This window comes from Halictus rubicundus, chromosome 6 (assembly GCF_050948215.1).
Source record: "Halictus rubicundus isolate RS-2024b chromosome 6, iyHalRubi1_principal, whole genome shotgun sequence".
Classification (NCBI taxonomy): Eukaryota; Metazoa; Arthropoda; class Insecta; order Hymenoptera; family Halictidae; genus Halictus; species Halictus rubicundus.
In genome coordinates, this window is record NC_135154.1 from 12,930,961 (window position 1) to 12,984,652 (window position 53,692).

The following is a 53,692-nucleotide window of genomic DNA, read 5'->3' on the forward strand; positions in this document are numbered from 1 at the left end:
TGCTGGAAGGTAGCTGCGGAGTGTTTCACTTTGTGGCATTCTTTCCGACCAATTTCAAATCCGCCGTGCAACCACCGTGCGGCGAGGTCGAGAGTCAGGTGACTGCCGTCCCCTGAAATCCTCGTGACTCTGCCCGTTATCCGACTCCCCTTGAATCGCGTCGTTCTCCCTCGCAGCCTGATTGCGGTGGTTTCTTGCTCGCTTAGGATCGCGCGGCAGCGGGGCCTCCTGTTTGCTCGCGGAACAGAGAGGATCGGCGGCGCGGCGCGGCGCGTCGTCCTCGCGGTTCTTCCAGCGTCGAGCGTTCGTCCTCCGCCGGCTCTCTCATACGTTTCTCCTTGTTTTCACGTGACCGACGCGTCCCGCTTTCTCGCTCTGTCACTCCCTCCGTCTCTCTCCTTCCTGGCCGAACTCGTGACTCGCCGTCGGCAACCGCTGGTGCCGCGAGAGGCACCTCTCGCTTTCACTCGTCCCCGTGTGAAGAGGCTATCGCGGGCCCCGACCGCTCAGTATTCACCGAACCGTCGCGTGGCTCGATGTCGTCGTGCCCGGTGTATCGCCCGAAGAGGAAGGTGTTCCGCCGCTGACCACCCAGCATCTGTGTGTCCTCTCCGTTCAAGTCCGAGAACCGAACAAACGGCCCCACGGTACTCGTACACACGCGAACACCGGTAACGCGAACTTCCCGTAACGAGCAGACGCAGGGAACACTACTCGTGCAACGCCGGATCTCGTCCGAGACGATGGGGAGGGTCCACTCGCTTCGGTAAGCAACCCCCTCTTGATACTCTACCGGCGCTCGAATTCGCTTCGACACCCCGCGATACCACACCTCCTAACATTGTTACTAGATCCGGGATCATCTCCCGATGAGAACGAGTACAAACACGACGGGATTCGAACGAACGTGGAGCCCGCAATCCCCCGTTGAAAGATTTCTCGCTAATCCGGGGAACGACCCCTTCGCACGGCAAACTTCTAGTCTGATGATATGTTTCGAGCGGTTGTCAAGGACCACCGCTTACCGATGAGAAACATGACTTTTCTGTCATTGTTAATTACGGTTTGGAATCGTTGTCTATTGATTGGGAACGTTCTCCCGATGATAATCAGTCGAAAGACTACGTCAATCGGTCGATTACCGGGGCTAAACTTCGATGTTGAGAAATTTGGCGCTAATCCAAGGAACGAATCCTTGCCGTGGCATCAATATCAAACACTGTTACTTTTCTTTCATGCTTAATTACGGTGTAGAAACGGCGTTGACATATTGGGAGTGTTCGTCCGATGAAAATGAGTCCAAACACGACACACGTTAGACGAGCACGGAGGCTGCGATTCGATGTTGAACGATTTCACGCTAATCCGGGGAACACATCTTTCGTGTGGTGTACTGTCAAGTAATCAATTCCGATGATATATTTTTGAAGAATTATCACAGACCACCATTTCCTGTTAAGAAGCACATCTTTTTTAACTGATTGGGAACGTATTTCCGACGAGAATGAGTCCAAACACGACGCTAATTAGATTAGTGTAGCTACTGTGCTTCGATGTTAAGAAACTTCACGCTAATCCGGGGAACGAATCTGTTGCGCGGCAAACTCCTATTCCGATGACATATTTTGAGCGGTTATTAGAGGCCACTATTTACTGATGAGAAGCACACTTTTTTCAGTCATAATTACAGTGTAGGAACATTGTTAATTGACTGGGAACATGTCTCCGATGGAGATGAATCCAAACACGACATGAATCGGGTAATTACAATGACCGTAGTTCACAGCTGAGAAAGTTTCGCGCTAAGCCGGGGAGCGAATTGATACTAATTTACTCCACCCTCTTTCGGCACTGTGCACACACACGCGACTCCGGTTATGCGGATGCGCAGTAGGTTCGGATTAGTGCGAGTAAACCCATTTCGAACACATTTTTATTCCGATTTCGTGTCAACGACGAAATTTCTTTTGTTATTAACGATATCATTATGAACACATAATTCGATACTAGGCGATCTCCTTTCAAGAACAAATCAGATAATTCTCATTAAACCGGGGAGTGCGCCACTCGCAAGAATCGATGAACTTTATCTCACGTGGTGGACTAATTACAATCGAGTGCAACATTTTGCTATAACTCGTAATTACGTTATATAAACATTATTAACTCGACGGAAACGAGAGTAAACACGCTGCAGATCGTACAACGAGGTGACACGCAATCTCCCCGGTTAAGCGTGAAACAACTTTCTCGACATTGACCCGTAAGCTTTGTTACCGAGCGATTTATGACGTGTCTGAGCTCATTTTCACCGGGAAAACATTTCCAGCCGATCTCAGCGAAATTATGAGAGAATATAATTTTGAATAACAAACAGCGATCGATGCATTTGTATCACGTCGATAATTCGTCTAAGATAGATCCTGCAGGAGGTTTCGCGAAAACGATTCGCTCCTCGGTTTAGCGAATTATCGCGATCATCTTTCCATTGCCGGCGAGATGGGAGGAAAAAACGACAAGTTCAAGACACTCCTGCCATGAACCATTGTCCGTGACTCGTTGAAATGATAATTAATTTAAGGAAACCGAGATCGAAGAAGCAGATTATTCCGCCGGGGGATGATCCGCGATCTTCGCTGCGCGATTCCCACGCGCTTGAAAAATCTGCACACAAACGAGTTGGCAGCCGAGGGGACGGACAGACGTATCCATAATTTAACGTTACGCACGGCAAATGAGAGATGCGAGACCGTTCGCCAATATCTGATTGAACGAAAACATTTTCATTGTAGTCCATCGAATCGCTCAAGGGGTCTTGTGATCAGACAACATCACTTTGCAGGACCACTTTGGAAATTTTTGTAAAGACATCGGACAACTGTTGTTTACTGAGGTTTTGCATAGATATTCTCTATTATCTGGAGTATACAATATAATTTTTTCAAGTCAAAATACTTAAAATTGTTGGAGTTATAGTCCCTTGAAAACTACCTTACTGGCTGACACGATTCCAGTCGTTCTATTGGTCTGAAATAAAAATATGAAGTAACATTTTAATTAGTGTGAGTGTATTTAAGACATAAACTGGAAGAAATGAAATATCTCATTATTTAACAAAATGACGGTATTTTGAATTTTAAGTTTTTAGGCTTCTTCGTAAGATTTGGTACAAAAAAGTAGAAATATGTCAGCATTTGTTGAAATTTTTGGTTCACGCTGTAGCGGCAAGTTTTCTGAAGGTTCTCTCAAAATTTGAAGTCAATTGCAGAATTAGATTTCGAGATATCCCGTCAGCCATGTCTGGAAATAAGGTTTCTAGAAAAATGTGTTAAAACAATCATAACTTTATTATTCTTACCGAACAAATCCTTCTGCAGACATTTCGCAGCAAGAAAAAGAGAAAAATCGATTTTTTCTAGACCACAAGACCTGTTTAACTTACTTGTTCATTTATACGAGCAATTAAAGATGATTAATCGTGAACTGGTGCGTGTCGTAATTTGCGCCGGTAAAAATATTAGAATTCTGCCGAGTACAGTAATGTGTAACTAAGTAATGTAGAAAGTTGAAAATTATCGACGTAGTTGAATACAAATCACGAAATAAATCGTCTTGCACAGTTATCCAGTTGCAGATCAAGATGAAACTCTTGGATACTGATTCTGCTCTGCATAATCTCTATGTTTTCAGATTCGATTATTTCGAACACATTTTGTTCACTTGTGAATTAGATTTTCATTGAAGATTTTGTCTGTATGCGGGAAATTCGTGCTTTTGTATCTTTAAACGTCGACTGTCGGTCTGTATGCAAAATAAAAATTCTCCCCTTGAATTGTAATCGAAAATAATATAACAGTAATTGCAAATTATTTTAATGATTTTATTGTTTCGTTTTTCTCCTATTTTTGTCATGAATGCATAAAATCCATAGTCTCGTGATTGTTATACATACATTTGTCAATCGTTCGATTAATTTACAGTCGATTGGTTCCCGGTATTGATTGAATAATTTTCGAAGAAGAAGGTACGCAAAGGCAGAATAATTATTCAGTGGAGCACGTTGAAGATTGTGACACTAATCACGTCACGCCTGACGTCCGAATATGTTTCTCTGCATGCACGCTGTTCTAAAAATAATTCTGATCGTCTCAGACTATCAAAAGCTGTTTTTTTTTTTGGTCGAACACACTTTATGTTCTGAGCGGTCCACCCTGCCCCTCGAATAACATTGTGATCTTCCGTAGGTGAAGGATGTACACGGTCGTTCTGATGAAAAATAACGAGTCCTTATTAAACAGGTTCCCTTTCTGTGGCGACTTTCTTACGCTTTCGAAAGCTGTGAAAGGAGTGTTCATCGCGATCGGCGATACTTGAATTTTATCCGGGTCTCTGCCCCGTAAAAACTGCGTGACAAATGTTACTCCGATAATTAGACTACAGACCTCGTGCATTTGCATTATGCGCAACTGCCTGGAATTTGTCGTAAGTGGTATAACACCACCTGAAATCTGCAACGAACGCTGCCGCATATTTGTGTCACGTTTCTGGACCAAATACCGTATCAGTGCGCACAAAGATGTCTCGAACAAATTTAATTAAATGCTTTTAACATAGGAGCTCTAACAGTGACTGTCGTATTCTTGAAAACAATTTTTATAATACACCTCCAAGGAAATAATTATAAAATGATCGATTTTACAGAATTTTAGCTCCACCATCTTGCAATCAATGCGCAAACCTGCTCTTTTGCATAAAAAATCCGCAGTCTAGGAATGTCCAATGTTTGCCATTCCTTTTAACACTATATTTTCTTATTTGTTACCTAATAGTCGTGGTAAACGGTAGATCGTAATTCATAGTTCTTGCTATTAGATTCCTGTTAGAATCTTTCTTGTTTGATTTCCCATTATCCAATTAGTTACTAATATTTTTGGTAAGCTTTTTCAATGCAATATAGTACGTACTATATCCATAGAGGTTGTTGACTCGGTTGAAACAACTACGCGATTCGTGAACACATTTTCTGCTAGATAGTTTTCAGCGAACAAAAATAAATGGTAATCCGAAGCATGCAAAGAACGAATTAGAAGTTTCCCAACCAGATTCCGAAATTTTTTCCAACGTGGTTTCTTGCAATCTTCTTGTCTTGCGGAAACAAGACGCCCTTACTGTTAACTAATGCCGGCTTCTTTTTCGCAAGTCTTCCTGCACTGGTTGAAATTGCAACGGGTGCACGAAACCTTGTTGCGTGCGATTTACGCGTTGTTTTTGGCTTCTCATTAATAGCGTTTCGCAAGTCATCATTAGGGATGTTGGGACACTCTTGCATCTCATTTACCCGCCTACGATCCCTTGTTTTGAACGTTTTGAACAAACTTTGCGAATCACGGTGTTATACGGCACAGTTTCTTAATGTTTGAAGCGAGCTGACATTCGGAAAACGACACAAACTCAAGAAGGAGATGTAAAGATACGAACTCAAAGAAAGTTGGCTTCCTTTGTTAGAATATCGTTAAATACTCTCGATCGCGGTATATCATTCTCAATAACGCTTAACGCAGACCCACACACCTGTCGGTTCTACTTACAGGTTAAAGGCATCGTGGGCGTCGCGTGATTAGGAAAGCGCCCTAAAATCATCGTGGGTTTTTTAATGACCCGTAAACCTGTTTTCCCGTCCACGTTTCTCGTCGAGAATTCGGTTCTCAGAACACTTCATTAACTCTTAACTTCGTACACCGTCATCATTACTGTCACAATATCTATTGGTTGCTTACACGTGATCCACTTTGTCATTTCGAATTTTTTAACTAGCTACAATAACATGGAATTGTCAATTTAATGTTATCCTTGCTCTAGAAATTTGGTTTCAATCAACAGATTTTATGTAGACTGCGGATTTTATGCATTTATTAAATAAATAAACTTTTTCGTTTTTATTTATGAAACTTTTACTAGCATCGTGACATTTTTTCGAGTAGAATGAGCCCAAACATGACATAGCTCGGAGCATATTCGCCTGTTCTCGCATTATTCGCGAAGGACCGAGCGCGCCGATGCTTTTACGATTAAATAGCGTACTAGTTGACCATTCATGGATGCAACGGGCACGTTTACAATTAGGTGTCGAACGCGCATCCGGGAACAAAGGTTGCCGGCACTTTTGACGCACGCCGATCATCAAGCCGTGATAGTTCTCTCAACATCGCCGAGGCAGTTTCACCGGAGCACCTTACAACCGCTCTTCAGGCTATCCGCGACGACTTTATTAGGCCCGGGCCTCTTGAATGAATGGCCCTGCTCGCGAGAGAGCCTCCCATTCGAATCGTGCCATGCCTATCTAATTAGAACGGCACGCGCAAAAGTTCGCAATATTTTCCGCTCGAATGATTTTACTATGATGTCGAGAGCGAGAGGGAAGTGACAGGGAGACAGAGTGAGAGAAAGGGTGTTGTTCTTGGCACGTGACGCTTATCAAGATTTCGATTAACTCTACAACAAACACGAATTGATCTCTCATGGCCTTTCTCCCCCTCCCCTCCCTCCCTGTATCTCCGCCAACAATCGCTTTTTTTTCATAACGGATTTCCTTTCCTTTCATGGAGCAAGTTTGAGCAATTACCCGAAGGCGTGTATCCTCGATGGTATTCAATTTATTAATTGTCGATGATCTTGCACTTTCTTTTCCAGTCACACAGAAATCCCGTGTACACGTTGCTGTTGTGTTTTTGTGAATGGACATATTTTCCTGTTTTATTTCAGGAAAAAGATCATAATCCGCTTGTTCGATTACTCTCCTCCCGTGTTTTACAGAAATAGTTACGTAAATTCTTGGATAATATTTCACAATTTTTGTTTCACACTTTAAACGAACAAATGATGTTTACTTTATTGCCTGTCGGTACTTATGTACAAGTTGCAACGTACTTGTGTTTTTGCGAGTCGAACGATTTTCTTTGTTTCGTTGTTTTTCATAAATAGTTACATAAATTCTTGGGTAATACTTCCCCCATTTTTTCATTCACGCTTCTAATCAACAAATTATGCTGCCATTACATGCACGATCAGATCAAACGTTTTGTAACACCCAAAACGAGGAAATAAACTTTCATGCGGAGGAACGCACGAGTCTATCACTGCGCGGGGACTTTATGTGTTTTACATAAGTGTCAGTTATTACCAGAAAGCAAAATAAATGCAAAATAAATCTGTCCTAACTGAATTGCAACAGATTAGAGTGAAACAGAAATTTTCTTTCTTAATACATTTAATAGTTTCAAAACAATATGTATTTCTAAATTTTTCCGATGTTTTCACTATTTTCAATTACATCTACACATTTTTGTACTATTTTTTTCGTACTATTTTCAATTACACCTATTTTTGTCACATACGCAGAAAATCCGCTGTCTAGTTATTACATTCGTGAGAAATATAAATGATACTGATACACCATGAAATCTATTTTATACGATCATCTCAGATCGTTAAAAACCTTTCAGGATATTAATATCATTGAAAACACTTCCAAGCAGTGTTTGTTAACGTAAGCAGCCATCGTCGCAATAAACGTGTCTGTATTCTAAGTGTTTACAAATATTATTCAATTTTAGTGTCAAATAGACCGATATAACTGTAAGTGTAGTAAGAATAGTTTCATAACAGTTCATTTATTATACACGCAGTTGTCCGACGTTGTCCACGACAATCTCGACCTGCAATTCGCGAAACTCACGTTCGAAGAATTCGACGGTTATTAACCCGAACCCATTTCGGAGATAGTTTCGCGGTTCCGCGTCGTTGTGGAAGAAAATTCCGATCGTGACGTTCTTCCCGAGAAAGAAAACATTAACTTTGTAACTCTGGATAATTGGGGTAAGGGACCCAATTACTGCGGGGTCGCCATTTACCGTACCTATATTAATTCTACTTATTTTTAAAGCACAATGAAGATTAAGAAAGAGATGCATTGTGAATTAGTCACCTCGTAGATCTAGCGTTAAGATTAAGACCGACTAGGCGCGTTAAGTTGCAAAAAGCTGTTGCCAATTTTCACCGATCAGTGCCGTCGATTAAATACAACAAATTTTGGTTTCAGGTGCAGCCTGGGTCTGCTGTGTACCGTAGCTCTCGTGGCACTAGCGATCACAACGTCGGTCAATCAGTACGACATTTCAGGTGAGTCGATCGAAAAAATGTACAGGGTGTTCGGTTGCAAATGATCTAAAGAGTGCTTCTGGCCTGTCGGGACGAAAATCAAGGGTGACAAAAAGGTTGCCCTCCGTTTCGAAATGATCAAAGATTAAAAGTAGGCCAATAGCGTGAATTAGGTCAGTAGTACCGCGAACTGGATCCCCATACGTGGTATTTCACAAACTCTGGCACAAATCGTTGCGTGATGTGTTTCACGATGTTAATTCCTGTTTACTCGCTGAAGTTCATACGGTTGTCAAATGTCAATGTGTATTGTCCGCTGCGATTGTCCCGTCCGGGAGCATCGATAATTGAATATTCATCGCCCATTGTTCCTCCACGCAGACAACCCTGTACGCCGCACACCATATATATCTATATACAGAGAATAAAATATAATTAAAGTTAAGGGTACAAGGGGAACCATAGTTGCAATTCAATTAAGAAGCGCAGACTGTTTTCTGCTACGGAAATATTTTCTGTCGGTCACAGTCTGTGTTCCTGGAGGCGACAGTCAAGTATTCTATGTATACAGGGTGTCCCAGTATTGACAACCGTGGAGGCGGTGATTCTACATGAGAAAATAAGTCGGAAAAGAGCAATAACATTTTTTCGTTTGAGACCTTTGTTTCTGAGAAAATCGAGTTTAAAGATCGGTCGAGTTGGCTGCAAAAATTTTTCACTTTTCTCAATGTAATATCACACAATATCACCAAAGAATGATAGAACTCTAAGTTCTGATGCGCGGAATTGAAATTTCAGGAGTTCACTCGTTTAAAAGTTATATGCGAGTAAAGTTGCTCGATCACAAGCGCGTTTGACAGGTGAGGACGCCGCCTTATTGGCATGTACTCAGACATCGTCTAATGAGCGGAGCCGTGAGAATCTACTTGTCAAAAATGCTTGCAATCGGCCAACTTCAAACACGCATAACTTTTGAACCAGTGAACTCTGCGTACGGAAACTTGGGTTCCGCGCGCTAGAATTTAAGGTTCTATCATTTTTTCGCCGAATTGTATAATATTACATTCAGAAAAGTTGAAAATTCTTGGTCCCCTGAGCGGAAGTTTAATCGAAATCTACAACCGTAACACATAAAAATCGAGAGAGTGATCTGTTGGAAGATGAAACGTTAAGATCGCGAGTTCGATAAGGATTTTTGCATTGCAGATTATCTGTACGGCGTGGATCACGATCTACAGGCGCGAGCTCGTGCGGGGATCGAAGCCGAGAGGTTTACGTATCAAACAAAATCCAGGTAAGCGAGTTTGTTTATACGAGAATATTCATCTAATAATAGATATCCAAGCATAATTTCTCTGCAGAGTCTGTGAAGGGTAGTATAAATATTCATTTGCCGCTGTCCAGCGGTAATTCGAAGAACGTGGCGAACAACGTTTCTTACTCAACGGAACAAAACGTACGTGGGCTTTCATTCATGCTGGCTAAACTTTTCCAACGGACGGAATGCTGGCTTACCTAATCCACGCACGTTTTAATAAATATTCCGCGACAGAAATGTCGAAGGTCGTTTGCTTCATCGAATTTGTAATGGAAGCGGCTCCGACCGGGTTTACGTACATTCAGTGGATCAAAATGGAATTCACACACTTGGGTCTTTTGTAATAAATATATTCTGTAGGACTATCAAGATGCGGCAGTAGAAAATTATTGAAACCGTCACTGTATAGTAAAATGACGTGTAGTCATCTTTATAGCACAACTGCGGGATCTATAAAATTGTTCTGAAACAGATGCCGGATTTTTCTTCCTTGATAAATTGTATTTTAATGATCGTTAACTCAACATGAATCTTGTATTTATTTCGCAATATTAACCTCTCTCTCTCTAGCTTCCTTTAATAATTTATTCGTAAATTTTTATATTTCTTCAATTTCTGTCATTTCGTGCATATTTCATTTATAGTATACGTTGATTCGCTTTCCCAGAATTTTTATGCCAAGCAATGCATGCATTCAATCAACCTTTGCCTCTCGTTAAATATAACATACATATGTATACGTCTATATATGCATATTCTACCAAAAATTAAAGCAACCGAGTGAAAGGATACGTTTTGATGTTTCAACATTGTACATCATTTTATTTTATAAATGCAAACGAACACATGCTAATTCTCTCTTTTACCAAATCAAACATGCTGAATTATTATTTAGACCTTCATCACGAAACAGTTTTTTCGGCAGCAGTGGAGATAATTCACGGGTCACAATTTATTTCAGAATTGATTCCACGTCGATTTCAAGGTTGAAGATACGTCATATAGATCAACTTCAACGCTTTCGAAAAAAATATTGTTTGTAGAAAGTCTACTAATGCAGCATAGTTCGTTATGCAAAAAAGATGATAAAACGATTGACTGGAGAATATTGAAACGTCTCCTTTCACTGCAAATCGGTTGCTTCAATTTTTTGCTCGCTGTTCGTTCATTATTCTTTCAAGATAAAATTAATGTAGGGACCCACTTCACTTAGTCGTCGGTGTGACTCACAGCTCGTCTCCCCTTTTTGCACACAGTATCTTTCATACATGGTAATTGTACAGTATCAAGCTTAAAGATACATACGATAATAAAGCTTCCCGCCTTTTAAATATTTATATAATAAAATAGCTATAATAAAATATCTATATATTTATATATAATAAAATATCTAGCTACAATTTCTTAAATTTGTACATAGAACTTTCTCTCTCTTCTTAAGCCAAAAAATGGTACATTTAATAATTTCTTAGTGACAAGTGTACTGTGGGTCTCCGTGCAAAAGGAAAATTTTCTAAATATTTACTGGACTAATATTTCCACACGATTAAAATGTTCTGAACCCATTACAAACAAGCAGAAGTTAAATAGAGGAGCACCCTGAAATTTCTCCGTGAAGCTTTTTACTGTTGTCCATTTCACTCGCGCATTCCCAAGTCCCATTTACAGTCGCACACTTTCGTTCTCTAACATTTATCGAATGCGAGAAGGAGACAGGGGGGAAGAGCTAACGGGTTAGCTTAGTAACCGCTATTAAAAGGTTCACTGCCACAGTTCTCGCAGAGTTTAACACACCGTCGTAATACCCGTACGCGTGTTTAAGAACCGTCGCGTGATTTGCATGACAGCCGGCGCGCGGCGGTCCCGGCATCCTTCCTGCTCCATTTTCCTTCCTTCTCTCGCGGCGAACTTTTACTTTCATGGCCGAGGAAAGGCACCGTCGTCGTCGTCGTCGTCGTCGTCGTCGTCGTCGGTCGCGTCCACGAGGAAGGTTTCACGTCTGACCATTCCCGGTACTATAATCCCTTTCCTCAGCCTCGAGAAGGTTGCCGGTCGTGGAGTGGGTCCGTTGCGGGCCCAGTCGCTTGCTCTCCCCCTTATCTTCTACAAAGTCGACAGAAAACGGTCTCTACGCTCTCCGGAATGAAAGATTATGCTTGTCGTCGTGTTTCACTATCGTGAAACGGCCTTCTCGGCCGCTCGCTCGAGTATTCCGCCCGGGACTCATCGTTTCTTGCCTCGACGATCTTGAAAACCGCTCCTTTCCTCACCCGGGATAGAAAGTCGTCGGCGAGCTGCGCCGCGGTCGTTCTAATTGCAGGGTCACTTTTTTCACGTGACTCTTTTACCAACTCACCGCGCGCACGTGTGTGTGTGTATGTGTGCGTTACCGGGAAACAATGCAAAAACAAGATCGAATGATTTTTAGTCATTTCCTGCTTCCACGTAGACGATTCTACTGTTCGGAAAACGTTTCACGATGCTGCGGAAAATGTCTGCTGATTGTTTGTTCAAAATTATATTTCATACTTTAGTCGTATAGTATTTGGAAATATTTTTTTCCCTTAGAGATCATATTGCATGCGATGCTTGAATTAAATACTATTTGAAAATACCATTATTATTAGAAGATATTCTTTTCTCTAATACGTGCACGAAATACCATTTTAAAGTGTTATTTGATGTAATGTTTAAGTCAAATACCACTTGGAAGTACTGTCTCGTTTAATGCAATTAGAAATCAGGCATTTCAGGTTATTCTCCAATAATTTTGTTGTAATTTTCAATCATTTATTCTATTAATATTATATATTGATAATATATTATTATAATTGAGTCTAATTTATTATTTCCTATTGGTCGAGGTACGTTTACTTGCTTCCCCTTTTCGAGAAACATTTTCTTCAACATTTACACAGTGATTATAAAAGTATACAGCGTTCCATTGAAGTTATTAAAAGTTACGTTCGCCTCTCCGGGAATATTGCCATCGTAAAAGATTGATATAGTATGCAGTTGTGCTATTTATAAAACTCAATAAAACTTCTTTAATTTTTCGCGTGTACTTACTATTCATAATATAGATAGTCACAAGCTAATTTAAAATTTGATTCGCCGAGTATAAAAGTACTTGTTATTCCTCTCAACAATATTGCCAGAGAAATCGAAATATTAAAGGCTGACCAAAAATTGCAAGATCATTGAAGAAATATAAAGACAGTCGTTTAACACTATTAATAAGAAATTCCTGAGTTTTCTCATTTTTCGAAATTCGAAATTTTTACCATAATTAAGCATGCAATAAAAGTAACGAAAGGTAGACTGAAATTTCTATTATTCGCATTCTCAATTTACAAATTTGTTTTTTAATGAGTGGACAATTAGTTACAAAGATCCAAATGTCGGGTGTAGTTTTTGTGTGCATTTATTGACTTGTGACTTGAAATTTTTTTACCTGGCGACTTTATACGTTTCGCACATGGAAAAACAGAGCGATAAAAATGAAAGTACATGGATCTATTCTTCCAAGTCGCGCGTAAAAGCAGCCATTAGCACTTAAGCAGAGTTGGGGCTTTTAGAATCCACTTGCAATATAGTACACGCGATGAGTTTGAAACTTCCTTGCAACTCCACTTCCCATAAACAATACAAAAAACCGTACGTATAGTGAGCTTACGCAAATGCTGTTTTTACCCACCGGATTTCCATTTGTTGTACCAATCAATTTTTCAGAAAAACTCAGTTCGAAAGCATATTACACGCAATTCGTTATTTCCACGAAAGCGATATTCGATTCATAAAATATGAGGCAACATAAATCAATAAAAATATCAGAATAATTTAAGAATACTGTGAAAATTGGACTGTGAATTTTGTGCATCTATGATCAAAATGACTAGGTGAAATGTAAAACTGTAGAAATACTTAAAAATTATTCCTAAACAATTGCTTGCCACAAAAATCACTAAAACGCTTGCAAAAAATTACTCACTGACCTTGGTTAATAAAAACAAAAAACGATTGAAGTTAGCCAAGTCGTTTCAATTCGAATAATAAATTGAAAACTAGACACTTCCGACTATCTTCTAATAATTTACTTTTCATTTCCTGTTAAGGCAGAGTCTAATGTATAATTCATGGCATTAAATAGACTGGAAACATAGCGAAGTGATAGTGAAACTCGGCGAGGCACGTATGAATACTAGTTTCTGTTGACTGTATACACAGTCGTTAAAGAAAAAAAAAAAAGGGAAAAAAAACGGGGTGGGAGGAAAAAGAGCGAAGGCATTTGGGTCATTTCACTTGGAAAGTTCTTTTCTAGATGGAAACTGCCTTCATGCGAGTCTCTCGTTTGGTGTTCCAGGTTTCAGGATAGGTCAGAGTCCGACGATGCTCCTTGCAGAATCAAACCGGACCGGCCCTGCCCTCCGAGCAAGTACAGAACACCTTCCGGGGCTTGTAACAACGTCCGACATCCGGTCTGGGGTGCTCGAGGGGCTCCTTTCTTGAAGGCCCTGCCGCCGGCCTATTCAGACGGTAATTTCACCAGTCATTTATTCGCTGTCTCTCAACCTGCTAACCAAGGAAGACGAGTAACTCGTCCTCGGACCCGGGTGAAACGCTCTTTTCAAAAAGTGAACGATAGATAGTCCACTCTAATTTAGATCGCGCAGGGTTCGGACAAATTTGAGAGAGTTTCACGCGAAATGCTGAAACCTGCAAAATTTCTACAAGCGAGCACCACTTCGTTGAACGCTTTTCTGATTTCATTAATCCTTCGGTATTCGGTCAGCGAGATGCATGAATGGAATTTGTGCTGTTTCAATTTCCTTTATAGCAACGATAAGCATTGCTCGGTCGGCGAGATCCATGAATGGAATTTGTACCGTTTCAATTATCTTTATAGCGACGATAAGCATTTCTCGGTCAGCGAGATCCATGAATGGAATTTGTACTGTTTCGATTATGATTATAGCAGCGATAAGCATTGTGTGAGAAAATGACATGTTAAACCATGGATCATTTCATCCGGACGATCTGGGTCGAATGGCTTCATTTTCAGAATGCAACTTCTTTCTTTAGTTTGATAGTAGAAAAACGTTTTGTTGTCTTTACAATTGGAAATTCTATAGCATTCTTCAGCGATACCGTGTCATTCTCAAAGGACATCGACAGTAAGGCTAAAAGCGACTCGCTTTACGTGTTGCTGTATAAAAACGACAATTTTGTCGCTATTTTTATCGCAATATATGTTCGAATTAAGCAAAAATTTTACAACAAAAAATCTGAAAAAATCCATTTGCCTGGCGCTGGTAGATTTAGTGTTCAAATTAAAGCAATCTCTTTCCCGCGTTTTCTGATTCGTCGGACTAAAATTGAATGAATTTTATTTCGCAAAATTGACCAATTTCTCGATCGAAGTGAAAAAGGAAAATCTTGTAAGCTATGTTCGTCGGCGTCGGAGAGTAGCTCTGACGGGTCCGCCATCGTCGAATGGTTAATTGCAGAAGATGATTAGAAATGGAGAGGCAGAGGTGGCGTGCGTAGGTAGGCTAAGCGTTCCATAGATGGTCTACCGGTTCCTGGTGCTCCGGCACTTCGAGTAGAAAGTGAAAATTGGAACGGACCGAGCACGCGAGCTACTGCATGATCCATTTCGACGTTGGCACGCTCGCCGGGATTAGAAACGAGGGATTAGCATGACAGGGGGCTCGCCAATCCAACGAAATAGAGAGTCCGCCGATGGCGGACTCCGGTTGCGCCATCGGCCTCGCGAATAATAAACAATTCCACCTGCGACTCCGTCGCCGTGTGTCGGCGTTACGCGAGCTCTCCTCGCCAAAGCGGAACGATCCTTCCTGGGGGGCAAGAGAAATGCACGATAATATAGTCTTTCCAGAATACCATTAGCCTAGCAAGTGGTTCATTAACACGTTAACAGTCTTTCGGCCCCAGCGCTACCGTTTCCCTGCGATCTTTCATTAAGTCGGTTCACGGAGTACAAAATATGTTCACAGAGTTTGAGGACCTTTTATTAGAATCACAGTAATGATACATGAGAAAAATTTGTTTCCAACACCGTTGAGTTACCCCTTGAAGTTTTACCAACCTCATTGTGACATTTTTCCGATTAAAACGAGACCAAACGCGATAGAATTTGAATAATATTTACTCGTTTAAATTTGCGACGAATCGCCACAATTGAGGGAGATATTTAGTTAACTAAATTTTGCTGGACCCACTCTGTGTATACAACTATCTTAATTAATATTGACGAAAATGCGAACACGTTCGTAAAAATCTGGTCGATGTTCAGATAGTCATATAACTTCGTGTACGTAATGAAACAATAAAAAACGTGTACTGCGAATCCGATTAATTAATATTGGAACTGCGGACTCGGAAGCTGGTCGATCCAGAATCTAGACAATAGCCTAAGGACACGTTGCTCGCCGTCACGCCTCGCATCAGAGTCCAAGATATGGGTCAGCGTAAATTAAAAATTGTAATTCAGTCGTTTCGTTGATGAAACTTTTGACGGTGGAAAGTTAGTGAGACAGAGAGAACGCGAGAGACATCTGGCAGCTCTTCTCCCGAGGGGAAAAAATCCCAACGAAAATATGAAAGCGAAAAGAACGAAGAAAGTGCGACTCCAGTGGGTCGCACGATCCAAAATACGCCTGAACATTTGCCGGGCATTGATGAAGAAGAACCGATCAGCTTTCGAACATTTAAATATTTTTGCATTTCCTTTCATTTTCGCCGTTTCTTCTCTTATGACGTACGTGTCTGAATTGATTCATAACTGGACTACTAAAATTATCGTATCAATTGCGATTGAGGTTGAAATACAATGCATTTCTTCTTTTAATCATTTTGCATTTTTTAATTTTAACAGTTTCTATCTTTTTAGCTGCTATACGCCACTATGGCGGCTTCGCATGATGTCATCTTTTAGAACGGTAGCCACTACGGTGGCTCAATCGTTTATCCCGGTTTAAACCATTGACTATTAACATATTCGTTTGTATTATATTATTCAAATTTTATAAACGATTTTATATTAAAATGTTGGAGCAACGTGGCGAGGTGCACAACGAAAAGCATCAAACACCGACGTCGCTGCTAATAAAAATACAAAATGAACAGATATCTTATTAACATAATTATTAATGTTTAATTACGATTGAACATAATTGTTTGAAAAAAAAAAATAAAACAGGATATAGACTCGTCTACGAGCGAGTATAGAGAAGCGTTCTCGACATTCACGGGAATATTGAAATGGCGAGTGTTCGCGTGCTCGTCGATCAACTTAATTAGGGACAAGGTCGGGCCTTGTTAAAATACTTTCCAAAGTATTTGCCTCTTTTTAGCATCGTTCTGTGAATATTTCCGCGCGATCGACGAGGCCCACAAAGATCATCTCCGTCTGCGAGTCTCGGACGGATCTATCGGGCCTCGCGCGCCGGGCGATCGTGACGACGATGATCCTCGGCGTAGGAAGGCTGATCGTGATCATCGTCGGGCCTACTTCGTCGCGAGATTCATCGAACGCGGACAGCAGCAGCGTGTAACCGTGACACAGAATTTTGCGGCTGGTCCTGCCCGTGCTCGTCCTCGGCGCTCGCGGTTCGGTTTCTGCAACGTGATTGGCGATTCATTCGACTTTCGCTGACCTGATCCCCTAACTTTCGTCCTCCGGATCGGAGAAACTTACACGGTTCGGCTCGCACAGTCGAATCTCGGCTGAATTAGGTAATTGGAGAAGAGATTCTTCTAGCCGGTCATTGAAACCTAATCACGAGTTTGCCCGAAGAATTCATAGTTACGAAAATGAACCGAGTCTTCGGTTTTATCGTGGGTGGATATTTTTTCCTCCTTTCTTTTAATTTTTCTGATTTTATCCCTCCATCTTTCTTGCCCACTATCTGTCCAACTTGTACGCTCATTTATTGACAAATCATTTGTAAAAGTTCAATCAACCGTAAAAGTTTATTTACAGATCAAGACTTATTCCCCCACTCTTTCGTCTCTGAGGGGGTAACTCTTTCCCCTCAATTCGTGCTCCCTCCCCTCTTGTGGGGGCGTGGCTTCGTGCCCGCCGTTCCGTGTGCGCCCAGGGCAAATCGCTGCCCGTACGGGCAGACGCTGAACAAGCTCTGCTTTAGAGCGTACCTCTTCTAATTGAATGTAATTTTTCTAGATCAAGATCCGACAGCGAGAATGTTATTTGACTGGGAATGATCTCGGGAAATAAGGCGTACGAAAGTACTTTCTATTTCGAGCGTGTTATTTCACATCGTAACGATCCGCACTCGGATTCACGTCGATGTCGCACACAGCGAAATTCATCGGGACTTTCTAGGCCGCCGCCACCGTCGAGTATTCACCTCTCGATTATGTTCGACATTGAAACCAAATAACGCTTATTAGAAATCGAAAGCGTTTCGTCACGATCATTCAGACCTGCCATTAATTTTATGAGCGGACGGCGTCGTTGCGAATGTGTTCGCGACGCACGTTATTGCTTTCAACGTCTCCTTTTATCAGCATATTTCATTCGTCGAACAATTTATAGAATATACTTATGCATTTTTTTTTCTCTTCACCTTGTATCATATTTTTGATTTCCCACTGTCGTATACTACTCGCTCGTAAACTTTTTCGAAAAGAAAATTCTTGTTTCTCGCGTTGAATGTCTTTTTCCACTGTCTTCCCGTTACAGCGGGAACGAAAATTGAGTTTCAAAAGTGTTTCGTTGCTTCTAAGGAACTTAATATTGTTAGAATTTCCGTGCAATTAAATCGGAAAAGTAGAATCGTATAATCTGATTCGACTATCTTCTCGAACGAAATCGGGGTTAGAATTTGTTACATAATTTGTCGACGTGCATAGCAATCACATCGAGAAAGAGAAAACTGAATTGATTAGATTTTCATGTAAATTAAATGTACGTGAAACTACACAACAGCGAATATCAAACCGTTACCAATTGGCGGTATTGCTCGTCTAATGAACGCATAATATCGAAAACGCTATGTGCATCAATTTGTTGATTCATCTTTATTAATGTCAATTTCTGTCGCAATGTTTATCGGCTGTACCATGTCTTCTTGTTGCGGTTTCGCAACAGGTTGCATTTCATAGAGGCACGACGAGTGGTTTTAATTATTATTCAAAGAATCAATTCTAAATTGAAGATGACCTAACGCTGTAGACATATGTTTCATTGTATCAAGAGAATATTATTATTTCTTATTTTATTATTACGGGTCTTCAGCATGCATTCTGATAGATAGGTTGCGGATTTTATGCATGTGTAAGGAATTAACCCTTTGCACTCGGCGCTATTTTCATTCTAAAACTAAATTTTTCTTCCGTCTTAGAATATTTTCATTTTATTCATACGAAACTGATCCGATTTACACATGTAATATTTAAACGTTTAGTAATCTATTGAATAAAAATTTCGTAATGTTACAAATATTTTGTAATATTTTTTGTAATTTCTTTGAAATAATGCCACAACAATTTCTAGTGGTGCTTCAGAGTCACCACTCGAGTGCAAGGGGTTAAAGAATAAAGGATTTACAGACGCTATTGTACTATTTCCACCTCGTTACGATTATTAAGAAAAGGAATAAATGTGGATCCTGTATGATGGAATTAACCCAAATTTTACTTAGCAGTGTATTGATAAGCAACTCACCCTAAACGCCAATTGCTCCCCAGGTGTCGCATCCCCCCGACAATCGATGAGGCACAACCACGCGCTACCAACCCCAACGAAAGCGGTCTCGACGATCATCAACCACCTGCAGCCGATGCAGGAGGCCCACGAGGGTCTGACCAGTTTCTCCGGGGTGTGGACCGAGTTAGTGGTACAAGACATCGCGATCACGGTGCACCCTGTGGGCCAATCGAATCTCTGCTGTTCGGGAAAAGGGAAGCACACGGAATGCTACGAGATCCGTGACGACAAAGGCGGGTGCACGAGTTACTGGCGCTCGGTGCCTAGCCTAAGCGTGCACAACTGCAACTTCGAGGGCAGGGAACAGATGAACGGCGCATCCGCTTACTTGGACGGTTCTCATATGTACGGCTCCACCGACGAGCAACTTCACCAGTTGAGGACCTACAACCGGGGAAAGGTGGACGTGTCCGCCTGCGAGATCTGCAACAATACCGAAGAGAGAGCCCTGGGCACCATATACGCCGCTTTCTTGAACGAGCACAATCGGATAGCGGAGAAGCTGGCCGACGCGAACGAACACTGGGACGACTCGAAGCTGTTTTTGGAGGCTCGCAGGATCGTCGTCGCACAGATTCAGCATGTTACGTTGAACGAGTACCTGCCGAGCATCCTCGGCGAGAGTGCTCGCACCGACCCCGAGCTTATGCCAGTTTCCAGCGGATTTTACGGTGGTTACTCGTCCGCGAACGTGGGCGGGACGTATGATGCGGTGGCATTAGCCGCGCTCCGCGCTCTCACGTCCCTGCGCAGGCACGGGTACAACGACGCCACGTGCTTGGAGGACCACGTGGTCGCATCAGCCAATCGCGTCAGCCTCGATCGCGACCGGTCCACTTTCGAACCACGTCTGGACACCAACGTTCGTTTCGTTCACATGGGCCGCGATCATGGTCTACCCGGATACGTGCACTTCGTCGCCCATTGCTCCGGAAACAATGTCACGGTAGGTTCGATGAGCTGTTCTCCGGGAGAAGTTGATTTAGGTGGGGAGCTAAGCAGAGTTTTTGAAAGAAGCGAATTGAATTTTTAGGAATCTCCTTTGCTGAACAGCTGAATAGTGAACATCAAGTTCATGGGCGGGGCTAACAGCTGCCAGTGTATTGTTACGAATTCGGGAGTTGGCGCAGACTGCGCCAACTCCCGATAAGATTTCGTAGAATTGTCATAGAGAGAATTGATCGGGAACGAGGGTGTTGGGTCCTAGAAATTAATGAGTGAGATTAATCATACAAATAAACGAACTTCGTAGGCGAGGAACTTCAGGGACCTGGAACGGTCCATGCGTCCGGCGCATGCGAAGCTGTTGGAGTCCATTTACTCCCACGTCGAGGACGTAGACCTGCTGCTCGGTGGAATCCTGGAGATCCCGGCGAACGGTGCAGTTGTCGGACCCACGTTCGAGTGCCTGCTGAAGAGGCAGTTCATGAAATTGAGGAACTCGGACCGGTTTTGGTACGAGAACGACTTACCGCCTTCGAGCCTGAGTCCGGCGCAGCTGTCCGAGATCAGGAAAGTGTCGCTGGCGGGTATCCTCTGCGCGAACACCGACATCCAAAAGATTCAGCCGAAGGCGTTCATCCAGCAGGATCCGTACCTGAACGCCAGGATAAACTGCGACCAGCATAGCATACTCGACGTGACACCTTGGAGAGAAGATCCCCTGCCGGAGCAGCCGGTGAAAGACAAGGTTGTCGACCTGTCAGCAACATCGGGGGCCATACCCGATCTGAATCCCAGCCTGATAGCGGCGGCTGTGAAGAGGGCGGAGGCTGACTTGATCAAGAGGAAACAGTTGGAGTACAACTCGTGGTTGCAGCAGAGGATAGCGGATCCTAAGTCGCCAGCCGGAACCGCTGCCAGTTTCTCAAAGGCTAACAGAGATGCTCTATTACTAGCCAACCAGTCGATCATCTACGAGTTGGCCACCAACGAGATCTTGAACGGCGTGCACGGGTTGAGACGCAGGAAGCGGCAGGTGTTCGACAGCACCGACAACGTTCTCGGCTTCCCCAACAACGATTTCTCCGATCTACTACAGAACGTCGACATAACCGGGTTTCTCTCCGAGAAGAAGCCAACGAATCACGAAGAGGTCGAGTGTCCCGTGGACGACAGCCCGTGCGATCCCACGACCCCTTACAGAACCCTCTCAGGACACTGCAACAACCTCCGCAACCCCAACCTCGCGAAATCCCTAACGACCTTCGCCAGGCTGCTGCCCCCGGTCTACGAAGATGGCGTGTCGAAACCGAGAGCAATGTCGGTCACCGGAGTACCTTTACCAAATCCCAGAGTGATCTCCACCGTGATACATCCCGACATCTCGAATCTCCACAACCGGTACACGCTGATGGTGATGCAGTTCGCGCAGTTCCTCGACCACGATCTCACAATGACCCCGATCCACAAAGGCTTCGCGGAGTCTATACCCAGCTGTCGTCCCTGCGACTCTCCCCGCACCGTGCATCCCGAGTGCAGCCCGTTCCCTGTCCCGCCGGGCGATCACTATTACCCCACAGTGAACGTGACATCCGGCGCAAGGATGTGCTTCCCGTCGATGAGGTCGCTACCAGGACAACAGCATCTGGGTCCTCGCGAGCAGATCAACCAGAACACAGGGTTCCTAGACGCTTCCGTGGTCTACGGCGAGAATACCTGCATCTGCAACGTCCTTCGGGGATTCAACGGTCGCATGAACATCACGCAGAGTCCTCATCGTAGCGCGAAGGACCTTCTGCCGCAATCGGCGACCCATCCGGAGTGCAAAGCGAAGTCCGGGTTCTGTTTCATCGGCGGCGATGGTCGCGCTTCGGAGCAACCTGGTCTAACGGTCATGCACACGTTGTGGATACGTGAACACAATCGGATCGTCGAACTGTTGAGACAGGTGAATCCACACTGGGACGGCGAGAAACTGTTCCAACAGTCTCGTCGCATCATCAGCGCTATGCTGCAGCACATCACTTACAACGAGTTCCTGCCGAGGATTCTCGGTTGGAACGCTGTCACCCTCTACGGTCTGAAGCTTCTGCCCCAAGGCTACTATAAGGAATACTCGCCTACTTGCAATCCCAGTGTTCTCACCGAGTTTGCCACCGCAGCCTATCGAATTGGTCACTCGCTGCTGAGACCGCATCTGCCGCGAATGGATCGCAACTATCAGAACGTGGAGCCGTCTATCTTATTGCGTGATGGGTTCTTCGACCCGGACGCGCTTTATCGGCAAGGCATGGTGGACGAGATGATCCGGGGCTTGGTGGCTACCCCGATGGAGACTCTGGACCAATTCATAACCGGAGAAGTGACCAATCATCTGTTCGAGATCCGGGGCATCCCCTATTCGGGTATCGACTTGATCGCCCTGAACGTCCACCGCGCCAGGGACCACGGGATACCGTCTTACAACAATTACAGAGCGCTGTGCAACTTGAAACGGGCCATCACGTTCGAAGACCTGTCCAGAGAGATGGCGCCGGAAGTAATCGCTCGTATGAAGCGCATCTATGCTTCCGTGGACGATATCGATCTGTTCCCCGGCGGAATGAGCGAAAGACCTCTTCAAGGTGGCCTGGTGGGGCCCACGTTCGCTTGTATCATTGCCATACAGTTCCGACAGTCGAGGAAGTGCGATCGCTTCTGGTACGAGACGGATGATCCAAACATCCGGTTTACCGAGCACCAGCTGGCCGAGCTGCGCAAAGTCACTCTATCGAAAGTGATGTGCGATAACATGGACGAGCACAACGACATGCAGAGAGCGGCGTTCGACTTGCCGAGCAACTTTCTGAATCCGCGCGTACCCTGCAGTTCCATGCCCCACATGGACTTGTCTGCTTGGAGAGAGACCAGACACGGATGCCAAATTGGAGGCAGAAACGTCGCCCTGGGAGAATCTGGTTTCCCCACACCGTGCACCAGCTGCGTCTGCACGGCCGAGGGCGTAAGTGTCTATTCCCTAACGTTTCCCCCTTCAATTTTCACCTTATTTTCTGCTGCTTTCGTCAATGATGAAAACAGCTGGAAATATTAACCGTATCCCGACTCAGAAAAGTCTGATGTGTACCGTCGAAAACTAGTCTTTGCGAATTTATTCTAACGATTGTTTTCAAACTTTATAGCTATTTAAGTAACTAAAAATATTTTTTTTTAATTAACAGGAGCTGCATATAGAGAAGTTATAATAGCTTATGTACAGCGGTTTGTTACAACCATTAGTGATTATTTGGAAGCTATAAGGCATATTTGACGAAGTACACACAAAGAACAAGTTCCAGAAACAGTGGTTGTAACCGTACATTTTTGTTTCAGACCCAATGCGCTTCCTTGAGGATCACGGATTGCAACCAGCTGCTTCGCGAAGCGTCCAGGGAAGCAATTTTGCGTGACGATGTCTGCACGGCCCAGTGCGGCTTCGTTTTGGCCGCCACCGAGGCTACATCGAGACTTCAGCAATTCACAACACCGAGCAGTTTCGCTGGGTTCACGGGCCACAGGAACAGCCTGAGGAGCGCCCCAACGCCTGTCTCCTTCAACGGCTTCAAGCTGCCCGATCTCTCGCAGTTCATAGGTTGAACGAAAGGGAAATTCGTGAATGTTGCTTATTAACTATTGCGTACGAGAGACACACCGTCTTCCTTCGAGAAACGCTGTACAACGATGTTGTGACCATACAATCTCAGTTTCTGATCGCTGAACTGACGGACACGCGCAACGGCGTGTCGTGTGTTGCTTGTGTACCGCCACTTTTCGTCCGCGTTTCCGAAGAGTACCGCTATCACACGAATGAATCTAAAAATCGACGAGTATATGTACCGTGTTTTATTTGTTTTTGTAAGGAATAGCTCTCACGTTTATCTGTTTGTTGTGTTGACTCTGTAGGATTACTTGTATAGACTGTAAGAGTTATTTAATTCGCCGAGGAAGGTGTGCGAGTACTCTCGGAAACATAAGATGGCCAGTACACGATGCACATGCACAGTGAGAGAAAAAAGTATTCTTGCACCGCTAGGTTCTTCGTCTGTCTGTTGGTCATGCTGTTTTCCCAACGTTAAAATTAGTTATGCCGGATACCACTGATTGTGAATTTAGTCGATACGCTGGGAGAAATGCTAATGGCAGTCGGTAAACAGAAAGTAGCAATGCAAATATACTTTTTCTCGGTCACCTGTGGGCGTGCGGATGCTGTCAGTGCCAGTTTTTAAAGAAAATTCGTGCAGTGATCTCGCAGTACGTATTTGCTATACGAAGACGAAGAGGACTCCAACAAATTGTCACCGCGCTCGGGAATACCGTGGCATTGTTAAAGGGATGAATTGTGAATATTATATTATATTGATCGGATGAGTGATACGTGTGTTTTTCAGGGAGATGCACTGGCAGTGTACCCAGACAGAACATTTTTATACTTGTATAGTAATTATTATTGCAAAATAACAAATGCGAACACAAAACATCCATTCCGAGTCTGTTTTTCTTTCTTTCATTACACCTTTGTCTAATTTTTTGTAGTTATAATAATGGACATGTATAATGCTAATAAATGTTAATTGTTTCTTCTTTCCTCATTGTAATAAATAGTGAACGACGTTTCCCGCACTTCCATGTCTCTCCTATCAGACTACGATGAAGTTTGGTCCGCTTTTTCCTTCAAGTCTTCTCCGAAGTATCACGTGCAACAGCAACAGCCTGATTCGGAGTGGAGCTTAGGTTTACAAAGATCCCCCGTATTTACAAAGCGTAGGACAATCGCCAGCTAGTAAAATTTCGAGATTCTTCCTTTACTGTCCTGTCTCACTTCCACTCGTTAAGTGTCTGTTCTTCACTGTCAAAGTATACATTTTTTTTTGTTACACTATTCGTGAATCGTTTGATTTTTAACTGGCAGAAACTTCTTGTTTGTTGTTAAGTATGGCAGCACTTTCTTGCATTACAGGGGCTTGTTCTATGCATCGCCAAAGGCCATATGTTTTACCAACAGTCGTCTGCCATAATCTCAGAGTACCATCTTCCGAGCCGCTAGCATACAACTCGCCGTCCGGTGAGAAACGTACAGAATGAATTGGACCGAAATGACCCTTGAATGATTCTAAAACATTGTTTGAAATATTTACGTATACACCGACGAAAAATATTGTCCGTATTGTTCATTTTATAAGGTGTCAAATCTCACCAATTTCTATTCCTGTACTATAGTCGAACTTGTACATTTTCAGGTCTTCTCCGCCGCATACAAAAATACTATGATCTGGATGTAGGCTGGCACTGTTCATTTGAGTCGGTACTACGTACTCGCGTAATTTCGACAAGCTAAACAAACAATAATTTTATTTACAAGTCAGAATCATTTCCTTGAATAGCCTTGAAACTTTCAAATTATTAGAAAGTAAATGAAATCGCATTAAAACGTAGTGTTTGGCATCGGGAAGCGTATCCTCCTACTGAAGGTCAATCACGAGGTACTGGGACTGATTTACAAGTATACAAAGAGAATATTAATCCGTAACCTCGAACAGGAGCATACAATATACACTACATGTACTTTAGCTACCTTGAAATCTTTCTATTACTATTTCTTCTATGGCATAGTCTACTATTTTTTCGTAGATACGTATACAACAAAATATACATACTCTCTACTATTCCAGAAGGTGACTACATTGGAATGAGTAGTCGTAATTATAGTCTCATCCCTAGATACTTCCATAGAACTTGGAACAGCTGGAAAACCTAGCCTCCTCGTTTCTTGTGCAGTGTTTCTATCCCAGATTCGTAGCGTCTTGTCATCGGCACAAGTTATTAGTTGAGTGTTGTTGTTGAAGAAAGTAACGTGTCTTATAAAATTTTTGTGACCTGAGAACACCTGTTAACGTTATTCGTTAGATAAAATATTAAGAGTCAACTATAAATAGATACTGATACATACTTGTGGAGCTGCTTCTGGTTTGTTAAGATCATAAATTCGTACAAGCTTTTCATTAGACCCAGTACACAAGTAATTGGAATCTGTACTAAAACTAACAGACTTGACTATATGTTTGTGTTGAAATGAGTAAATTTCTTCCCCTTTAATGGCATCCCAGACTTTAGCATTAAAATCAGCGGCGCCCGAGGCAGCTCGTGTAGCCTCAGGGTTTAGTGCAACACCCCACACCGCTCCTTTATGTCCTTCGAACGTTCCAATCCAATCTCCAGTGTCACCTTGTCGCAGCATAGGTTTGCCATCTACGAATATATATATATATTCAAAAAGATTAGAGATTTCCTTCAGACAGAGAAGAGTTTTGTTTTCTAACAAAGTCTCGAAATGGATAAACCTTATAAAGAAAGTAAAAAAGTACTACGCGTTGATATTTAAATAAAAGTTAACAATACAGAGAATCTATTTCAGTTAAGGTTACCGTATCTGGCCAACAAAGTATAATAACACTCAACAGAGATATTGTAGTACGGAAATCTTTGTTGCTCCGTAAGTAAACCTTGACTATTACTCATCAACTTCTACATAAACAACAGATCAATAGTAATGTCATTAAACGGTGTTGAGCAAATGGAGAATACGAATGCACAAACAAAAATATATAACCAAGTAGGTATAATTGGTTAACCTGTAAAGTGATGGTATACGCAGACGACGCTTTTCTATAAACCCATAACTTTCCAAACACGCGGTATCTAACCTCGGTACCTGCAACTCGGTAAAACCTTGGCGTTCGAAGGGAACTAGGCCAAGGAGATCAAGAATCGCGCGCGCGCGCGCGCGTGTGTGTGTGTATGTCGAAAGAAGAAGAATCCATTGAGATCGGACAAAGGAGCCGGGCTCGGCATAACGAATGAAAAATCCGAACGAAGCGATTACCTTTGCAGGCGGAGATCAGGTAATAGCCAGATTCCGTGACGTCGGAGAACGCGAGATGCACCACGGGCCTTGTGTGCCCGCTACACGTCAGCGGTGTCTGTCTCAAATTCGCCATGGTGTCAGCCGCGTCCCTGGACGATCGAATTTTCCCGCTTTTCCCCGAACACGTTTCACACCCGGCTAGGGCGCGACGAGAAATTCTGTTTGCGAATTTTCTCCGTCACCCCCCAGCGATTGGCGACTCGAGCTCCGTTGCTTCTTTAACAGTACGTTCCTCTCGAACGAACCGTCACCATCTACGCACGATGCGACACTGAACACCGTGAACGTAGCGAGCGCTGCAGGCCAAGTTCAGACAGGAAGAAGGTTGTGGCGGCCTCCGCGAGTTTTCTTTAACTTGACTCGCTTCGCTCCGCCTCGAGGACGAACCACAAAAACAATACGGTTTCCGTTCCTCCGTTTACAGGCAGAACCGGCCATTTAATCGATTTCAATCTTTAATCGGATTGACAATTCTCGCTCAGCGTAACGAATTAGTCGCCGGTTATCGATTACGGCTGCTATAATACCGATAATGCTGACAAAACGATAGGGCACCCTATCACAATTTTGTTTTATTTTAATCTAGTCGATAGCAATGAAAATTAGACGGAATTTATATTCTTGTAAAACTTTTTCAACTTTCAGTCTAATGTTCGTTTTTATCATTAATTTTTTTACTGTAATCTAATATTAAAATCTCGAGAATTTCATCTTGCACATTTCTAGACATTATCGTTAAATATTTGTACTATGTATATTAATCAAAATTAGTACACTGCTTTATGCATTCATAAATAAATACCTCCGTATTAGTAATCAATAAAATGATAAAGTACTACCAGTAGATTTTACAACGGGAAAATAAAGTACATGGGCCACGACCACGGAAAATAAGATTTGATTCCATTTTCTTAACATTCACAAAAATTGCAAATTGTATAAACTAAAATTTATAAAAATTGTATAATGGGTCGAGAAATATCTTCGAAAGCATGCTTAAAGGAATTGATAAATAAAGCTGCGAACTATCTTAAGCAGGATCGATTTTATAGTTGAGGAAAAGGTCAGCCGTCGGAGGATTAATTACAGGTATCCGCATTTGCAATGAGTCAGAACTAAATCGTTAAAAAGAGGACGTATTTATATTTACAAGCGAACGATTTTATGTTACAGCCGAATAATTTGGTACCATAGGAACATGCGAAGAAGTATCACAAGGAGCCTTTAAAAGCGCTGTCTACATTGAACTTGTCTCAGCGTCCTTGACTCTCTCTTTTCGTCCTTTCTTTCGTTCTCTGTCTTTCTTCCTGGCGTTCTGCGACCGTGAGTCTCGGCCGATCTCTTTCCCTTCGAATAACCTTAAATGTCCGTTCTGGGAAATATAAAGTTGTGGCTCGTGCAAAGACTAACGATCAGCAGGATATGCGAAACAATGTGAGAAAAGTAGGTCGAATTAGAGAACAAAGAGGCTGGCACAAATTGTCTACAGGCGACAAATTGCAGTATTTTATCGATTCCTTCCTTCGCGAAGCTTAAACAATGCTAAGAGAGTCTGTACAAAGCTTGTTGCATAAAAATGAGCACATTTAAATAAACATAATCTTCCCATTCAAATCCAGGACGTATTGGAAATACTGTTCGAATTGTTATGTACATTTGTACAATGATATAATAACGTAAACGACAAATGAACTAGAATGTATTTTTCTTTGTAGATCAAAGTTCATCTTGAAGCCCCCACGAGGGCATGGGATTGAAAAATCAATTTTACTGAACATCTACCCAAACTGTTGCGTGTGAACTGATATATCGAAATGCAATTTGTGCAGTTTATAATAACAAATGTTTGGTATCTCAAATTAATTTTGTTTTTTCTGACGATTAAATTGTATTAATTATATCAATGATTCCCCGAATGATGGAAATTAGTGCAAATAATAATCCGGCCTTTGTTAGGCTGCTATTGTGAAGGGATGATAATACCGAGGTAAAATTTATTCTACCACGTTCATCTGCATATTTCATAACAATTAAGTACAAACTTACGGGATCTCGTGTTTGTATTTTATAGATAGACAATGGTAGTATGCTTGAAGTAGCATCCAATTGTGCTGCATCTACACGCGGAAGAGATTATCGTAGCGCGAGTTCGTCTATAATTCAAAAACAAGGTTATCTTATACCCCTAATGAATTATTCGTTGTTATTATCCAAATTACATAAACTTGTTGTTACTTTGTTCAGTGCCAATCTTCGCAACACCTCCCACATACAACGGAACACTCATTTTCAGGAGCAATTATAAAAGAACGCTAACAAGACGTCGTTCTATCGGACTGATATCATCGCAGACCTTCGCTAATTTATTGCTTCCGTTTTCAGCAAAGATTTTTCAAATGTTACAAAGCTGGCACACATACGTGGACTACGGGTGCCCGTTGCGCCGGGCAAACCATACATACATTTTTAAATGCGCGCCAGCACGCGCATGGCGCACGTAAATACACAAACGCGTCTCTCACGAAGGTAAACAGCGGTGAAGGAGAAACGTTCCGTATGCAAGAAAGCGAATGTCGACATGAGAATCTGTTTCTGACACGTTTCTGGATGTCCACTGTGTCCGAAAGCAGCGAGAAACATTTTTGACCCGTTGCTGTACTACTCTCATCGTGATTGTTGGAAACCATCATTTATTAACTCTTAGCTGCCCCACAGTGAACCGGTTCTATAAAATAGGCGGAATTAATAGGAACCATTTGGAAGCTGACCGAGCACCGGTTCTAACACAAGAAAAATTTTGAAAATTGCTTTGGAGTATTCTCCAACATTCTCTTTACTGTCTAAATGTAACGTCTTGTAATTATCATTTATTTGAACCACTCAAACAGACATCGCAGAATATTGTTCCAATAGTAATGAAGATATATTTTATGTGCAATTTGCTTTGGGACTGACCCCCTGTATTATGTAAAGTTTGGATTAAAAAATTACCGATTTGGAGGCAAAAGTGTGTAGATTGTACCGGAATATTTCATATTTCATTTGTATTTTTAAAAAACTGCGCTCGAATAGAAAATTGAAAGGAAAATCCTGTTCTATAATTGACTGATCCTCTTATGTGGGGAGATCCTGAAATTATTTATTAGAGCTTAATCCAATATGAAAGCGTTTAATATTCATTTAACTTTGGAACAATACCCATATTTAGAACGCTTCCGAGTAGAATGTGTGTAAGATCTGTTTTTCGCAAGAATACAGAATACTCTCATAAAATGCGCTGCAATTCTGAAGTAGGCTCATATACCCTCGTATACCCCGAGATAGTCGTAATAGCTGTCCATCCCACTCCCATTACTTCCGACTTGCAACGCAGGGGTGGAGTGGACAGCTATTGTGAGCGTATCTCAGGTGTCTTCTTCCACAATAACTGACACCATCGTATTTACGGCTCATTCATTTCGAATTTTTACCGTTTATCAATCAATTTCAGCGTTTAGCAATCCACTTGCGATACATCGCAGGAACAACGTCCACCCTCGACTCTAGAAGTCAAATGGAAGGGGTTTTGGAACCTTCACCCTTCCTTCACCACCCTATCCACATACGCAATGCACAGCGGTATACAGTACCGCTGCTCTTCCGGTTTCGCGAGCCTTCTTCGTGCACATCCGCTTTTTCGCCTACGTTCCACCCTCCGATCAACTCTGACCGTCCCCTGTCGCCGTCAGGCTACCGAAAATCCTATCCGCCGTTATCAGCGCTATCATAAATTCGAACGTGGCCGAATCTATTAGGTGCATAAGTCGGATCGGAACGCATTTCTATTAATCTTTGATCGTGTTTACAGGGGTTTCCATGATTATCGCTCGTTTAACAGGTTAAGGGTGGTTGCACGGTGGCGCCGATTGGCCGAGAGTTCGCGCGCGCGCAGAACCAGAGTTTCGCGGGAGGATTCGCGAGGGTGTTCTCCCGACAGGTTCGCGTTCAGTCGTTATCAGGGGTTGCTGGCGGGACGGTGTAATTGTCCGTTCTCCGCCGACCATGAACTCTCAACCGGAATTCACTTGAGCTTTACAGGACCCGTCGTGTTCCGTCGCCGCTCTATGGACGTTCACCATCGCAACAACGAAAGTAAAAGTCTTCGTGGAGCCCAGACACACCGGTGTCGGTCCTCTTGCAGGCCGAGGACAGTGGTCGCCGATAATTGTGGGTCGTTCGCACGTGCGTCTTGATCGCGAATCGGTTCGGTATTTGCCAACGGGGTTGCCAACTGTTCGAACGGCGAAAAAACCATGAGAAGTTCGTCGTTGCTCGCCATCATCGCCTGGCTGCAGTGTCACGTCGCTGGCACTCGTGCTGGTGAGTCCTGACGAATGTTTTTCTCCCTCTCTCTCTCTCTCTCTCTCTCTCTCTCTCTCTCTCTCTCTCTCTCGCTCTGCCTATCGTATCTAATCTGTCTCTCTTTGTCACTCGGTTCGCCACTTCGAAGCCTTATCACGGCCATTAATTTCGCAATAGCAACACCACCATCTTTGATGCTTTGATGGTCAGCCTTTTGTTTTCGCCGCAAACACTGTCAACACCACCTCCGCACAATTCGACGCACTCTTATATTGTTCCTCGGTTTATATTTGACAAATACCAGCGTCGCGTTTTAGCAACCCCAAAATGAAAGATTCAAATCCGAGGAGATAATTAACGCAGGCGATTTGGAGCGAGGACGTTTTTATTAAATGCCGTATGGATTTGTTGGTGAAATGATATTTCGTCGCTGGGAAACAGCTGATCAAATCGTTAGAGACATGATGCGAAAAATATATTTATCGTGCATATGGCGGATAATGTTATTCATTCTGTATTACTAAACATGTATTTGCAATTCGCAAACATCAATACTTCCGGAAAGAATAATAAGAATTCGGTGGAGATGGACTGTTGTTTAAATATTGATTGTTATAACGTAGAGTGGCCAATTTGTGGAAGTGGATATAATTAGTTTAATCACCTTCTGTGTATGAACTTATTAAACGGATATTTTAATAAATTAAATGCATAGAAGAAGATAAGAAAGAAGTGAAATACAATTTATAAAAATAAATCTCAACATTGGACTGATTTTTTCTTCTAAATATTGCATCATTATATTTGAAATGTTGTAAATGATATTGCATTTATTATTGTCGCAGAGCGATTTGCTGCAAAGAATTTTTATCGGCAAATGATGTACGTTCTTTTTTTTAAATTATGATCGTGAAATTATCAAGTGAGATAATTAGTGATAATTGGATCGACATCGGTCAGGCATTTTGAAGAATTTATTACGGTCACGTTAGCGCATTCTTTGCGAGGCAACATTGCATAAAATGGAGAAATCATATAGAATGATGGTCTTCATGCAACACGTTCGCTGAATACGTGACGGGAAATTGGAAAATTGCGAGACGGAAATTTTCCTTTCCCCCAAATCGTGGAAAATCAGTAATAAATCAACCTGTTAGCGGGGTGATTTTTTAGCCATCAACGTATATAACGCCACTAAACCACCGGTATTTATGGATTTATGGCATGTCCGACTATATAAAAAAAGAAATAGTTAAACAGGAGACTAAGTAGGATTAACCTTTTCAAGACTCCATGTGCACATATGCGCCGTGTATTATATAGTTTTATTCTTTTTAGCCGACAGATTTTTTCTGCGCTTTATCATTTTATACAGGTTTTGTGCTTTTCCTGCTGAAATAATGAAGGAATAAAACTTTTTAAGTCTACAATTTGCAAACTTTGAAATAAATAACATTATTTCCATACCCCGTTTGTGTCATTTCAGTATTGATTAACAGAAAAGTAAATACTAATATAATATAATATTACATTATTACTATTTTACATGTCGGTTCTGATAATCGAAATTTTACTATACCGAGAATTAAAGTAAATATAATCCAAATTGTGTCGTGTTTGACGTCACCTTAATCAGAAAAATGTCACAAAAAGATACTACAAAATAAGAAAGTTTTGTCATAGTATATTGTCTCACCGCTACATCGAGCTCAAGGGCTACAATCAGCGATAGTGCGGATTTTTTCGCAAATATCATGCGCATCTCTTTTACACACATCGAGGCATTACTGTGTTAATACAATTTCGTTGTTCTACGGGTCGGGAATTCTTCGGACAGTAGAAATAACCAAGACTGGTAACGCGTTCGAATAAGTTTTTGTAATTTTGAACATTAATAAGGATTCCGCAGAACAATCGAAGTTACCCGTGCTTATCGTTATTATTCAGCAGCATTTGCCGCGAAGCGGCATGCATTATTTAAGGCGACAGCATTAATAAAAGTAGATAACGCAGGGGATGCGAGTTCGTGGCAGACACAACGTTTTTCGCCTCTCACGCGAATCGTCCTCGGCGAAATCCACGCGGCCGTCTGTGCATCGTAGATAAGGTGCTTAGTTCTCCGGCACGGTACATTTCCAGTCGTAACGCGAAAAATTCTTCTCTCGAATAAGCGGTTACCGGTGTAGACCGGGACGAACATCGGGAAAAGATATCGCTTCGCGTCCTGCGGAGCCATTCTTCTCTGACACGCGTTGAAATTTCTTTATTTTTCATGGACACGGGGAACCGAGAAAGGGAATCCCGGCTCGTTCGTGGATTTCTGCCGGGCGAATCCTGAGGCTTATCATAAATTTTCCTGATGGAAGCTTCTTCTGACAACAGGAACCCCGGAATCATTTGTGCGGTATCTATTTTGCCGTGACTTTGGAAACGGATCATGACAAATGATCAAAATTTGGTAGAAGCCTAGCGTGCAACGTGCTTCAACAATTTCAATTTTTTTTTTGCTTATTACAGGTGGTATTGTTCCACCAACTATCTATAGTTCAGCTCCGAAGAGCGCATAAACGTGCAGGTGTCTATTCACTGTTCTGGAAGAATCGCCATTGCACCAGTGATTTGTCTGAATGTTTTTTCCCATCCTATGAAAAATCATCTCTGAGAATGGTTCTCGAACCAATATTATTTTTACAAATATCATTTGGATATTAATTAAATCTCTTGCATTTTATACTACTTGTGTACTCCTTGTCTAGTATGTTAATGTTCGCTTCGAGGTTAAGTTAAGAATTAAATATTAAAAGATGAAAATTAATATATAATGGTGCTGCTATATTCGTCAAATGTTAGGAAGCTGAGATTTTCCAGCAGAAATTTCTTCCTTAGTCTGTTTGCCGTGAAACAGCCGTGGAAATACGAATTTGCATAAAGATCCGCAGTCTCGTCGTGATTGTTAACGCAATTTGGCGAGTTGAGCAGTCTGTAAACGCTTAGCACCGTTACTGCAGTCCCTCCTGTTGTTTATTTCCAGTTTCTCTTAGAAGTTTCGAATTCGCCTGGTAAACGTATGCACCAAGTTATTATAAAGCGAAGAAAGTCCAGATGATGAGAATTGAATCGAGAAACTTTACAAAAAATATATATATATACGTTATATTTGTTCGCAAAAATTATGTCGCAAAAATTATAAATATTCTGCAGTTTTGATGTAACAGCTTCGATTAATATAAGTATCATGTGTGAGTGAGCAATATTTTTAAATTTTAATATTGAAGATTCAATCATTCTAGATATATTACTTTCGAGTTTTCATATAAAAACTTCAATTAACACGTTCACTGTCCCGTGCATCATATGCGATTCACTCTCCCGTGCATCATATGCGATTCACTCTCCCGTGCGTCCATATTGAATAATCTTTATTTAAAACATACGAAAAATAAATCTAAATTAACAAACGGGAACGTATCAGCCGATGAAAAGAGATGTAGCAGACTAATAGCAACAAATAAAATTAGAAGTAATAAAAGTGGACATTTGAACTAAACTTTTTAATATACCATGGAACGCTACGGACCCAAACAGTGAACGTGTTAAATAAAAGCATCGCGCGTTGTTGTCAATATTTTTAAATTTTCATTTTAAATGTTCAGAAACCGAAGTCCATTAAATGTTGAAATCCATCGAATGTCTCATATTGGTCTCGAGTGAACAGAGACTGTTTCGATGAAATACTTTTCGCATAAAGAGGGGTTAAAATGGATAAAAATAACAGTTATGAACCGTCTGTACGGAGGTTCTAACTGAAGCTGTTTTAAAGAATCGCAACGATGTCGTAACAGTTACGGATCGAAAAGGCTTTGGTTTATATCGGTTCCGGTTACGGTTACGCTTGCGGAATTGTTATTGTATCGGTTCTATCATGCTATCTTCCGGTTCGATTCTTCCTGCGCGAAACGAAGTACATTTTTCGCGAATATTTTAAATTCGAACCGAAGACAAACGCTGACAGAGTTTAAAATTAACAAAACGGATATCGGCGTATTCTTGATTTATTACTGATGGCGAACCAATGCAGAACGGTTACATACATATAAACGAATATTCGCGCATATATATATATATTTTTCAAAGTGGTACAGAACTCTGATATATAACTGTTACAAAACCGATACGGTATCGATACATATAACATAGAACTCTGGTATGACGACGGTTTTGTAGAATGGTAACTTGAAACTCAGAATCTTTTTCAACTCGTAACCATTTAAATGAAACAGAAATTAACAGCACTTATCGATATAACATTATTATTATTTATTTATTCTGTTCGTGACCTACCGATTCTATTTGTTACAAATGCCAAGCACGCAAACTGTATTTTCAAATGATAAAATTTTATTCCGTACTTTCGGTATATATTTTTTTCTTTTTACGTGGAATCACCGCCTTTTCGGTTGCGCCACCAATCACCGAGCGCCCTGTATAATTAAATGCGGGTTAATAATATTAGAAGCGGTGTCAATTCTCTCCTTTCTCGCGAAGAGATCCTCGTTTTCACTTTCTCCCGTCGATTCCCTCTTACCGTGCCAGCGAGAAGTTATTAGCGTAAATTTGAATCCTTTTCCTTCGAGCGGAACAAAGAGTGTCTCTCTTCGTTATCTCGGATAAGCGTCTTTGAGAGTCCCCGGCGGACGCCGGGCGGGAGTGAAATTGAAAGGAAACAGCAGGATTTCCTCTTTGTGCCCGGTCTAATCGCATGAGAGTTTTATTCCGTGTGATTCTTTATTACCTAATGAATCGTTACTTATCCGCGTTAACCTTTCTCTTTCATCGATCCTTGTACTCCACGCTGGCTCGTTACGGAGAGCTTTCCCAAAGAATAGACCCCGAGATACACTGACAGCCATAATAGCTGTCCAGCTCGCTCCGAGCTCCCACCCCTCTCCCCCCTCCCCCGAAATGTCATCAGTCTCGGGTGATTGCGGTAGACAGCTTTAATGATCAATGACATACGTCGGGTCTAGAGTTATCAAATTTTAGGGGTAGACCGTCGGGGACGGTTAGTGAAAAATTCATTTCAATATTAATACTACGTGTAAGATTAAATTCGTTCTGATTTCGCTCTATACAAGAAATATATGACGCATGCTCTTTTGATTATTTCTACTTTAACGAACATGTATGCAAAAGGTGCACAAACGCCATTTTGTTTGATGTAATTTTGAAGCAAGATTCATAATCAACGACCCGAAAATGGAGTGTCAATTTTTATATTAGAGTACTGCGCGTGACAATTTATATTCGTGCTGAAACTTAATTTGTATACTAGGGTACTAAATTAAATAATAAGTCTCTGGAGCATTATTTAAGAAATAAAACATTCACTTCCGTAGAAGATGTAAGGAGACACCTTGAGTCATATTTTGCTTGACGAACTCTGCATTTCTATAAGAGGGGGATTGAAAATTTGCAGGAAAGATCGCAAACTGTCCTTTATAATGGAGATTATATAATAAATTAAGAAATAAACACTTGAATTTACTACAAAATTCGTTTTAGATTCCAAAATAATTTATTACTTACGGCTCCCCCTAATATTTAAGAAGCAAATTTCATTGGTTTTATATGAAATTGAAAATTTTACTTTTTGGCCGCGTTTTGACGATTCCACCGTGCGTCGTTTCCTTCGAAAAAACGGCTAACAATGGGCATAGCGGTGCGGCCGTAACGTCGGAGCCGTGTGGCGCCGGGGTAACAATGGAATTAACGGCGTCAGGAACAAAGCTGTATCCGAGGCGAAGGAACACGAAAAGTTGCAAACAGTTCTAGGCGCGCGAGATGCTTTCTCCGTCGTAACTGGGCCACGAACGAAAACCTCCGCGAGACATCTGAAGAGTGTCGGGTGTGTACGTCTCCCTCTCTCTCTCTCTCTCTGTGTGTGTATGTGTTTGTGTATGTGCGGTATCAACCGACTTTCGACCTTCGCCGGTTATTAGCGCGAATTTAAATGTCCTTCTCGCCGAACCGAGGTGGAAAAATCTCTCGTTATCTTTGAAAGCCGTTCTGCCAGGCCGTAAGAGCCTCTGCCAAGCAGCAGAAGGACGTGGGAAAGGGGCGGTGCGGCGTCGGTGGTTGGTTCCGAGGTATAAAGTGAAATTGAAAAGAGCCCGAGGAATTTTCCTCTTCTCTTTCCCACGCGTCATCCCCGTCGCTCCATCCTCCTCGCTCTTTCTTGCGCTCTCTTTCTGTCTCTCCGCGTCTTGAATCCTAGCCTGGATGCAGCAAGGCTCCGTGCAAAGCCCCGGCACGGCACCGTCACGGAGAGTTGCCCATATCGTGACACTTCAGACGTTTCACGTCATATTTCGTATTTTACACTAATTCGTGCGCGAGGAATTAGCGAGCAATGCGATTCTCGTCGCGAATTTAACCCCGAAACCGAAGGAGCCCCTCGAAACCACCGCCACAGCGCACAGTGCTGCGGCACACTGTTGTCCGATTTTTTATCTAATTTTTCGCTGATATCGTCGGCCTTTGAGTAAACTATGCACATCGAAACATATTTTTATTATTAGTCAATTATATTACAATAAGATTAGGAAGAATTGAGCATACATCAAAACCTAATTTCTAGAAAGTCAGCTGATTTGTTTAATATGCATTGTTGTTTGTTGATGAGTGTTAACACTTTGAACGCCAAACTAGAAACCCCATAAAATCAAAGTAAGTTATTTGATGAAATAAAAATTGCAAAAAATTATATGTACGATACTGAGTAATCCTCCAACTTTCTTGCATGTTACAGATCCTAATTAAGTCTAGTACAATGAATATATCAACGTAAAAATTCATTTTAAAACCTGCACAAATAATTCCGTCAGCCACATATGGCTGACGTGGCGTTCAACGTGTTAAACAGTGTTGTGCCTTAAATAAGGAAAATTTGAACAGTGGAATTTTAGCTTCCAATTAAAAAAATTACTTTTTTTATTTAGAAAGTAATGTAAAAGAACAGTAATTTTATTAATTATGAAATTTAGTAATATCAGCATTATATCTACATAATATATCCACAATAAAAAGTAATTTCATATTATCCCGGTGAGGTATTTAATCTAATTATCGGTAAAGTGCATTTACTAGTGAATTGCAATTTTCGAAATACCTTTGCGTTATCATCTGCGTAAGAATTTCGTTGAGGTATGGGGAATATTTTCGGCCAGTGAGTGCTCCATCGGTAGAAGGTCGTTTCACGATGCCTGGTGCTATGATTTTGCACATTACCTCCATGATTTACCTAGTTATGATTCATGAATAGATTTTAATTATTGGTTTCTATGCGACAGGTAACTAACATGTTACGGCAGGTATGCACGGTCATTATTAGACAAATATTTGACTGGGCACTAGATAGGTACACAGGATGTTCCACACAATTGGGTCACGTCATAATTTTAACCCTTTGTGCCTTCAATTATGTCTTTATTCATTTTTACCATATGAATATAGATCATTGTTTGCTGATTTTGTTTGATCATTATTTACATAGAAATTCATACATTAATATTGGAAGTGAGATTCGATTAAATTTTGTTATTTAAGCACGTTCAGAGCACAACAGTATTTTAATAAGACATTGAAAGATATAAAACGATTTTACATTGTGAAATTAAATTCTTTTAAACGATGTGTTGTGTAATTCGTATATACACTTTTTAGTAAACATGAATCCAATTCTTTAGACAATTACACTTCTTTCATCTGATCACAGATGATTCGGTTTCACAATTATGACAACCGTATGTATCACGTTGTTCAGCTCGTTCTTCCTGTGTCCATTTGTTTCACTCTTTATAGTGCATCCATTTTTCATTTAGCTTGGAACCATATGAATTAAAGCGTACAAGGTAAACAATACCCTTCTTCGTCATTATATTCTTCGTTCCTCCTTCTGCTCTTATTGTTTTTACAATTTCTTCCTTTTAAATTTGGGTTACACGGCCTCTCCGTTCTCTTTTTTTTTCTCATCTGTTTTCCTGCATATTCTGCTCTGACTTTTCTTTTTCTCCCACAAGCGTCAGTGTAGATGGTCGACTCTCTTCTCTTTCTGCCTCTATTTAAATCTTCTCCGGCCGGAGCTTTATGAAAAGTTTTTACCAACTCTGATGTGAACTCTTCGTGTATTATTTGTTCATCTTGGGTTGAAGTCTCCCTCGAGTTTCATTATTGGGTGTCCGCAAACCACACGGCGATCATACTCTTGAAATTAGATTTTCCCCTAGCGAGACACGCGGAACTATTAAGCATAGATCAGTAGTATTTTTAAAAGTAACGTCAAATTAAAGATTAATAGAAAGAAAAAGCATTTAATTGCAATGTTTATATCACAATTTTAAAATATTAAACTCACCGCAAGGTATTGGAAAGATGATCAAATTATTGTTATTATTTCATTATAAATTGCTTTGATTTTACCTGATGTTTGTGGTAGCTGTGACCACGGCCCGAGTGTCGAGCAGTAGTATAATCATACAAAGAGTCAGACAACCTCGCTAGCTATCATTCTTCATATGACTCTTGTGTCTGTACTAAACAAACATGTGTATCTACCGTAATCGACAAACTTTATTTATCGGATCGAATCACAATTAATTTACGCTTTAGAATGGCAATTTCATTTGCCAATACAACAAACGAGGATTAAATCAAATATGTATTCGCCATTAGCTGCAATTACTTGTTGTTTGTTATCATGGAACATGAGGATGCATCATTATAATTTCTAATGTTTAACCGCATTGATTTTCTGTTCCTAGGTACAATAAAAAAATTTCTGTTGTGCAACTGTGATTTATTTCGTCAGTGAGGTTCCGCGCGTGCAGTGCGCGAACTAAAAAATATACTAACGACAACAGTATCGCGTTGAAATAAACTCGAACGAGGACAATCATAATTAAGAATTAATCTTCGAGCGAAAATACGCGGAGTACACGTGCATAGGAAAGGTTCATCCGCCATTGTGGCGAGAAACGTGCGATTTCACAGTTTCCGGCGAAACTGCGGACAGATGCGACGATATTTTACAAATCTTTTTTTTTTGTTTTTTCATTCTCATTTCTCGCCTCTTTTTGTCTAGGCCAAACGACGCGTGGACGAGGATCCTCCGTTGTAATTCGTAAGTTCCTTTTGTCTTCGCGGGCTCGTGACGGAAGCATTTTTAATTAGGCTCCTAGCTGCCGGCGGCGGCTGCGTTCGCCATACGGGGTGTGTCGCGAGAAACAGAACACCTAAATATCTCTTTTAAAATTCAGAATGGAGCAAGATGTCAAAGGGAAAAGTTATATTGCTCTGGGAAATAAATCTCGATCCATGTCAAGGCGAGCTCGCTGAATCGTCCGCGTCGTTGAAACGACAATGGACTCTGAAAATTATAACCGAACAGTGGCGCAATAAAAATGTCATGTTTCTATAAAAGTGATATCTTCAAAACATGTTTATATTATATTTATATCATACGTACGTATATATCTAGATTTACATAATAATATATCTAAAACGTTGTTTCAATGACTTGAGGGCGGTAATCAATTTTACACAATGTTAGGTAACTCTTCGGAAATAGTAAAAGATGCCAGAAGAAGCACTACTTTTAACGTTAACGAAGTATGTACCACTTTTAACTTATTATTTAATTTCTTTCTGTTTACATGCAGATGCATTTCTTTAAAACATTTGATACCTCGAATAAGGGCCTACGTTGCATGTATTATGCAGACAAGGTACGAACGTCGCCAAATCTGTTAAATGGGACAAACACCGTAATTTAACACTTTCTTTGATCTTCAATCTACATTTTCTGATCTTCAATCTACATTTTCCGAACTTCAACCTACATTTTCTTATCTTCAATCTACATTTTCTTATCAGCAGATACTTGGGCGTCTGATTACTCGCGTCTCACCCCGTACATGACTAGATATACTTAAAACTGCCAGCACTTTGCATATACAGGGTGGAATACCTAACACGCGCGCCCGAATGGGCTCTAATTTATGCGTTGGACATGCATGCACTCAGATATATTTCGTTCTGAAAAAGAACTCTTTTCATTGATCGGCTTATCCTCGAATCGCATAAAAAGAGGTCATAGAACTAATGAGAGACCACCGCGCACCGTCTTTTCTTTCTGTGTTCTCCGCTATAGTACGAATTTTTTTTAATTATTCCACCGCTCCTCTTCAACTTTTATTTAGACTATCCTCCTCTTCATTTCTGCAAAGCTGTATCGGTGTTAATTAATTCAATATTCGTTTTCCTAGCTCACCTTCATCTCGTGATCGTGACCTTTTTCTAGAAATATTTGCTGCAAGAATTTTCTACAAAATATGTATTGTTCCATAAAATTTTTGTTACAAAGATAACTGATTATGTTATCTTATAATTTCCCTTAGGCGTACAAATTCTTTTTTAATTCGAGCGAGTTCACCATTGTAACAAGTAGAATTGGGTTGTAATGAGCAGACACGTCAGCCAAGAAGAACACAATTGTTTGCATACGCAACGAACGTGCGAATACAATTTCCTCAGAAATGGAGTCTCATATGTAGATTGCAGATTTGTTATTTCCACAGAAACGGAAATATATTTACAAAAATTGCAGCTTCCCTCAATGGTTAACCGCCATTGGCAAAAATTAAAACGTCTGAAATGAAACACTCTCTTTATTCACAAATCAGAAGGTATCGCGTAAAATGCGGGGCAGAAATTTTAAGAAATTCAATAATTCGTGGAAATGGCAGCAGTTTAAATCGAAAAAGCCAACTTTAATTATTTGTGGCTTAAAGGATATTTCAGATATGAAAAAAATCCTACGCTAAATTTTAGACAATACCTTTTAGCTGGAGAATAAAAAAAAATGTTTTCATTTCAGACGTTCCAATTTTTGCCAGCAATGGTGGCCATCCATCGATGAACCGATAAAAGACCATTTCAAAAACAACGAATACTTCTGGTATTTCTTTTTTACATTTCGTCCTGAATGAAACAGAGAATAAAGTTAAGAGTTACGTCAATATCACTGTAAAAAAAACGGAACTTTTCACTTTTCGCAAACAGCTTTCCACAAATAACCAACTTTGTTCATTTGACGAAATTCACATATGTTACAACACTTGTGCTTAAAGAAAATGCTAAAAATATCGATTCTTGGAAAATGAAAAACCAGAGCATCCCATTAACACTAGGTTTACGCAGCACAAAAAGTGCCTATTTTACATTACTTTATAAAAATAACATGAACGTATCTATAAAAATTTGCAGCCACTTTTTTAAATGATATATACCCAAAGGAAACAATTTGTTAAATAATTCCTCATGGACGCATCTTTACGATCTCAATATTCGTAAATTAAAAATATTAGAATCCGTCATTTTGACGGGTCCGGTAAATCTAGTGTTAAACAAATTGCTTCGATTCTCCCCGATTTTTCTGGCGGTCGGGTCGGTTTGTTTCGCTGAGAGACACCCCGTACGTTTTCATTTTCCCCGGATTCCCATACGTTATATGGATCCGTGCTAACGTTGAATTTCCTTTTAGTTCCAGCAAGAACGACGGAAGGCCAGATTCTACTCGGCGAGGTCGATATCGCGGTTCAAGGGAGCGAGTTCGACGATATTACAACGGAGGAGGCGTTCACGAAAAAATGCCTGGTCAACGGAAACGCGTATTCCCACAGTCAGACGGTACGTGTATGCATAAACCTTTCGATAACAATTGTTTCCTGGTCGTCTTCTCTCTTTTCTCCCATTAATGCAGCTTGAATAATTCCCGCGAGTCGATGGAGTTCGAACCGTGGAACGGTGCCAGTATTATTTGCCCTCGACTGTTGCATGACAAAAATACGTCCGATAAATTCGATAACATTTTCGTACAACCCGGATTCGTATTGGATTCAGCAAATATTTGACGCACGGTGGTCGCGTGCTGCCCGCGTAATACATTTTGAGAGAAAGCGGAGAGAACGAGCGAGAGAGAGAGAAAGAGAGTGAGAAAGACCTGTAAGTCTCGCAGGAATACAATCGACAACCTCAATTGATGGGTAATCCTCGTACCATGTTTTACTTCACATTTCTAGCGTATCGCAAGACAGATGGAACTTCGAAAATGTTGCTTTCGATCCGTCGATAAAAAACACGTGTCACCCCGGTACTTTTGTTTGCGACGCCTTTTTATTGCAAATTTTCGCCACACTCGATATTGCTGGCGTCGCGTCGGGACAAGATATTGAATTGCTGTGCAGACGTCACGAATATTCACTATGTGCAGTTGATTATGCTGCGAACGTGCAACTACGATGTTTCATAAGATGGATGGCGGAAGATATGAACGAATTTGTACATTTTCTCTTATTCAGAAATTTATTAATATACAGGGTGTTTCATCTAACTCGAGCACTTGTTTTTTATGATAGAAAAAGAAATGTCAGAGGGCAACATTAGTTGGTTCAGAGGGGCAAATAGTATGATAGGCAAAAAAATTTGTCCAAGGTTATATTTTTTGAGATTTCAAGGTCATCGAAGTTTTTTTAAATGGAATGATATAGTTTTATTATTGCTATATGATCGCCGAGGTCAAGATGAATCCAACGAGCTGTAATATTATGACCTTCCAGTGACCTTGAGTTTGTTATCACTTACGATTCCACGCCATACATTTACACACCATGGACGCTAGTGTACAATTTGTCGAAGCCATTTCGGGTTATTGTGTGTCATAATATTTGCCCCTCCGAACCAACTAATGTTCTTCTCAGAAATTTTCTTCTATCATAAAAAACAAGCGAGTTAGGTGAAACACCCCGTACATTTTCAGGTTGGTGCATTTTCGAATGCAAATGTAACGAAGCCTTCTGATCCAGAAATATTATTACAGTCTCGAGAATTATTAAACATATTATTTTATAGTACGAGGTCCTATCGCCTAATGCTGAAGGTAGAACTGTTCCTGCGGAAGAAATTCGTAAAAATATGACACTCGAAGACAGAATGTGCCCGTAAACGATACGATATTGGCAACATTCCCCGAAGTTTCCGATCAATCTACTATTACCATTGAACGAGGCAACGGACAGGAAAAGATCCGTCCGGCCAGATAACCTACCACGGAGTTCCTTCTGCCTCTGTTCCAGATACCGTCCTACGACGCGAACTCTCATTGCCTGTGTGTCGCCGGCGAGGTATATTGTTGGTGGCAGAATTACAGTCCGAGCACCGATCCATCCGCCGGCCCCTCGCTCCTCCCGTCGACAACGATAGAAAGTAATTACACACCGTCGCTGGAGGAGAGCACGGACGCCGACGACAGCTCCGAGGAAGCTTTCGGTGATCCGGAGCAGCAGGGATACGTGGAGATTAACGGGACGTACTCTACTACTTCGCAGCCAGCGCCGACTACGTGCCTCGTGATGGGTAATACATCACTCGGTTTTCAATTTCCACCGGCCCGTTTCTACCCTGAAACTTTTGAAATTCAAACCACAATTTGCTCACCCCGAAACGATACAGTAGTGCTCGTTCGGCTACGACAGTGCACGGTTAGTTTTACATCGGTTCGACAGCGAGCGGGACATCTTTTCCTTTCAGGAACCGACTCGAACACGGCAAATTTCATCTTCGATCATTGTCGTCTTATCTTTATAATTGTAGTACCAATGGATAGCCGAGATTCTCCTGATTAAAATGAGCCCAAACACGACGCAAATCGGACCAGCTTTATAGACTTGATGTAAATAACAATCAAGGACATACGTATGACCGCTATGTATGGAAACTATAAATGTCGACCGATTTATGTCGTGTTTGGGCTCATTTTACTCGGAAGAGCCTCAACAATCCATTGCTACTATATTTGAGACGAAACTTACGGAATTTGAAATTTTCTTTATTACGACGAACTGCGTCTATCTCGCTTTCGCTCGCTAGATTCATTCTCTTACGTTATGGAGCCTGTGCTCGAGTCGATTGCTCGAAGAGAAATGCTAGCCTGCAACGCAAGAATTTTACTTCCGGATCCGAAACTTTTAAGTGAGCGCTACTGCAGACTTTTCCCGGCGTTCTACCGTTGTTGCGTCGAATCCCATAAACGCGAGTCTCGAATCTTATCCGTTGCTATTTGTATCAATTTCCGCGTCATATATCTCTCTCTCCTATCAGATATCCGAAGATTTTACGGCCAGTGCCTCGTACATTTTTTTATCGTCTGGCGCCGGTAAACGCGTTTTCTACGAGGAAAGATTCTGCCAACGTACCGGTGGCATTGCAGCTCTAACTTCATCAAGGGGACGAGTATGTCGTGACACACTGATACCGTTGTTTGTCGTGCGGCGGTTTACTGTTAAAGTGTATACCCTGTTCGTGTTCCGGATCGATAACCGCCAACTAGAGATTTTAATTGGTCAGCTGAACAATTAACAACGGTACAGCGTGTCACTCGACTGCCTGATGATGCCAGCTGCAATCCTGGCGAAACATTGGAATAATTAATGTAAGAGGCGTCGTCGCTGCCACGCGGAACACGTGACCGCTTTTAAATCAATCACTTTTCTATTTCAACGACTCGGAGCCAGGGGGAGGAGCTAGGGCAAATTGCTGGGAGGAGCTAGGACGAATAGATCAGAAAGGATGGTGAGAGGAACGCTGGGTAAAGCCGAGGAAAGTTGATGGGAGCTTAGAAGAGCCGATGGGAGGAGCTGGAGCAAATTCATGGGCGGGGTTAGGTCCATTTTTTTTTTTTGTAAAAACGAGTGACAGGTTGCTACCAAAATATGGCTACGTGATATTTGCGGTGATTGAAATGTTAGTTATAACATTTTATCGAACGCAATGCATCCTACTGGAAAATATGAAAAAAGATATTGTCATAGATAATCTATATACTCTTAGAATTCTACGCGTTATTAATTGACACGCACAAAAATAAATCGTGGTCGCTGCACATGTGTGACGCTGGTAGACACTTGAGAATATTCAAACCCGTTCCCTCTAAAATGCTGATTTTTAAATTATGACAACTTTGCAATGTTGCCACGCGTCGCGTATGTTTTTCAAAGGGGAACCGTGCCTAATCGGAACGGCCCACAGCGGTCTAAAACACGAGTGACATTTTGCCAAAACATATTCCATTTTGTAAAATTCCATGATCTCTTCTGTCTTAGAAGATATACTGAACTAATATGAGACAGTTGATTATGCTCAGCACACTTTCTTCTATATAACCTTCTATATATAATAACCATATCACAAGTTATTATTGTTTAAAGTCTGGGACTTCTTCGTCGGGACTCTTTGACGACTAAAAAACACTAAACCAAATTATATTTAAAGAGCAATTTTTCAAAAATTCAGAGGAATAATATATTCACTAAGCTGAATGTGTTTCTAAAAGTTGTTGAATTTTTAAATATATTTCAAAAATACTAAAAAAACCTATGAAACAAACAAAAAGTATGGTACATTATGCACCATTAAAGAAGATTACTTGTTAATACTCTACACCCGAAATATCACTTCGATATCTTTAATAGTTTAGAAGTTGTACCAAAATGTCGTTAAATTTCGCGTTTCAGACCACTGTGCGACCCCATTTTTTAATCGGTTTCCATTTTGCCAATGCTGTTCGGGGAACGTAAACAATTTTGGGCTGCTCGGTGACGAGACGGTTGATTTCCAGGCAGGGAATACCGGGAGGGCGAAGTGCTGCCGCACTCGACCGGGAACTGCATCGAGTGCAGCTGCGGTTCCGAGGGCCGTGTCGAGTGTTCACCTAGGGACTGCGTAGCACTACGACCGGAAATACCTGTCGCACCTAACATCCCGGACGCACCGGACGGCGACTTCGAGGTGTTCAATTTCGACCGAGGGATCGACGAGAGCTTCTAAGGAATCTGATAATCACGATCGTCGCGTGCTGCCTCTGGCCTATACATTCCACGGTGATATCCTTCGATTTCGTTGTTTCCATTGATATCCTGTCTGTGATGATTTTCGTACTTTCGACGAAGCGATTTGATTGTTATGGGTGGACCGTTCGAACGAGATCAACGCTCCCGATGTTCGTGGACGTTTATCACGGATCTTTATGCAAGGTGAATACCATCGACATCAATTGCGAGACACAGTGGTTGAACTAAAATGTATTTCTCCCTTCAACCCTTCGGGGACTAGGTCTGTGCACTGTACTGACTCTGATTAGTCAGAGTACAATAATAATCTCGTAATTATTTTTAGTACAAACATATTTTTCGACTTTTCCAATCTTATATTGTTTTCATGTCTAACTGATTTCTTCGTAACTGCATAAAAATCCGCAGTCCTCATTGTCGTTTGCTTTTCAGAATTTCAAGATATTAAAAAGTCTAAATCTCGTTTTTTCAACGGTTCTCGTAGAAAGTTACGATATGAGAACGTTTTTCTAAAAATGTTCCGCGATCAAGGTCATAAATATTAAAAAATTCTAAAACTCTTTCGATGGCTGGTTACAACCCTAACAGGGTTGCCATTATCAAAAAACACTGCGTCGAAACGCAGTCGGTCTTTCGAAACTTTAATATTATTCTAGAAATCAACATCTCCTCGTCCTGTAAAAATGCCTGTCCTTTCTTACCAAACGAAGCTGGAGAAACTGATAGTTGGAAAAATTTCACTTTTCTATGAACAAAATATTTTCTATAAAGACCGTAGACATTCCGATGTTCCGTTTCGAACGTTCCACTCTGTATATAGAACGTGTACTTTAGATTCGAACGCTTTACGTCTCTTTTTTATAATCAGAGTACGACATTTAGAAACATATCAGAACGTTTATTGTAAATAGATAGAGTATAAGTTAGGGAAGCGGCCTAATTGTTTCCGTTATTTTCATATCGATCGACAGCGCAGTGCGGAACTTGTGAAAGTCTTGGATTTCTTTCGACGTTCGCAGATAACTTATTGATCCTTTAACTGACTCCTTAACCTTTTGACTGCCGGCCGTTCTAAGTGTTCGTTAGCTACGACAGTGCTGTAGCGGTAATCTCGCCGTGCAAGGAGTACTTTCGAGAGTTTGGTTGCCGCCCATCGATTAAGTATAGAGGGTGAGTCACGAGAAACCGAGCACCTAAATATCTTTGTTGCAATCGAAAATTAAAGGAAATGTCCGAGACATGAGAAAGGGATCCGCGCGACAGTTGGTGAAAAATTTAACGAAACTTTCGCGTTTTCAATGATTTTTTTATGAAAGCTTTACCAACAGACCGGTGACATTTTTTCGATCAAAATGAGTCCAAACACGATACACTTCGGATCACATTTACTCGTTTAATCCCCGATCCCGTAGAACCTCGATTATCCGAACCGCTGATATCTGAATTTTATTATTCAAATATTATTAATCTGAATTCTGAATAATATTATTTATTGTACGAATCCTATTGTACTATTCCATTATTCAAAAACTTAAGTTTCTCTGATTAGTTCGAATAGTCGAGGCTCTACCGTATCGTGGATTAGTCAAGAAATTATGGTCCCAAGTGTATCGTGTTTGGACTCGTTTTAATCAGGAAAATGTCACGAATATGTTGGTAAAAGTTTCACGAAGAAATAATTAAAAACATGTGAGCCGTGTTACTAGATCGTGATTGCATCACCGATACGCCATGAACACTGTTCAACGGTACAAATGTGACAATATAAACATGTTTTTTTGTTTCGAGGTTATTTAAAGGTTCTACCGAAAGCAACGTTTTCTATGATTGCATTACACGCTCTTAATTTCGTAGAACTGCTTTATACCTAAAATTCCTCGCTTCCGCGGGCTCTGTATTCGCTACATTGGAAGTTTCTTCGAACTTCTTAATTAAATTAGAATAAACAAATGGGGCCGGATAATTAAGAGCAGAAAATCGACCTTTAGATTGCTCCGTCTGAAACTCTGACTTCCGCAATAAATGAAAACCAGGTCGATCGTTTCTTCCGTTGAATAACGCATGATTCAATGTGTAATTAATAAACTGATGTGTTGTCTCGAAAAGTTGATGGAAATAGGAGGTTGTATAAACGAAACACGATGCCTTAAAATTTCAAACGACGCACATTACTGTTTACGCTAATCTATATTTCTAATTTGAAGGTCATTTCAAGGTCATGTTATACTAAACGATTAAATCTGTACTTACATTGAAACTCTAAAATGTTGATAATATCATTCTATCATTTCCAACCTATTAAATCTATCAGTGGTGGAAAAAAACGTCTATTTTACTTCAGTTTGTTGCAATTAGTGTACAACATTTTTTGTTTGCCTAAAGAATTCTCTCGGACATTTTCTTTTAGCATGAGCACCAACGGAAATGTTTGGACGTTCTGTTTTTTAGCAACTCAGCCTACGTAATTACGTCTAAGCAGAATATTTAATTATTAGCGGATAATATGCTTTATGCAGGGATTATCGTCGAATGCTTATAGACGGCGGTCAAAGGGTTAACGATGCTTATTGAGTTTGAAGAACAAAAAAGAGTCCGGCCTATCAGGCCGTCGAAGTACCCTACAAGACTCGAGATTCTGCTTTCTTTGCAAGACAATGGAGAAGACTATCTGCTTTCCACAGCGAATCCTCGCGACGATCGTCATTTGCATGAGACCACACACGGCCAGTTTGGCTTCGCGTTTTCTATGTAGACACCCCCTAGGTATACATGTAGAGAAGTCGAATTTTTCAAATGCTGAAATTGTCGAATCTTTCGAAGAGCTATCGTATACCTTAACGACCAACGCTGGTCGATCTCCAGTTCTCTCACCAACTTGAACAATATTTTCTATAATATTCCCGGTTCTACGGAATAACAAACGGATTCCGTAGACGGTCAGCCTACAAACTATAAATTACCAGACCGGAAGCTAAGTATCCGCATAAGGCGACCCACATTCCCGAGCTATATTGTTCCCAATGTCGTAGAAGGTCACAGATAAATCTCATGCTATCCTTGGTCGCGATTCAACGCGTTAACTGCTGACTGATAGCCATCCGAAAAATTAGCATTGATTTGAAATTCTTTATTAACGCGTTCTGGCCGCTGATTTTCCATATCAACACACTCCCACTTAGTATCTACTAATTTTAATTATCCAATCATACATTTTATATTTATTTAATTCAATTATGTATACTTAATTCTATTACATAGTGCATTTTATTTATTGTAGCAAATACCTCCGTCGCCATTTTATATCTCACGGATTCTAACACAGCAGTGATAAAAAGAATCGTGTCGAACATACACGACGGACATAATTAACATTTTCATTTTTAAATGTATGTCGTTCAATATTAAATTCGCAATTCCGTAATACACTTATCTATTTTGTCATAAATGCATAAAGTCCGGAATCCAGTAATCAGCATTACATCCGGCCGAATTGCTCATTTGCAATCGAACGCACTGCGACGTGGCATTCATTGTCAGATAATAAACTGTGTCGTCCACGTGCAGCTAACATGGCAGTTAAAGTGTTGATCGAGACGTAATCATATCCTCTTTGTGACCATTTTCTGTCCATGCGCTCATGATTCATGGCTCTAGCTTTATCGAAATCGTGTGGGTTCACGACCAAAAGCTTCGCTTCCGATTCTAAATGAAAAGTGTGCCGGCGAATAATGGGTCAAATCATTCTCTCGTATCCCTCGGATCTGGAATCTGATTCGGCAACGAAAATATTCGGAGTTTTTATAATAATCAAACGCCATATCACGAACAATGATATCACCAAAGATATACGAAACTTTTACCAAAGACGGTTTAGCATAGTTCGATCTAACGTAAGTATTATCGGCACTCGAAGAGCGCCGACGCAATATTGAACCCCCCCCCCCCCCTTTCGATAGGACGATGTTTGCCCCCACGTGCACCGGGATTTAGATACGTGAAAGAGAGTTCGCAGCATGCTCTGTCCGCTGAATTTCGTCTCACGGAAAAGGACACTGCCGGGACAAGGGTTAAATTGCACAGGTTGATTTCCATAAACAGCCTGTAAAACAGTAATCCTATATCTGGCCAGTCTTTTTAGCAAAAAACAATTTCAACGAAGTTTCAACACCGTTGGATCAAGTCGATTTTGCTGTGAACGAGCCGAATCCATTTTGTTCCTTCAAGATTGATCGAGTCCTTTGGAAACTTTAATTTTTTGTTAAATCGACTTCAATCCTTATTAAGAACAAAAATTTTGGTTACTAAGTATAACTAAATACCGATAGCTAGATATTTTTAATGTAAATATGGTGTTCAGTAGAAACTATTATTGTTTCTTTCAGTAGAAACAATAAATTGCGGCGGAAGTTTCCTTTTCAGGCTATCAACAATTGAAATTTTGTCTGAGCGGATTTTTAATTGTTAATCACTCGAAGATGAAGTTCATAGTACAATTTTCGTCTCTCTTGATTTTCGTGTGATTTTAGCGTCTGTTTGTATATTTACTATTAATTCCATTTAACCAAACTGGACCAAACATTCGACCAAATAGTTACCCTCTAAGACCCTATGGGAAACATAGGCTGCTTTGAAACCCGACACTGTATCTCTTTCTCATAATTTCATCTCTTTGACCCAACGCACATGGTAATTCAAATTTCTGAACGGCGAGGTATTGAAATATGCCGCTTGTTTCAGAGTGCTAATGTATAAATTAATTTCCATTGCTGTAACCATCCGTATGCATATGTAATAAATACAACAGAACAAAGTGATCCAGTAAATAAATTTTCAAATTATATACCATCATAAATTACTTTCGATCTGTTATTGTTTAAATATGACACACCCACAAATGATGATATTCTAAAGTTAATTATATGTAAGATGTAATACGTCGTAGATTGAGAAACAATAAACAAAACCGTACGTAAATTATACATACGATATAAATACAAGTGTAACAGAAAAAAAATACAGGTGTACGATTTTTCACATTATTTCCTGAAATTGGTTAAAGCGACAATTAAAAACAGAGCTTTTTATACCAAAAAATCGATTTGATTCCAAAAGTTTGAAATTTTAACGTTTAAAATTAATTTTGATAAAAACGACAGGCTGGGTGGAACTCATATTTGACAACGTGTTTATAAACACTGATATCTACTATTTAAGACCTGTTAAAAAAGCAGATCTATCCCGAGAGTGTCCTACATATATTCTTCACCATCAACTTTTGTCCTGAATAGTGCATAGTGTTCTTTTCCTATACACACATTTGACACGATTGTTTCAGTGGTATTTATAATATTTTTAAATAATTTTTTAATTAATAGGTCTTCGAACTGTCCGCAGTCTAATGTTTGTGGGGTTAGAGCACTATACATATACAGGGTTGGGCAACGTCAGCTTAAATAATTTCTAAATTATACATGAAAAATTAATATACATATGAATTTATTACACAAAAAAATGTACTTTTTGGATGAAATGTTTCTAGAGATTTGAAGTTTAACTTCATATTTGCAAATGAAAAATACAATACTTCATTGAAACAAGCAGAATGGATTTTTAAATTGTGTTCCCTTTGAAATTATACAACTTTTCTATATGCATTTTGTCATAAGGCGTGTAACGTAAAATTTATTCAAGATATTTACTGTCCACCCTGTACACGCAGCACACGAAAATTTTCAACATATCCTTAAATACAAACTTGTATAGAATATAAGACAATTTCATTCTATTTTTTATTCGCCGAAACTACTCGCAAGGAACATGAAATGACATAATGTATCTTCAGTTTCATTGAACTCGTCTATAAAACTGTTCATTTGCATAAACTTCCATAGCTTATATAATACTATTGTATACATTTAACAAGAACAGAAGCAAAGAAATTCGACATCGTATGAGTCAACGTGCACAATATAATTATACATGTATTATATATTCGTATATACACGTACCTATAAACATTGTAATTCATAAGTTGTCGGGTATTGATGAATTCAGAACAACAACGAATTGATGTCATGAAATCGCAAACTACAAAATAAAAATTTTCTAAAAAGTTCTAGGAAAAACTTCACAGCATATTCAGTGTCGTGAACGACTGTGAATTTCGTTTCTTATTAACCTGTTTATTTAAAAATTGCAGAATTACAGTCTAATATTCCTTAATCCGCCAGTTCTATTATTTCAGGTTCATTCGAACGATT

General features: G+C 40.9%; 3 protein-coding genes across 3 annotated transcripts; 2 read left to right on the forward strand and 1 right to left on the reverse strand.

Annotated features, from left to right (window-relative positions):
• The first annotated feature begins 556 nt into the window (after positions 1-556).
• Positions 557-24,474, forward strand: LOC143355296 (uncharacterized). Its single transcript, XM_076790009.1, has 7 exons — positions 557-766; positions 8,099-8,178; positions 9,364-9,451; positions 13,839-14,011; positions 19,211-20,175; positions 20,482-23,172; positions 23,541-24,474. Exons 1-7 carry the CDS (start codon positions 744-746, stop codon positions 23,802-23,804), a joined length of 4,284 nt encoding a protein of 1,427 aa, XP_076646124.1. The 5' UTR covers positions 557-743; the 3' UTR covers positions 23,805-24,474.
• Positions 24,475-24,628: 154 nt separating this feature from the next.
• On the reverse strand, positions 24,629-27,409 carry Wmd (serine-threonine kinase receptor-associated protein wmd). Its single transcript, XM_076790011.1, has 5 exons — positions 27,088-27,409; positions 26,155-26,453; positions 25,862-26,091; positions 25,402-25,538; positions 24,629-25,317 (listed from the first exon to the last, which is right to left on the reverse strand). The coding sequence occupies exons 1-5, from the start codon at positions 27,200-27,202 to the stop codon at positions 25,106-25,108; spliced, it is 993 nt and encodes a 330-aa protein (XP_076646126.1). The 5' UTR covers positions 27,203-27,409; the 3' UTR covers positions 24,629-25,105.
• Positions 27,410-31,130: 3,721 nt separating this feature from the next.
• LOC143354909 (uncharacterized) lies at positions 31,131-48,663 on the forward strand. Its single transcript, XM_076789276.1, has 4 exons — positions 31,131-31,488; positions 43,070-43,215; positions 44,661-44,940; positions 47,201-48,663. Exons 1-4 carry the CDS (start codon positions 31,422-31,424, stop codon positions 47,407-47,409), a joined length of 702 nt encoding a protein of 233 aa, XP_076645391.1. The 5' UTR covers positions 31,131-31,421; the 3' UTR covers positions 47,410-48,663.
• The last annotated feature ends 5,029 nt before the right edge of the window (positions 48,664-53,692 follow it).

Excerpts from the sequence above, each read along its gene's own strand:
- LOC143355296 (XM_076790009.1), top strand. The coding sequence starts at position 744 with ATGGGGAGGGTCCACTCGCTTCG. Across the intron at positions 14,012-19,210 it reads GCCGCCGGCCTATTCAGACG|GTGTCGCATCCCCCCGACAA; the intron begins GTAATTTCACCA and ends ATTGCTCCCCAG. Across the intron at positions 23,173-23,540 it reads GCGTCTGCACGGCCGAGGGC|ACCCAATGCGCTTCCTTGAG; the intron begins GTAAGTGTCTAT and ends TTTTTGTTTCAG.
- Wmd (XM_076790011.1), bottom strand. The coding sequence starts at position 27,202 with ATGGCGAATTTGAGACAGACACCGCTGACGTGTAGCGGGCACACAAGG. Across the intron at positions 26,454-27,087 it reads CCTGATCTCCGCCTGCAAAG|ATGGCAAACCTATGCTGCGA; the intron begins GTAATCGCTTCG and ends ATATATTCGTAG. Across the intron at positions 26,092-26,154 it reads AACCAGAAGCAGCTCCACAA|GTGTTCTCAGGTCACAAAAA; the intron begins GTATGTATCAGT and ends TAACGTTAACAG.
- LOC143354909 (XM_076789276.1), top strand. The coding sequence starts at position 31,422 with ATGAGAAGTTCGTCGTTGCTCGCCATCATCGCCTGGCTGCAGTGTCAC. Across the intron at positions 31,489-43,069 it reads CGTCGCTGGCACTCGTGCTG|TTCCAGCAAGAACGACGGAA; the intron begins GTGAGTCCTGAC and ends ATTTCCTTTTAG. Across the intron at positions 43,216-44,660 it reads CGTATTCCCACAGTCAGACG|ATACCGTCCTACGACGCGAA; the intron begins GTACGTGTATGC and ends CCTCTGTTCCAG.